The sequence below is a fragment of the Rana temporaria genome, chromosome 13 (assembly GCF_905171775.1).
Source record: "Rana temporaria chromosome 13, aRanTem1.1, whole genome shotgun sequence".
In the NCBI taxonomy this organism is placed as follows: Eukaryota; Metazoa; Chordata; class Amphibia; order Anura; family Ranidae; genus Rana; species Rana temporaria.
In genome coordinates, this window is record NC_053501.1 from 88,902,307 (window position 1) to 88,974,395 (window position 72,089).

Consider the following 72,089-nt stretch of genomic DNA (forward strand, 5'->3'; position numbering starts at 1 on the left):
ATCACCCTTCTAGTGGCATCTGAGGACTGTCTACCAGAGGTAAACCCTGTCTGATCCGGGTTGATCAGAGAGGGCAGGATTGGGAGCAGTCTGGATGCTAGGATCTTAGCATAGAGTTTCACGTCTGTGTTAAGTAGGGAGATGGGGCGAAAATTTGCGGGCGTAGTAGGTGTCTTCCCCGGTTTTGGAATAGTCACAATAAAAGCATTAAGCATTTCACTTGGGAAGGAAGCAGAGAGCATCGCTTCAGAGAATATTTTACCTAAAGCAGGAGCTAAGAGGGAGTCAAAGGCCTTGTAATAGCAATTGGGGAGTCCGTCCGGGCCCGGGGATTTCCCCGGGGGGAGGGTCTTGATTGCTCGCTTGATCTCGGATTCTGAGATCGGCGCATTAAGAACTTCAAGTTGAGTGTGGGACAAGGTAGGCAGTGCCAGGTCAGCAAGGAAGGAAGAGATTGTCTCTTCTACAGGTTGAGGTGTAGAGGGATCGTCTTGGAGATTGTAGAGGGAGGAGTAAAACTCTGCAAATGAATTTGCTATATCCCGGGGATTATATAGTTTGCTGCCGTCTGGCTGCTTAACTAGAAAAGGGATAGTGGTTTTCACTCTGCGATTTTTCAGTCGCTGAGCTAGAAATTTGCCCGCTCGATTGCCAGACGCATAGTGGGACAATTTGAGAGATTGGACATGTTTATCATAGCGTTCAAGTAGCAATCTCCTGAGATCTGTGCGCACACCGTGCAACTTAGTAGCTATCGAGACATCAGGAGATTGTTTGTTCTGCGATTCTAGGGAGACAATTTCAGCGAGTATAGAGTCTAGTTTTTGTGCTCTCTGCTTCCTTACGCGCACTAAGTTGTATCATCATACCTCTAATGTAGGCCTTATGGGCACACCAAATAGAAAATGGGTTGGTTACAGATCCAGCATTGACATTGAAAAATTCCTCCAATCGTGAGGACAGATAGGCAGCGTGAGCAGGCTGTTGAAGTAAATAGGAGTCCGCCCTCCAAATGAAGGGCTCCCCCGTCCACCACCGGAGCGTGGTCTGACCACGTGATGTCGTGGATGGCGGACGAGGACACCCTCTGCAACAAAAACGTATCTACTAATATCAAGTCTATACGTGAGTAAGAGTTATGTCTGGAGGAATGAAAGGAGTAGTCTCTTTCGCTTGCGTGTTGACATCTCCAGACATCAAACATACCTTCAGCATGTAGTAGTGCGCGTAAGGCAGGGTGGTGGCGTTTGGAGCGGGAGGTTGAGTCCAACTCAAATTCCACCGTTAGATTGTAGTCTCCGCACATGATCAAAGCTCCTTTTCTTATCTTATTAATTTTGCAGAAGAGTTTCCTCAGGAAGCGGAGTTGGTGGGTGTTGGGTGCGTACAAGTTGACCAATGTGTACTGTTTGTTGTTAAAGGTACCAACCAGGACCAAAAACCTGCCATCGGGGTCGATCAGAGAGTCCTGTAGAGAAAAATTTACAGAGTCCTTGATGGCAATGGCGACTCCTTTTTGTTTTTTCGAGGCGGTTGCCAGAAAGACATGGGGGAACTTAATGTGTTGGAAGGTAGGTGCGCCCGACGCCTTCAGGTGGGTTTCCTGCAGGCATAGGACATCTGAGCGTAATTTCAGGGCCTCTCTCCATACGGAAGCTCTCTTAACTGGGTGGTTCAGACCTCGGACATTAAGGGAGGTTACCGTCAGGGCCATAATTGAGCATGAAAAGGGAGTGATAACAGTACCTTGTGGCTTTGCATCTGGGTTTCCAAACCAGCCGGTTCCAGGCAGTGAGTGTGTGCGGGTAGCAGGATGTCCTCTTTGATGAGAATTCGGTGTCCATCTCAGGGGGAAGAGAGAAAGAAAAGGAGATCTTGAGAGCCAAAAATAGGGGGGTTATAACACAGATAAACAGTAGCACGGATAAAAAGGAAGATCCCATCCGGGATCTGGATGCAGAGTAGCTGCACATATTGCAGGGGGGGAAGTTCGTGGAGAAACAGAACTCCAGTAGGGTCAGGGAATCAAATGAACAACTTCAATAGAACAGGATCCCCAAGGCAAGGGGGTTTTACGATTTTTTCTTGTTTCGTTTGCGTGTCACTAGTGACCATTCGTCTTGAGACTGGGCCCTAGGTGCAGATGCAGATGTTGCGTCCCCAGGGGGGTGTTCGGGCAAAATGTCCCACTTGCGTAGGAGGGCAAGTCCCTCATCCAGGGACATGATTACACTGGAGGTGCCATCTTTGGTTACGATGAGTTTGGTCGGCTGGCCCCACTTGTAGATAATGTTGTGGTTGCGCAGTGCTTTCGTGACAGGTATAAGGGATCTGCGTCTCTGCATCGTGTGCTGCGAGAGGTCCGCATATACTTGTAGGTTAGGATAACGGTCAGATGACTGGGGACTCTTGTGGAAAGCCAGCATGAATTGGTCCTTGACATGATAGAAATGCACCCGCATCAGTACATCTCTGGGTATGTTGTCAGGGAGGTGTGCAGGTTTGGGCAGGCGGTGTATGCGATCCACCACCAGTTCTGATTCAGGGGTGGAGGGCAGGAGCAGTCCCATTAGCTCACGGGCATATTGTTGTAGTTGGGCAGGCATAACAGTCTCAGGGACACCCCTCAGCTTGACATTATTCCTGCGAGACCTGTCTTCGAGGTCTGCGACCTTTGCCCTGAGCCATGCGACCTCATCTCCTTGGTCATTGTGAGAGTCTACTAGGGAGTTGTATGAGGAAGCATATTCTCCCATTTTCTGCTCCACATGATCTACCCTGCCGCCCAGCTCCCCCATTTCTGTTTTAAAGCCTCTCATGCATTCCATCATGTCAGGGAGACCAACATATCCTTTAGGGTAGTGTCTGAAACAGGTGTATTGGAGGTAGGAAAGGTGTTAATGGGGGCAGAGAGCTCACGTGTGTCCTCCATGGATCCCTGCAAAGCACTGACCTGAGAGTCACTCGGTGCGGCCGACAGCCGTGGTTTTGACTTCACCAGGCTGCAGGAGAGGGGGGTGGAGGCCCCTGGGGAGCAACGCTGAGTCCCATCCCTTGATCCCGGGCTCGGTGTGGAGAGAGATGATCCGCCGGCGGAGGCCGGAGAGACGCGGCCGGCGCCATCTTGGGACACGCTGCTAGGCCTAGGAGAGAAGAAATCCTCCAGTTTCGCCGGCTGCGCGGCGTTTTTCCGCTTCTTAGTCATCCCCGGGAGATGTGCGGGCTAATGGGTGCTGTTGTAGGTGTTTTTATACACCCCACGATGCCTCGGTGTGCTGGTTTCCCCGACGCTGAAGCGGAGCTCCTGATTCAGGCGTCCATTCCACTGTGCGGTAGCCACGCCCCCCGTTGTTGTTTTTTTTTGCTTCAATGATGTCTGCGATTTTTCTTTATTATCTACTGTTAGATTTTTTTTCTTGGTGCGCTATCAAATAAAACAAGAATTCTAGGTTTCAGAATAACATACAAGGGAGACAGGGTGGGAAAGAGAGGCAGAGAGACAGAGAAGGGTGGGAAAGAGGCAGAGAGACAGAGAAGGGTGGGAAAGAGAGGCAGAGAGAGACAGACACAGAGAGTCAGGCAGAGAAAGACAAAGACAGGCAGAGGAGAGAGAGCGAGAGAGAAAGGCAGAGGAGAGAGAGCGAGAGAGAAAGGCAGAGGAGAGAGAGAGAGAGAGAGGCAGAGGAGAGAGAGAGAGAGAGAGAGAGAGAGGCAGAGGAGAGAGAGAGGCAGAGAAGAGAGAGAGAGGCAGAGGAGAGAGAGAGAGGCGAGAGAGAGAGAGAGGCAGAGAGAGGCAGAGAGAGAGAGAGAGAGAAAGAGAGAGAGAGAAAGGCAGAGGAGAGAGAAAGGCAGAGGAGGGGGAGAGAGAGAGAGAGAGAGAGAGGCAGAGGGGGGAGAGAGAGGCAGAGGAGAGAGGCAGAGGAGAGAGAGAGAGGCAGAGGAGAGAGAAGATCTGGGTACTTGGCAGGCTGTGAGCGGCTTTCCAAGATGGCGGCAGAGGGAGGAGCAGGGGCGTACCTAGAGCATTAGGCACCCGGGGTGGATCCTATATCTGGCACCCACCCCCCTTCCCACGATAATTTTCTATATACACACCTCATTGGAGCTTGACTGTTCATTTGACTGTTTGATGGGGGAATTAACCTGGAAAGAACATATACATTTTATCCTAACTATTCATTCTTCCATCAACCCCTCAAACACAAGCCGCCCTCCCGTCCTCACTTGCTGTAAAGAAAAACAAAATAAACATAATTATTACTTACTAGGGATGAGCCGAACATACCCGGGTTCGGTTCGCACCAGAACGTTCGAACAGACCGCGGGTTCGCACGAACATTTCGAACCCCATTGAAGTCTATGGGACTCGAACGTTCGAATTAAAAAAAAGGTCATTTTAAAGACCAATATTCAATTTAATGGTGGAAAACGTCTTTCAGAACCCGGGTCTTGCCCTAGGGAACATGTATCGATGGATTTTTTTTTTTAAACGGCCGTTTTTCGGGAGCAGCGATTTTAATGATGCTTAAAGTGAAAAAAAAAAATGAAAAATTCCTTTAAATATCACACCTGCTGTGTGTCTATAGTAGTGGCACGTGTTTAGAAATGTCCCTGCACAACATGAAATTATTATAAGAACAAAGTAATTTAATACTGTTTGCACACGTGCTGTGTGGCAACAATATCTCGATTATTTTAGGGGTGGTGGGGGGGCCATTATTTTTTTGTGAAAGCAAAATTGTAGAAAAAAGGGCACCCCCTCAAACATACTGTAATTGGAGCGCAACAAAGAGCCACGTGCAAAGTATTGCATCAAAAATTGTTATTAGGCGCCCCTGTTACACAGGGGCACAAAAATTGTGCCTTAGGCCACGTGCAAAGTATTGCATCAAAAATTGTTATTAGATGCCCCTATTACACAGGGGCACAAAAATGAGGCCTTAGGCACAACACAACACTGCAACCCCTCCCAATAACTGTAATTGGAGCGCAACAAGGAGCCACGTGCAAAGTATTGCATCAAAAATTCTTATTAGGCGCCACTGTTAAACAGGGGCAGAAAATTTTTTCCGTAGGCACAACACTGCAACCCCTCCCAATATCTGTAATTGGAGCGCAACAAGGAGCCACGTGCAAAGTATTGCATCAAAAATTGTTATCAGACGCCCCTGTTACACAGGGGCAGAAAAATTAGGCCTTAGGCACTGGTGGCGGAGCACAGAAAAACAAAATTTCTTACTAGCTATCAGCAAGAAAAGTGAAGAGGAGAATGATATTCCATCAGCAGCATAACAGGACAGTCACTCAGCATCAGCAGTCTCAAAGGGATCTGACATTTGAACAAAAAATTATTATCCAGTAACATCAGCATCAGGTGCTTGGTAGCTGGTGTTGATCCAAGCCTGATTCATTTTGATGAAGGTCAGTCGATCAACAGTCGGTGGAGAGGCGCACCCTGTGATCGGTCACAAAGCCTCCAGCAGCACTGAATGTGCGTTCTGAAAGAACACTGGATGCAGGGCAAGCCAGTAGCTCAATTGCATACTGTGCAAGCTCTGGCCAGTGATCCATCCTCAAGACCCAGTAAGCCAGAGGATTTTCCGTGGGGAAGGTGTCCAAGTCGGATCTTGCCGCTAGGTATTCCCGGACCATGTAAACCAGATGCTGGCGATGGTTGCTGGACCTTGGGGCTGTGGACTAAAAAATTGTTTGACCTCATCGGTCAGACGGCCACCTTCTCCACCGCTCCTTCTCTGACTCACCGAAGCCTCAGCAAGACTTTGTCCAGGGCCAGGTTTTGGTAATCCCCCCGGTTCTGGGAACGCATTGCACAGACCCTTCTGCAAGGCCTCCCGCAGAAGTTTCATCTTCTGCTCCCTCTGTGATGGCAACATAAGGTCCGCTACCTTACTCTTGTAACGTGGATCAAAGAGAGTTGCCAGCCAGTAATGATCCCTCTCCTTGATAGCACGTACACAAGGATCCTTACGCAGGCTTTGCAGGATCAGGGAGGCCATGCAGCGTAGGTTTGCAGAAGCATTCGGGGCAGAGTCCTCTGGGTCACTGAGGACGAACAGGATCTGCAGCCACCTCATCCCAGCCACGTAAAAGTCCACGTGTTCCTTGGGACTGTAAATGATCGCTTGAAGACTGCTGCTGTTGATGCTGAGTGCTAGGCTCCAGCTCCATGCTGCTGATACAATCCTCCTCCTCCTCCTCATCCTCCTCCTCCTCCTCTTCCTGTGTTCTAGGTGGGCAAGCAGAAAACAGTGTCTGGATAAAGGGGGCCTTGAGAGGTAAGGAAGTCCTCCTCTTTCTCCCTCTGTTCTGCCTCAAGGGCCCTGTCCATTATTCCACGTAGGGTGTGCTCCAACATGTGAATAAGCGGGACAGTCTCACTGATGCATGCACTGTCACTGCTCACCATCCTCGTGGCCTCCTCAAATGGTGACAGGACAGTGCATGCATCCCTGATCAAGGCCCACTGGCGTGGTGAAAAAAAAACAAGCTCCCCTGAGCCAGTTCTGCTGCCATATTGGCACAGGTACTCATTGATGGCCCTCTGCTGCGTGTGCAGCCGCTGCAGCATGGCCAACGTAGAGTTCCATCTGGTGGGCATGTCACAGATTAGGCGGTTCTTGGGCAGGTTGTATTCCCTCTGGAGGTCTGTCAGCCGAGCAGTGGCATTATATGACCTCCGGAAATGCACACAGACTTTCCTGGCCTGCTTCAGGACATCCTGTAAGCCCGGGTACCTGCCCAAGAACCGCTGCACCACCAAATTGAGAACATGCGCAAAACAGGGCACATGGGTGAGTTTTCCCTGTCGCAGGGCAGAGAGGAGGTTGGTGCCATTATCGCTGACCACCATTCCAGGCTTCAGCTGGCGTGGCGTCAACCACCTCTGAGCCTGCCCCTGCAGAGCTGAAAGAACCTCTTCCCCAGTGTGGCTCCTGTCTCCCAAGCACACCAGCTCTAGCACCGCATGGCATCTCTTGGCCTGCATTCCTGCGTAGCCCCTCGTACGCCTACGGAGCACGGCTGGTTCTGAGCAAACATCACCACAGGAAGAGGCCACAGAGGAAGAAGAAGAGGAGGGGGTGGAGGAGAGAGGTGTGTGACAAGCAGTAGTAGTGTTTTGGAGGCGTGGTGGCGGAACAACCTCCAAAACTACTGTACCTTGCCCTGCATCCTTCCCAGCTGCCAGCAGAGTCACCCAATGGGCCTGTAAAAGACAGGTAACGTCCCTGTCCATGCCTGCTGTACCATGAGTCAGCGGTAAGATGCACCTTACCACTGACCGCCCTGTCCAGCGAGGCATGGACATTGCCTTCCACATGCCGGTAGAGAGCCGGAATCGCCTTCCGTGAGAAAAAGTGGCGTTTGGGTACTTGCCACTGAGGTACTGCACCTTCCACAAACTCAAGGAAGGGGGCAGAATCTACCAACTGAAAAGGTAACAGTTGAAGTGCTAGCAATTTTGCTAAGCTAGCATTCAACCGCTGGGCATGAGGATGGCTGGGAGTGTACTTCTTTTGGCGCTGCAGCAGCTGGGGCAGGGAAATTTGTCTGGTACTATCAGTAGATTGCCCGCATGTACTACCACTACTAGGTTGTGACACACCTATTTCTACAACTTCAGTGCAGGCTTCAGAGAGGACTGGGGGTCTAGTGGGGTTGGAGGTCACAGAAGGGCAAGGGGAGGTCCGCTTTGGTGTGGGTCTTTCTGGTATGCTTGCCAACGAGCTGCATGGCAGCTCGACATATGTCTGGACAAGCATGTGGTGCCCAAGCGGGTGATGTTTTGGCCACGCGAGATACGCTTGAGACATATGTTGCAAACAGCAAAGGTACGATCTGATGGACATGTTTCAAAAAAGGCCCACACCAAAGAACTTTTGCTGTACCGTTGAGACACAGCAGTGCCACGTAATGCTGTTGGTGTGCTGCCCTTAAGCTGACCCCTGGAGGGCATCCTGCCTCTTTGGAGATGTGCCTGTGCCTCGTCCTCCTCCTCCTCTCTCCTATCAGCCACCCAGGTAGAGTCAGTGACCTCATCATCCCCTCCCTCCTCATCATCACTGTCGACAACCTGGCAGTATGCTCCAGCTGGGGGAACATCACTCCCAGATTGTTGTCCCTCTCGGCCACCCCCTCTCCCTGGGCTCACATCAATGCCTTCCTCTATCTGTGTTCCGTCTTCAAAACGCTGCGCATCTTCATGAAGCATGTACCCAACACTGTGTTGAAACAGTTCGGGGGACTCCTCAGGAGGACATGGTGGGACTAGGGAAGGATTGTGTGAAGCCATTGTGCAGAGGGAAGAGGACGCCTTGGCAGCTGCTTTGCCAGACAAACTATGATCAGTCTGTGTGAGAGAGGATGAGGAGGATGAGGACGGCTTGGTCATCTACTCCACTAATTTCTCTGCATGTTGAGGCTCAACACGGTCAGCTCCCAAAAAGGACAAGCCGCCACGGCCACGTGCTGAAGAGGATGCACCACATCCACCACCAGCGTTACCTCTAGATGCAGAGCCTGCTTGCCCTCGTGACTCTCTGCCTCTCTTTGTTCTTCCAGCCATATTTATGCGTTCAGGTGCTATGTAACTGCACACCCGCAGTAAGAGCGACTGCGTTCAGGTGCTATGTAACAAAATAGACGCAGTGACACCAACTGCGTTCAGGTGGTATTAAACTGCACACGCGCAGTAAGAGCGACTGCGTTCAGGTGCTATGTAACAAAATAGACGCAGTGACACCAACTGCGTTTAGGTGGTATTAAACAGCACCCGCGCAGTAAGAGCGACTGCGTTCAGGTGCTATGTAACAATACAGACGCAGTGACACCAACTGCGTTCAGGTGGTATTAAGCTGCACACGCGCAGTAAGAGCGACTGCGTTCAGGTGCTATGTAACAAAATAGACGCAGTGACACCAACTGCGTTCAGGTGGTATTAAACTGCAAACGCGCAGTAAGAGCGACTGTGTTCAGGTGCTATGTAACAAAACAGACGCAGTGACACCAACTGCGTTCAGGTGTTAGTAAACTGCACACGTGCAGTAAGAGCGACTGCGTTCAGGTGCTATGTAACAAAATAGACGCAGTGAGACCAACTGCGTTCAGGTGTTAGTAAACTGCACACGCGCAGTAAGAGCGACTGCGTTCAGGTGCTATGTAACAGCACACACGCAGTGACACCAACTGCGTTTCGGTGGTATTAAACTGCACACGCGCAGTAAGAGCGACTGCGTTTAGGTGCTATGTAACAAAATAGACACAGTGACACCAACTGCGTTATGGTGGTATTAAACTGCACACACGCAGTAAGCAACTGTGTTCAGGTGCTATGTAACAAAACAGACGCAGTGACACCAACTGCGTTCAGGTGTTAGTAAACTGCACACGCGCAGTAAGAGCGACTGCGTTCAGGTGCTATGTAACAAAATAGACGCAGTGACACCAACTGCATTCATACAAGACTGGGTACGAGATCGCTCGGCTAGCAGATGAGTACGCGGAGACAAGGAAAGTAAGCCAGGGTACTACACGGCTGGCTCATAAGGAAGAACCGCGTACTCCAACCGTCACCCCACGCCCAGAGTTTCAGGCTCCAGTCCCACCACGCCCTCAGGGGCCTAGCAACTATCCCCGGGATTCGCCTAGGGTGACGTGCCATCACTGCAGCGACACGGGACATATTGCTCGTTATTGCCCTTTGAGAGCTACAAATAACAACTGGAGACGCACAACACCCAACACAGAGGTCACTCCATCACGTCCCTCTGCGGCCCACTGCCTGGAGACCGAGGGGGGCCCTGAGGAATGTCTGGGAATTTGGTATGAGGCAGACCCAATACAAGCTGCCTCTCCGGATAAACGTCAGCATCACCGTCAGGAGGTGCGGGTGAATGGACAAGTAGCACAAGGCCTAAGAGATTCCGGGACTACTATCACTCTGATTCAAAAACATCTGGTAAAGCCAGAGAACGTGTCCACTCGCACAGTTGCCGTCCGGGTCGCAGGGGGTGCTGTATTTCGCGTACCCACCGCCCGGGTGCACTTAGACTGGGGAGCCGGGTCAGGAAAGACCACATTTGGTATCATGGACAACCTACCTGCCGAGGTGGTGCTGGGCAACGACATTGGCCCTCTGACTTCGGCTTATTTACCTACACCTGCTGCTGCTTGTCCCAATTGACCAGCGAACCTGACGCCTCAGAGTAGCACCCGATCTGGGATTCCACATAATGGGCCTCCTCACGACCAGATACCACCACCGAGACGTCATCCGCGTAGGCCACGACCTTCACTGCCGAAACCGGACCCCCGACAGGTCCCACGGGAACCCCCACAAGACGCTCGCAGTCTAGCCTCCTTACGAAGGGGTCAACCGCAAAGACGTACAGGAGGGGGCTCAACGGGCAGCCCTGCCGGACGCCAGAGTCCACAGAAAAGGCCCGACCCACCCAACCGTTGACAAGAGGGAAGCTCTCAGCTCCCCTATACAATACCTGTAGCCAATCAACAAATTGATCAGGCAGACCGTATCTCCTCAGAAGCAGCCATGGTTCACCCGATCAAACGCCTTAGCCTGATCCAGTGCAAGCAGATACCGCTCGCTGCCATCAGCCCTGCACCTTTCCATAGCCTCCCGGACGTTCAGGACGGCACCAAAAGTGCCCCGGCCAGGAATTGTGCAGTGCTGAGAGGGAGACAGCATCCTGCCCGCCAAAGCAGACAGACGTGTAAACAAGATCTTTGCCAGTATCTTCCCATCTGTGGTAAGAAGGGCGACCGGACGCCAATTCTCCACCACAGACGGGTCTTTTCCCTTTGACAGAAGGATCAGAGCTGACCTTCTCATTGAGGGAGGCAGCAGGCCATAGGCCAAACATTCACGGTACACATCCCTCAAATGAGGAGCCAAGAGGCTCTTAAAGGTTTTGTAAAACTCTGTCGTGAGTCCATCGGGCCCAGGCGACTTTTTAGATGCTAAAGAGCTGATAGCCTGCTCGACTTCAGCTACCGAGATCTCTTCTGTCAGAGAGTCAGGAAGGTCAGACCCCACTTCCAGTGGGGTCTCATCAAGGAATACCCTGACTTTCTCCATGTCTAGAGGCCGCTTCTTCAGGAGGTCCGAAAAGTGGTCTCTGACGACACCCAGGATCCCCGATCTGGACCGGACCAGAGATCCCGAGGCATCCTTCAGGCCGTGTACGACCTTCGAACTCTCCGCCTCACCACAGCTCCTGTAGGGATCAGGAGAGATAAACTTCCCATAATCCCTCTCAAAAACCAGGGAGGGGAGACGGTCATACTGACACTCCTTCATCTGCGCCTTCAGACCGGATATCTGTTCCCGAGAGCCCCCAGAGGACACCAGGCGGTCAAGCTGCCTGCGTAGTCTCTGGTAGGCCTGGTACTTGGAAGCTGCCCTGTACCCAGAGATTTCCCGGAAAAAGTCACCAGACCTCTTTTTAACTACTTCCCACCATTCAAGGCGGGAGCAGTTGCCCTCAAGGAGCGAGGTCTGGTCCAGGAAGAAAACCTCATAGGCTTCCCTAACCTCAGGATCCTCCAGTAGCGACCCATTCAGGCGCCACAAACCCCTCCCTTTCTGAGGAGTGTCGGCGACATTCAGGGCCACAGATACCATACAGTGATCGGAGAACTCCACCGACTGCAGCTCTGGAGCCGAGCAAGCAGAGTCCCCCTTTAAAAAAAACCTATCTAATCTACTCTTAGAACTACCTCGGGAAAATGTGAAACCAGTGAGGTTGGGGAGGTGACGAACGTGCACATCCACCAACCCGGCCTCCCTCACTACGCTATTCAAAAAAGTACTATCATATCCCAGAGGGTTGGCGGCACCTGCCCGGTCTTTGGGCCTAGTGATCATATTGAAGTCACCACCAAAGATCACCTGCTGGGATGTAAAAAGATAAGGCTTAACCGCCGTAAGGAGGCTCTTCCTCTCCCTCTTAGTTTGAGGCCCATTAAAATTAATGAGCCGGAGGAATTGCCCCCTCACGACAGCGTCCATCACCAGACATCTACCAATCTCCACTTCAATCACTCGCCGGCAAGCCACCGAACCAGTCTTAAAAAGGACCGCAACACCACTGCAGGGCTCGGCCGCAAGAGACCAGAGGGAGGGCCCACATCTCCACTCCCTCTTTGCTAGATGCATCTCTGCCACAGATGCCAGCCAGGTCTCCTGCAAAAACAAAATGTCAGCTTCAACACGGCTGAGAAAATCAAAGGCCATAAAACGAGCTCGTGCAGAACGAATACTTGCGACATTAATGGTCGCAAGCCGTATTGGAGAGGGTACTAATAATAAGATAATAAGTTGGCCTCCGGAGACCCCCGAAAGATGTTCTCCGGGAAGCGGGGCACCCCCCTCAGCACCCCCAGAAGTGGGGGGGACGGGGGGGCCCCCATCCCTGCCGGTGGTGTTGCACCCACCCCCACTGAACTACCCTGACCCCCCTGACCCACCACCCTTGGCCTGACTACAGGCCCCTCCCCCCCTGGGGCCACAGCAGAGGGGGGTACCTCCCCCACCAAACTCCCCCAACCAGACCCCTCTGCGACCTCACCAGCCCCTTGGGACTCAACCCACACACTTGTCTCTGGGGGGATGCCCCCCTGGGACCCCTCCAGCTGACGGATAAAATCATATGCAGCACTGTCCTCCGGGAGGGGCCCCACCTGACAATCCCCCCACCCTGCCTGTGCCGCTGGAAGCCCTTCAGGGCTGGTGTCCATAGGGACCTGGGGGGTAGGCAGCTTACCGTCCATACTGTCCATACCGTCCTGCCGGGGGTGCCCAGAGGTGCTTGCTGCAATAACCGGGACTGGGCACCCCTGCACCCCCGGCCCATCACCCCCCAGGTCCACTCCCGTGCTGGTGACACCAGCCGAAAATTCACTGGAAGTCACTTCCGGTCGCGGGGGGCACTTCCGGTCGCGGGGGGAGCACTTCCGGTCGCGGGGGGAGCACTTCCGGTCGCGGGGGGGAGCACTTCCGGTCGCGGGGGGGGGGGAGCACTTTTTTTTGGGACCCCGACCGCCCGCTTCTCCTCACCGCCTGGCTTCCTTCCCGGCTCACCTGCTGGAGGGTCTTCCCGAGCTCCTCCAAGAAGCACACCTCTCCAGCCCCACGCTCAAAGAATCCACCCAAAAAGTCCCAGATCTCTTTGACTTCTAAATTGAGGGTGTTGATGGCCCCCCTAAACTCCGACCTCCTAGTACTGGTACACCTGTCCCTCTTGTCCCTCAGGCCTGCGAGAGATGTCATTTTTTCCACGCAGGCCTGGGATATCCTCACCAGCAGGGATTTGATCTTATCCCGCCTCTTCCTAGCTTTAGCTTCTGTCTCACCTGGCTGGGGAGCGGTCCAATCAGAAAGTCCTTCCTGGGTCCCTAGGAAGAGACGGTCCTCCCTGCTGATGGTGGTGGTGGTGATCTGGCTGGAGGGCAGGTGCTGCTGGTTCCTCCGGAGGCCGGAGGCAGGTCCTTCTCCTGGGCTGAGGGAGGCCATCCCTCCCCTCTTCCGGGGCCAGGGGCTGGAGGCTGGTACAGGTGGCTGGATCCTCTGGAACACAGGAGCTCTGGAAGACAGGTCTTCTCTCTACTCCAGCAGGAAGTGGAATGACCAAAGTGGGAGGAGCTGGAAGCTTTTTGGTCTGGAGATTTTTTTTATTTAAAGACACGACATTAAAAGCCAAGCCCCAATTGGCTATAAAACAGAGTAACATAATTATGTCATTACAACATTAATACCTCAACACCCCACAACTTACTTACACTGTACAAAAACAAAGTCTTTACAAAAAGAAACTCCAACTCATTAAAATCCAACATTAACAATTCCCCAACATTGCCAAATACTCTAGAAACCTCCTGCTACACTCTTAATTACTTCATTTTTTTTTCTAAATATTATTTACTTTAAATATACCAAAATTTACTCAGCCTCCATGTTGGGGTCTCCATCTGAGGGACCCACAACTGCAGTGTCCAACACAAGAAATGTATTGTGTACGGACACTGGATTAGAAGGAGGGGGACCAGGACCAAGACCAACACAAGACACTGAGGTCTGTTTTTTCTTGCCCTTCCCCTTGACAGATTCCCATTCAACCTCTCGACTCTTCTCCCTCCTCCTCTTCTCCCCCCGAGATTCACTAGGAGCATCGGAGAGATCAGAGGAGTCGGAGGAATCGGAATCTATTGTTGTATTGTTGTACACATCCGAATCTGACTCAGAAAAAACATTGCAAGCTTTATCAAAGGAAAAAACCTCATCCTCACACTCTGAAGGTGCAGGAGATGGACCAGGGGATGAAGTAGAGGATGGGGCAGAGGATAGAACAGGAAATGGGGCAGGGGATGGGGTCCAGGTAGGAATGGACTGTGAACCACCATCCAAAGGATGGAGCACCACCACAGGCACACGCTTTACCATTTTAGGATGCTTGACAGGCTCACCAGAACTCAAGACTTGGGGTGTAGGTACCTTGAAAACCCCCTGAGGTACCTCTATAACAGGCTGCCCCTCCCCCGGCACCCCAGAACTGGGCGCCCCTGACCCCAAGGAAGATTTCTTAACTCTTACCCTCCTCACCTTGGGAGCGGGATTTTTGGGGTCCCCGGCCCTCGAGGCCGACCCACAACCTGCGGATGACCCCGAGTCCTCAGAACCAATTGTAAACCCCTGAGGCTGAGCACACTGACCTGCAGCTGGTTGAGGCGAAACTGTCAGCACCGGGCCTACAGGAGAGTCACTCTGACCAGCAGCTGGTTGAGATGGAACCAACAGCATTGGGCCTACAGGAGAGTCAGTCTTTTCCTCAGGTGACCTAAAAGCTGCAGGGCAACGACTGAAGGGGTGCCCCAAGACTCCGCACAAATTGCACCGAATCCGGGTACACCCCTCCGCCCTATGCCCCACCTCATCACACTTAGAGCAACGTGTGGCAGCACACTCCGCACTAAAGTGCAAAGGGCTGCCACACTTGAAGCAAAGCCTCGGTTGCCCCAGGTAGAAAGCCACCAATCTATCACGCCCAATGTACCCAGTAGCTGGAATATGGGTGACAGTTGACCCGATTCTTCGGAGCTTGACAGGGACAAACCATGCCCCTGTCCAAATCCCCTTAGAACCCAACTCCTTTTTTGGGGGGCCCATAACCTGCCCAAACCTCCCCAACCATGTTGTAATGTCTTCCGCGGGCACGGATTCGTTGCGAACCATGATTGTAACTTTTTTTACATCATCCTGGTGGGACAAAGGGGTTGCCTTAAAAGGCTTCCAGGCAGGGCGATTTTTAACTACTTCCAATTTAGTAAGGAAGCTCTCCATCAGAGTTGCTGTACAAAAACTGATATCATACTCCGGGGAGCCTGCGGGGTGAATAATGGCGAAAATATCTGCCACCCTGAAACCTAGGGCCAGCACCATATCCACCACCGCACTCCTCCCCGGAGCACGATCTGAAATACATAAACCGCCCTGCCAGCGCAGCTGCACCACATTGTGGCGCTTCCTCTCTACCGCCGCGGCACGGGCAGCAGCTGGCACAGTGCCCGTGAAAGCCATAGTGCCATGCTGGGCATAAAATCGCCCAAGCTGCACCCTATCCCCAGCAACATCCGCAAATGACATACCAGTTCTTAAAGCCGACACCACTTGGGCCTCTTGAGACCCATTAATCTGGGGGGGGGGGGCAGGGGAAACGCAGGGAACAGGGGGGGCAGGGAGGGCAGCAGGAACGGGAGAGACAGCAGGGGGCACAACAGGGAGAACAACATGGGGGGCACCATTATCCACCAAAACATTATCAGCATCTAACATGACATTGACCATATTGCTCTGGTCGCCCACAGGAGCATCAGGAACACTGGGTGTACCAGTATTACCCCCAGCCACCAGAGGTGACCCAACACCAACCCCCTGAGATTGAACTTGTCCACTTTGCTGGTCACCCCCAGAAGGGACCACTAGAACATCTGATGACAAATTGTCCATGATGACACCATCCGCACCCTGAACCACTTTACACGGCTCACCCTCTATCTGCCTGATATAATTAATGGCGAGGCTTGAGCCTGGTGATTCACCCTGCTCTCACACTCACCCCACTCACCGGGCAGAGGGGTCATTGCCGCAGCCGAACACATCAAGGCTGGGGAGGGTGGGGACACAGAAGGCAACTCCCCTGGGGGGACAACAGGGGAGAAGGACACAGGGGGCAACTCTACTGGGGGGACAGCACCTGGCTGTGTCAGTTCCGTTTTTGGGGACACAGCTGCCGCTGCACCAGATAGTCCATGCGGGACCTCCGTCACTGTGACCTCCGCCGGATCGAGTCTCTCACCTCCCGCCATGACCTCCATCTCGGCTCCCTCAGCTCTCTCATCCTCCATCGCGGCACCTCCGACCTCCATACACTCAGCAGCAGCACCTCCGTCCATCACAAACACTTCCTGGTTGGACTCACACACGGCACTCGCGGGACTCCCGCGAGCGGGAACAGCGCCACCTACCGGCCGAGATGCAACAGAGGTCCTGGCCCGGGAACCCCGTCTAACGGCCTGGCTGCAGTTTCCATGGGCAACCACAATCCGCTGATTGAAGTCAAACATCTCGGGAGTTACAGTACCTGCAGACATGACAAGTCCATTTAGTAGGGCAATGTATTCAACTGTAACATCCCTCAGGGTTTGGATGTTTAGCCGAAAGCCCTTTCTGCGGTTCTTATTAACAGAGTCTCTAGCACTCCTCAGCCGGGCCAGCTCAGCATATGCAGCCTCAAGATACACCACCACTTTCTCCATTAGGCAATACATGGCTTGAATCCTGAGATCTCTCTTACTGACATCTTCCCCCGGCTGTGCTGCAAGCCAACAGACTTTCTCCTGGGAATGTAGGTAAAGTACTTCAACCTTACTTGGCTTTAATCCATCCAAAAAACCTGAGATCTTATGTGAGCCTCCAGGCCCACTTTCCACCGGCAAAACCTGAGACATTGACTGGGGATTTGAGCCATCCCCTGGGCTTGAAGCCTCCATAGCCTCTGGGATCTCCAGGAGCTCTCAGCACCGGTTGTGTCTGGAGCTCTCCTTCCTGAACAGCGATCTGTCATTTACCCATGTCAGTCCCACCCCCCCTTCAGTTAGAACACACCCAGGGAACATATTTAACCCCTCCCTCGCACCTAGTGTTAACCCCTTCCCTGCCAGTGGCATTTTTATAGTAAGCAATGCATTTTGATAGCACTGATCGCTCGAAAAATGCCAATGGTTCCAAAAAAGTGTCCGATGTGTCCGCCATAATGTCGCAGTACCGATAAAAATCGCTGATCGCCGCAATAACTAGTTTAAATAAATAAATAACCAAAATGCCATATTTTGTAGACGCTATAACTTTTGCCAAAACCAATCAATAAACGCTATTTGCGATTTTTTTCGAACAAAAAAGATGTAGAATATGTATCGGCCTAAACTGAGGGATTTTTTTATTTTTTAGAATATATATTTTTTGGGATATTTATTATAGCAAAAAGTCAAAATTATTCTTTTTTTTTTTTTTAATTGTCGCTCTATTTTTGGTTATAGCTCTAAAAAAAAAAACGCAGAGGTGATCAAATCCCACCAAAATAAAGCTCTCTTTGTGGGAAAAAAAATGCTGCCAATTTTGTTGGGGAGACACGTCCCACGACTGCGCAATTGTCAGTTAAAGCGACGCCGTGCAAATCACAAAAACTGGCCCGGTCATTGACCAGCAATATGGTCCGGGGCTCAAGTGGTTACAAATTAACAAAACAATAAAGTTAGCCCAATTTTTGGTGATAATGTGAAAGATGATGTTACACAGAGTAAATAGATACCTTACATGTCACGCTTTACTATTGAAAACACTGGAATGGGGCCAAAATTCAGTACTAGAAAATCCCCATAGGCGACCTTTTTTTTTATTTTTTCTGGTTACCAGTTTATAGCTACAGAGAAAGTCTAGTGCTAAACGTATTACTCTCGCTCTAACGCACGCGTCAATACCTCACATGTGTGGTTTGAACGGTGTTTACATATGTGGGCGGGACTTACGCAAGTCCCGCCCACATATATAAACATCATTCAAACCACACATGTGAGGTATTGACGCGTGCATTAGAGCGAGAGCAATACTTTTAGCACTAGACCTTCTTTGTAACTATAAACTGGTAACCTGAAAGAAAAAAAAAGGTCGCCTATGGGGATTTTCAATTACTGAATTTTGGCCCCATTCCAGGCGTGTTTGCAATAGTAAAGCGTGACATGTAAGGTATCTATTTACTCGGTGTAACATCATCTTTCACATTATCACCAAAAATTGGGCTAACTTTAGTGTTTTGTTAATTTGTAACCACTTGAGCCCCGGACCATATTGCTGGTCAATGACCCGGCCAGTTTTTGTGATTCGGCACGGCGTTGCTTTAACTGACAATTTGCGCAGTCGTGCGAAGTGGCTCCCAAACAAAATTGGCAACCTTTTTTTTCCCACAAATAGATTATTAAATGTGCATGTTCACTTCTGTCTGTAATGATAGGGGCATTTTAATTATTATTCTTTAGTTTTGTTAAGGAATAATTCACTAAGACCTCCCCTTCAGGCTGGAAAGCAGGAATTCAGGGGGAAAAAAAAAAGCTCTCATGCCATTGCAGCTTTGTTCCTACATGTGTGATGAACTGAGTCTGCTCAGACACTTAGAAAAAAAATTATCCTTTCTTTTTAAAAGGTGAAAATCACTTGGATGGTCATAGAAGCATGGTTGGGTTAATACCAGGTGGAAGCACTTAAAAAGCTCACCCAAACTAGAGACTGCAATTTGTTCATGTGATTTCAATTGCTTCATTACTAGCGCTGTTATAAAAAGCAGAGATCGATCAGACCTCAGCTGCCCTCATAGGGGAAGGAAGGAAGGAAGGAAGGAAGGAAGGAAGGAAGGAAGGAAGGAAGGAAGGAAGGAAGGAAGGAAGGAAGGAAGGAAGGAAGGAAGGAAGGAAGGAAGGAAGGAAGGAAGGAAGGAAGGAAGGAAGGAAGGAAGGAAGGAAGGAAGGAAGGAAGGAAGGAAATGCTGTTGCCAAACACAAATGTGGTTTGTTGCATGTTTTTGTTTTATTTTGCCAATGATTTTGGTGTATTTTTAAATGATGTTCACTTTGATGTATTTGTCTCTGCGGCCTTATTTTATGAAAAATGTGTGAAGATGTTGCGATGTTAAAACTATGTTTATTGTGATTATTGAAATGTATTTTTGTTTGTTTGTGTGTGTTTGTCTTTTTTTGCTTTCCTTGACCAATAAAAATTACTTTAAATTTTTGAAGTTTGTTTTTTGTTACTTTTTCATGCTACACATTTTGACAGCTGCAGCTGAAATAGGTTTGGGCCTAACAAATTATGTGTGATTTTTGTCTAAGCTTCTTTCCTGGTGTGTAATCATGAAATGTTTGCCATGTTTAATCTCCATGACTTTAAAGACAAAGTGGTAAGTATTTATATTTTACTGCAGTGGTCCTCAGCCCTCAAGTACCCCTGACAGAACATGTTTTGTGGATTTCTCTTATCAAGAATTGCTGTCCAGACTGTCTTTTAAAGCACATGTGCAAGATGAAGGAAAACCTGCAAACATGGCCTGTTGGGGGGGGGGGGGGTTTGCTATTGGTGGACAGGCTTGAAGTACTGATTTACAGCACTGTGCTTAAATCTAGCGCAAGGCAATCCTATTCAAATTGTGGGTGTTTGAGGGAAGCCAAGTGAGTGTTAGAACCCCTGCTTGTGTTTTTTTTGGGTTGAGCTTTGTGTCCCTTTTCTTAAAATTGGCTTCACTTCCTGTCACACAGCTGAACAGGAAGTGAGGTTAAAACCCTACCAGTGTGATTTCTTAGGGACACTGGTCAATCTAACTAGTGTCCCCATTAAGCAAATTGCACTCCAGCACTGCTGTGTACACCCCAAATCATGGGTCTTCAAACTACGGCCCTCCAGTTGTTCAGGAACTACAATTCCCATCATGCCTAGTCATGTCTGTGAATGTCAGTGCATTACAAGGCCTCATGGGATGTGTAGTTCTACAACAGCTGGAGGGCCGTAGTTTGAGGATCCCTGCCCCAAATGATTATTTTGTTTGGGGTTTAGTAAAGACAAAGCCACTCTGCAAATACAAGCATAGTTGCTGAAAATGAGAGAGGAAGCACTGATGGTTTTAACATCCAATCCTGTAGAAGCAAAGTTGTTTTGTTTTCTTCCTTGCTTTGCACTTGTAGTGATTTGCCTTTAGTAAATGGACCCCAAAGTCCAAGATCCCTAATAATTTGGGGTGCACACAGCAAAATGCAAGAGTGCAATTTACATAATGGGAAACTATTTAGATTGATCTCTGTGTCCCCAAGAAAAGATATTAGTAAGGTTTTACCCTCACTTCCTGTTTGGCTATGTGACAGGAAGTGAATGAATTTGAATTAGAAAGGGTGAAGACACCTTACAAATGTTGTCACTATCAGGGGTGCACACATCCCCAAAAAATGAGCATATAATACTTATTTGCAAATTAATAATTTTTTAGTTAACATCGGGTGGTGTTTGTGGCGTGCCCAACACACACATTCATACATATTAGCAACGCTGTATCCTGGCCTATTGGCATGGTTATATTTTCTTAGGCCTCAATAAAACTCTATGAAATTTGTGCTTAAACTAGAACCAGGGGCGGACTGACAACTCATGGGGCCCCCGGGCAATAGAAGATTATGGGGCCCCTCTGGCTTACAAATGGCCACCACGCCAGGAGGCAGTGCAGAGGCAGGGCAGCTAAAATCTTGGGATATTCACATTAAAAGCATGTCAGTTTCGGACATATCAGGGACAGATCTAAAAAAAACACAGATTTTTACATACTGTCCCTGGTTTTACTGAGCCTGGCAACCCTGATGGGGCCCCCTAGTGGCATGGGGCCCTCGGGCAGTGCTCGAGTGACTCAATGGTCAGTCCGCCCCTGACTAGAACTATAATCAACACTTTTTATTTTCTTTAATTTTGGATAGAGTGAGGGAGGGTTATAGGCCCTGTCAGTTTATTTTGTATTATCTGTGTCCAATTGGGGAGATTTGCCTTCACTTCCTGCCCCATAGCCAAACAGGAAGTGAGAGAAAAACTATGCAAATTAAGGGAGTCCAGTAACCCCCTCCCCCCCCCAAAACGAAAAAAAAAATGTATGGGGGTCCCCCCAAATTAAATTACCAGGCCCTTCAGGTCTGGAATGGATATTAAGGGGAACCCCGCCGTAAAAAACAAAAAAAAAATGGTGTGGGGTCCCCCCAAATATCCATACCAGGCCCTTCAGGTCTGGTGTGGATTTTAAGGGGAACTCCACCCCAAATTAAAAAAAAAATGGCGTGGAGTCCCCCTAAAAATCCACACCAGACCCTTATCCGAGCACGTTAACCTGGCCGGCCGCAGAAAAGAGGGGGGACAGAGTGCGCCCCCCCCCTCTCCTGAACCGCACCAGGCCACATGCCCTCAACATGGGGAGGATGTCCCCATGTTGATGGGGACAAGGGCCTCATCCCCACAACCCTTGCCCGGTGGTTGTGGGGGTCAGCGGGCGGGTGGCTTATCAGAATCTGGAAGACCCCTTTAACAAAGGGGACCCCCAGATCCCGCCCCCCCCCCCTGTGTGAAATAGTAATGGGGTACATTGTACCTCTACCATTTCACCCCAAAAAAAAGTGACAAAAGTGTTAAAAATGACAGTAGCCGGTTTTTGACAATTCTTTTAATAAAATCTTCTTTCCGCTGGTCCTTCTTCTTTCATTCCGGTTTCTTCCTCTGCTTCTTTCTTGTGTCTTCTCGTCCACATCTTGCCGTCTTGCCGTCTTCTCCCATCTTCTTCTCTGTCCGTCGACCTTCTCGTCCCGCATCTTCTTGATCTTCTGGGTGCTGCGCTTGAAATTGAAGATCCCGCCGTGTTCCCGCTCCTGGGACCCGCCCCCCTCTGACGCCACAGGTTAACTCATATTAAAGTCCGCGTGTGGCATATGTGCGTCAGAGGGGGGCGGGGTCACATGAGTGTGACACGGCGGGAACTTCAATTGGAAGCTGCGGCGGCTTTTTCTTCTCCGGACGTCGCGCTTGAAATTGAATTCCCCCGCCGTGTGACGCTCTGTGACCCCGCCCCCCTCTGACGCACATGACCTTCTAAGGAGTTTACTTGTGGCGTCAGAGGGGGGCGGGTCCCAGGAGCGGAACACGGCAGCCAATTCAAATTCAAGCGCTGGGTCCGGGGAAGAAAAAGAGGTGGAGGAGAAGGCTGGCGGACCGAGAAGAAGACCGGAGAAGACACAAGATGCGGACGAGGAGGCCGACGGAAGGAGAAGAAGATAGGAGAAGACACCGGGCAGACGACAAGGCTGAAGGACGGACGGAGAAGATAGAAGAAGACGTCGGGCAAGATGTGGACGAGAAGACCCAAGAAAGAAGCAGCGGAAGAAACCCGAATGGAAGAAAAGAAGATTTTATTAAAAGATTTGTCAAAAACCGGCTACTGTCATTTTTAACACTTTGACATTTTTTTGGGGGTGAAATGGTAGAGGTACAATGTACCCCATTACCATTTCACATAGGGGGGGGCCAGGATCTGGGGGTCCCCTTTGTTAAAGGGGTCTTCCAGATTCTGATAAGCCCCCCGCCTGCAGACCCCCACAACCACAGGGCAAGGGTTGTGGGGATGAGGCCCTTGTCCCCATCAACATGGGGACATCCTCCCCATGTTGAGGGCATGTGGCCTGGCACGGTTCAGGAGAGGGGGGGCCGCACTCTGTCCCCCCCTCTTTTCTGCGGCCGGCCAGGTTAACGTGCTCGGATAAGGGTCTGGTGTGGATTTTTAGGGGGACTCCACGCCATTTTTTTTTTATTTGGGGTGGAGTTCCCCTTAAAATCCACACCAGACCTGAAGGGCCTGGTATGGATATTTGCCGGGAACCGCACGTCTTTTTTTTTTTGTTGGTTTTTACGACGGGGTTCCCCTTAATATCCATATCAGACCTGAAGGGCCTGGTAATTTAATTTGGGGGACCCCATACATTTTTTTTTTCCTTTATTAATGAATCCCTTTAGAATTGCCGGGAGCCGACAATTCATTATAGCCGCGTGTGAATTTTAAATGGCTTTTTTCCTTCAGAATGTCATTTTTTGCAGAGACAGTTCTAAGTGCGGGAAAAATGCGCTATTTCACAAGCTGACATTACACATTGATACATGTTCCCTGGGCAGGACTGAGGTCCCCAAACACTTTTTAGGACAAAACTTGCAGATTAGCCTTTAAAATGAACACTTTTGATTTCTCCCATAGACTTCTATAGGGAGTTCGGCACGGCTTTACATATTACTTTCAATGCGCCGGCTGCTACGCTGGTTCATGCGCCTAATTAAGGCTTCACCCGGCGCACTAATTAAGGCATGAACCAGCGCAGCGCACAGAGAATAGTAAATCAGCCCCTATGTGTTTGGTGACAGGGTTTTGTATATGTTTACGCGCTTTGGGAGAAATCCAAAGTATGTTAGAAATTGAAATAGGATCACATTCTACCGCCTCAATCGATACCCAGAGAGGAGGTTCACGCTTAGCGTGATATTTCACTAGGTTCGCTAATTGTGCTGCTCTGTGGTAACTCGCAAAGTTTGGTACCCCCAATCCACCATTAACCTCAGAAAGATGCAGGATTTGAGGTTTTATTCTTGGTCTGGAGGGTCACCAAACAAAGGTAGATACTCTTTTTTTGTACGATTCCTAAGAAATGTGATGGAACAGGAATGGGAAGAACTCTGAAGAGGTAAAGGAGTTTCGGTAGTATTGTCATTTTTACCGCGCTGATTCTTCCAAACCAAGACAAAGGTAAATGGGCCCATGAGCTTAGAAGATTTGATATCTGTTTTAAGAGACTGGGGTAGTTGGAGGAAAATATCTCAGATAGTGTAGCTGTTAGGCGTATTCCTAAATAGGGGATACTTTTGTCAGACCATTCGAAGGGTAGACCAGTTTTGGCTGCGCTTAGCTCTAGTGCTGAAAGTGATATGTTTAGAGCGAGACATTTTTTGGGATTAATAGATAGACCTGAAAAGGATGCAAAATGGTTAAGAATTGACATTAGGTTGGGGCCTGATACTTGAGGAGATGCAAGAAAAAGGAGAATGTCGTCGGCGAACAAGCATAACTTATGTTAATGGCCACCTACTTCTATGCCTAGGATCGTTGGATCTGACCTGATTTTTTGCGCCAGTGGCTCTATAAGGAGGGCAAATAATAAAGGGGAAAGCGGACATCCTTGTCTCGTGCCTCTATTAATGGAAAACGTGTCTGACTTGTATCCTGCATATTTTACATATGCTTTTGGGCTATTATATAGTTCCAAGATCCATTTCGTGAAGTTGGGACCAAAGCCCAATTTTTGTAGAGCATAATTCAGATATGACCAGGATACAGAGTCAAATACCTGCTTTATATCTAACGAGAGGAAGCACGCTGGGATTCCTCTTTTCTTTGCTATATGCGCCAAAAGGTTTGCCCTTCTTATGTTATCTCCTGCCTGTCGGTTAGGCATGAAACCTACTTGGTCACGGTGGATCAATGTTCTAAATTTTCTTATTTAGGCAATTTGCCAGAATTTTACCTAGGAGTTTAATGTCCGTATTTATCATTGAAATGGGGCGGAAGTTTTCACTGAGGGTATTATCCGCATGCAGTTTAGGGATCATGCAGATAGTGGTTAAGAGTGATTTTTTGGTTGAGTAAGTCGTTAAAAGCTTCGGCTAGTCTTGGGGAAATAAGTTTGTTAAAAGTCTTATAGTATCGGGCTGTGAATCCATCTGGACCAGGCCTTTTGTTTAATTTGAGTTCCTTAATCACATCGGTTACATCTTCTAGAAAGATAGGTTTATCTAAGTGTTCTTTTTGGGATTCAGTCATTTGGGGTAAATGGATTTGTGAGTAAAAGGAGTCTGCGGCTATTTCATTAAAAATATTTGTTTCTGTATATAGCTTTTTCAGGTGGGCGCTGAATTTCTGCACTATTTTAAGGGGGTTGCTAGAAATAGTGTTGTTTGTTAGTTTTAGTTTTATAGGAGAGTATGATTTATTGATGGAATTAAGCGTCCTGGCTAGGTATGCACCGCTTTTGTTAGCGTTTTTATAAAAGGTGTGTTTGGACCTATTTAAAGCGGATGTGCCACTAAAAAACTATATTAAAAGCAAGCAGCTACAAATACTGCAGCTGCTGACTTTTAATATAAGGACACTTACCTGTCCTGGAGTCCAGCGGTGATCGCAGAAGATGACGAGCCGATCGCTCGTCACCCTGCTGCTCCCCCCTCCATCCACGGTGAGGGAACCAGGAAGTGAAGCGCTCCGGCTTCACTGCCCGGTTCCCTACGGCGCATGCGCGAGTCGCGCTGCGCCCGCCGATTGGCTCCCGCTGTGTGCTGGGAGCCGAGTGTTCCCAGCATACAACGGGGGACGGACGGGAAGCGGAGAAAAAACCCGTCCTTTGCCCGTATCGTAGGGCCGGAAGTGGGTGCAGATACCTGTCTGTAGACAGGTATCTGCACCCCCCTCCCCCCTGAAAGGTGTCAAATGTGACACCGGAGGGGGGGAGGGTGCCGATCAGCGGGACTCCACTTTAGAGTGGAGATCCGCTTTAAAGATTTGTTTGCCGATTCTGTAAGAAATAAACCGTACTCTAGACACGCTTTATCCAGGCGGATTTTGGCGTTGGGGGAGTGGTCGCTTTGGAAGGCTAAAGTAAGCTAGGTTGAATTCGGTTTCCAGTCTCATTGCCATTTGTTTTCCTTCTTTTTTAAGGATCCCCAATTGTCTTTGAAATGTCCCTCTCAGTACAGGTTTATGGGCCTCCCAGAGTGTGAGAGCAGATATTTCTGGGGTCATGTTAAATTCTAGGTAGTCTTTCAAGGATTGTTCAATTTCTGAACAATAAGAGGGATGCCTGAGCAGTATATCTGGCATGTACCAAGTGGGATCTTGTTTTTTTGGGATAACTGACGCTATTGTAGTAGAAACTGCGTTATGGTCCGACCATGGAATGGGAATTATGACGGAATTAAGGACTTCTGGCAACATTCCAATTGTAAGAAATATATGGTCTATACGGCTAAGTGACTGGTGCGGGTTGGAGAAGTAGGTGTAGTTGCGCTTCGTAGGGTTCAATTCTCTCCAGGAGTCTACTGGGCTATATTTAGATAGGAGATTGGATAGTGTCCATTTTGAATGGTGTTTCGGTTGAATGTAGGGAGATCTGTCTAGGAACGGGAGAATTACTTGGTTTGGGTCACCACATCAAAAGAGAACCTATTTTATGTGTGTTGACGGTTTGAAATAGGTGTGACAGAAACGGCATAGGGTTAAGGTTCTGGGCATAGTAGGATACTACCGTAACTGCAGAGTCTAGGATGTATCCTGTTAAGATCAGGTATCGACCTTCAGGGTCTCTGAGTTCAGATTTCAAGGTGAATGGGGTTGAACGATGGAAAGCAATCAGGACTCCTTGTTTCTTAGCTGAGGCAGACGCTGTGTATACTTGTGGGTAGGCGGGGTTGAAGTGTTTAGGGGTTGAATCTGGGGTAAAGTGTGTCTCTTGTAGACAGACTATGTGGGCATTTTTGGATTGAAAGAACCTAAAAGCTTTCGTACGCTTTTGTGGTACATTCAAGCCTTGTACATTGAGTGATATCATGTTCAAGGGTGCCATGGTAGCCAAACCAATAATCTCATCTTACCTTGCTTCTTCGAATGAAGATTACTCCATGCAGACTGGCTGAGGAGAGGGGAGGGAAAGGAACCAAAATTTAAAATCTTAAAAGAAAAATGAGAAACGCAATACGTTAATGTACGTTCATACAATACATAACAGGTTAAGTATTCAAAATTTACTCGTGATGAGGGAAGAAGTCCCCCACCAAGAGAAAAAGGGCCCGCGTCAAATCCCCACATATTAGAATGGGGATCCGAGGTGGACCTATTGAGACGCGTGTTTTCCCATGAGTCGGAGCACCGCACTCTGTAGTGTAAAAATGCACCTTTGCGGATGCAAGATGTTTTCCAGTTTAATAATTTACTCGTGAGACGAGTGGAATCGTTTATCTGCATTGCTGGGGAATCACCCTTAAAGAGGAAGAAGAGGGAGGATGTGAATTACCAGCTTGGGTGTTGGGATGTTAGGAATGCCATAGGTCTGTGTCATTCCTTGGATACAGATAATTACAAGGTGAGGAAGAGTATTGGAATTCAATTCATATTAATACATGCTAGAATAGTAGCAAAGGGTTAGTGAGTGGCCTTACGCGGAGGGTCGGATGGCGTTAATGAGATAAGATCGGCTTACTCTCTTACGATAACTGCAATGGTACAAATTGTGGGACTCTGTGGGATATGAAATCCGACCATGTGGTAGGGCAAAAGGGTCACATCCCTATGGGGACCAAAATTTGTGACATGTGGGATAATGGTTCCGCAGCTATAAACTGGTATTGCTACCAAATATAATAAAAAAAGAAAGGAAATATAACATGGAACTAGGGCAAGACAGACTAGCTGTCAATATCCATTTTCACAACCTGAAAAGGAAGAAAAGTTGGTTAGAAGTAAGAGAAGATCAGTCCATCAAGTCTTCTTGGTCCTGAGGCTGTGGTGCATATCTGCCCCGCTTGTTTGATTGTTGGATGCCTCCATTCTGCTCATGCTGTGTGGAGTTGTTATGAGAGGAGGAGGAAGCAGCTCTTCTACGTGAGTTGGATGCATTAGAGGATTTCTCAATCAGCTTAAAGTCCATAAGGGCCTGATGTAGTTGATCCGGTGATCTGCAGACTATTTTCGTTCCCTAGTATGTGAAACGGAGGGAGAAGGGAAATCCCCATTGATATTTTATGTTGCGTTGTTGCAGTTCTATTAGAAGAGGTTTCATAGCTCTCCTCTTGGCGATGGTTAACTGCAAGATGTCTGCGAATATTTGATAGTTGTGACTCTGGAATGACAGATTGCTCTTTTCCCTTGCTGCCTCCAGTATTTGTTCCTTGGTTCTATAAAAGTGAAATTTGGCTATTATGTCCCTGGGGGGACCATCTGTCTTTTTAGGGGTGAGTGCTCTGTGCACTCTGTCCATTTCCAAACGTTCAACTGCAGTACCTGGAAGCAATTCCTGGCATAACGCCAGGATGGTGGACTGAAGGTCAACTACAGACTCTGGGATGCCTCTAAATCTTAAGTTAGACCTCCTAGCATGGTTTTTGTAATCTTCCAGCCTGTTCTGTAATGTTAAATTGTCTTCCTTGAGCAAGTCTATCTCAGTTAGGCACTCTTGAGTATATACTTCAATTTCCTCCGTTTTAGCTTCCAGGACCTCTGTGCGGTTTCCCAGTTCCCTAATTTCTCTAGTGAGGTTTGAGGTAATCTGGTCAGAGGTCTGTTTCAATGCTTTATGGAGCATTTTTTCAAATTGTTTAAGTAGTCCTGAAGGGACAGTGTCATCTTGACTAGCGGCTTTAACTGCATTGCTAGTGTCATTTTCCTCACTGTCTGAGGTAAAATTGGTCGGGGTAGCCATGGGAAAAGTAGATTTAGCTGTGTGCTTCTTTTCTTTCCCTGAGGGGAGCCGCTCTGAGGTGAATGGCGCCTTCTTAGCAGTGCATTTGCTCTGCTGCGCTCCGCTGGGGGGATTCGTTTTGGCTTTATTTCTAGAGCCTCCCAGCACCATATTGCCAAGATAATGTTCCTCTCACCTTCCTGCAGCTCTGACCCGATTTTTATTCAGCAATGCCGGCTTGGGAATAGGTTATCCGCGGTTTTCTCCTTTCATGTAGCGGAGCTCTAGTCAGGCATGTCAGCCCCGCTAGAGCCCGCCCAAGCTGTATTCGCTTTTCGAGGATTTACAACACCTGCTTCACCTCCTTGGTCTGGAACTGAAGCTTTAGCTGTGTCTTGTCTTGCTTCGCACAATCCACCGTGACCCTTTTTACTCGACTGGCATGGATCCAGGCTTGGGAATTCTCCACTAGGATGGCTGTCCGGGTCACCGTGACTTCTAGTGGTAGGAGGTCCAAAGGGATGTGTTGGTTTCTGTGAACAGAAAGAAGAGATGTGCGAGCTACATTTCTTTCAACTTGGTCTAAAGTTTCAATTAACTTTCTGACATTTTTCCTCCCTTATCTGATCAAGATCTCCTGCTTCTAAGATAAGGGGTGTTCTGGCCCAAGGGGTGGGAAAGGGTCTACCCATAAGAATCTCAAATGGGAACTACCCTGTGGCTTTACCGGGTCATTCTGATCTCAGCAAGAACTACTGGTAACATTTTATCCCATGTGGTAGAGATTTTTCAAATCCAGTAGAGGATTTAAATATTTGGTGGAATAATGGACTTTATAGGCACCAATGGTTAACACAAAGTATAAAAGTTTTTTATTGATACAAGCCCAGAAAACTGGGTAATTGAATCAACAATTACAGTACAGAAAAACAATATATAAAAAAAAAACATATATTTTACTACATTAAAACATTGGTAAGCATAGAATATCTCTAAAATGCTAATAACCCAGAGGGGTTATACTGAAACCACAAACAGTCCACAAGGGACAGCAACAACAGTTGATGAACAAACGTAGACTTCAATTGGCGTTTTTAAATAAATAGAGCCTATTTATTTAAAAACGCCAATTGAAGTCTACGTTTGTTCATCAACTGTTGTTGCTGTCCCTTGTGGACTGTTTGTGGTTTCAGTATAACCCCTCTGGGTTATTAGCATTTTAGAGATATTCTATGCTTACCAATGTTTTTAATGTAGTAAAATATATGTTTTTTTTTTATATATTGTTTTTCTGTACTGTAATTGTTGATTCAATTACCCAGTTTTCTGGGCTTGTATCAATAAAAACTTTTATACTTTGTGTTAACCATTGGTGCCTATAAAGTCCATTATTCCACCAAATATTTAAATCCTCTACTCATGCTAGGACGTGGCACCGTAGTACCTTAGGACACCCATAGTCCATCCTATGGTTGGTGTTCCTTTATTTTTTTCATTTTTCAAATCCATATTTATAAGATTTGTATGAAGATGTATATGTCTTTCTTTTACAAGGCTTTATTATTAATGTGACTGGGATCTGTCTTTAGATGACTCTGTCATCTGAGGAGCATGTTTTTGGAGTCAACAGCTTGCCCAGCTGTGGAAGTTCACCTAACAAAAGGTTCTTTTGACCATATGTTGGCATATGGATGTTACCTCAATGGGGGGGGGGATGTGATAGGAAATGCCCCCTCATTGTATTTAAAGAAGTTCCTGTCATCTGTCTGATTAAAAACCACATTTAGATTGCCTGTGTTAATTAGAAATGTCCAATTATACCAGGTGTGTGTATAGAGTTCGGCCAGACAATGAAGCCAGGGGTCCTATGTCAAGAGGATGTGACAACAGGGGGTTAACTGGGGGGGGGTCCTTATGTGTCATTCTGAAAAGACACATATTCAACCAATCATATCAAAGGTTTTTTTTTGTTTTTGGAGGGAAAAAGTGTAGTCTGAGGGGTATAAAGACCAGTCAAGTTAGATTGACTAAATGTCAGTGTATGATGTCCTGATCAAGCAGACTGAATCATGATTGATGAGCTGACCTAGCAGCATGGTGATGTAATCTCTCTCCTTCCCTCTCTCTCTCTCTCTCTCTGTCTCTCCTCCCCCCCCTCTCTCTCTCTATCTATGTCTCTCTCTCTCTCTCTGTCTCTCTGTCTCTCTCTCTACAACTTATCATTACTCATTGTTGAATCCTCTATAGCCATATTCTTATTAATATCATGTATGTTGTATCAGTATTCAGCAGTATCCTCTCTGTTTTAACAAGTGATATCATTTATGTTATGGTTGTAAATATTGGATTAATACTAGTGTCTTCTCTGTATCAATACATGTAATCCTTTTTCTCTTTTTCGCACCCCTATCGTTTGCTTTAATTTTTATATAGACAAAAAGGTTTTTATAGCTTATTTTAATTATTTACGTGCGATAATAATATTTCTATGACAAATGTTGCCCCGTGTGTAAGGAGAGTTTAAAGTTTGGATAAATATGATTTCTTGTATGGTAGACAGAGCTGGTTTAGGTCTTTTTTGTTTTAACCTGTCTGAATACCTAACAACAAATTAACTTTTCAGAACTTAACTTTTTTCTTTTTGTCTATGCGAATATGTTGATGAGACTGATTTTGAATAATGTAGATATATATAGAATGAAATTGCAGCAGGGTGTCAGTGCGGATAATAAGGATTCTGTTTGGAATCTTGAAGACAGTTGGGTAGATTCAGGTACGGGCGCGCAATTTTAAGACGGCGTAGCCCAGCGTGTTTACACTACGCCGCCTTAAGTAAGAGAGGCAAGTACATGATTCTCAAAGAACTTACCTCCTTACTCAGGGCGGCGTAGTGTAAACGCGGCGGGCGTAAGGGCGCCTAATTCAAATGGGTTGGAGGGGGGCGTGTTTAATGGTAATGAGGCTTGACCTCACGTTTTTGATGTTTTTTGGCTACTGCGCATGCGCCGGGCGCCTACATTTCCCAGTGCGCATTGCGGCTAAGTACGCCGTACGGGCCTATTGATTTCGACGTGGACGTAAACGACGTAACTCCCGATTCGCGGACGACTTACGCAAACAACGTAAAAAATTTGAACCTTGCGGAGGGAACGGCGGCCATACTTTAACATTGTTATTCCACCTCATAGGTGGAATAACTTTAGGCCGCCTAAGGCCTTCCGGAAACGGCGTAAAGTGACTGCGGCGGCCGGGCGTACGTTCGTGAATCGACGTAGAAACTCATTTACATATTCTACGCCGGCCGCAAAAAGAAAGCGCCACCTATCGGCCATCCGAAAAATTGCAATCTAAGATAGGACGGCGCAAGCCGTCCTATCTTAGATATGTTTAAGCATATCTCTGTTTGAGCATACGCTTAAACATAGGTCGGCGTAGATTCTGAGTTAGGTCGACTTATCTACTGATAAGTCGGCCTAACTCTACCTGAATCTACCTAAGTGTGCCTCTCTGCAGTTGACCCTTTGAATGAGATTAGGCCAATCTTTGTGAGTGAAACACACCTATGCTTTTGGGCTGCGTTTCCACTGGTGCAACTCCAATGTCGCCTGATTCAGGGTGCGATTTTGAAATGCAGCTTTAGTGCGACTGTGGTGTGGCTTTGAATGCGTTTTTGATCCAGAAGTCGCATCAAAATGGTGCAGGTACCTTTATCGGTCGCTGCAGCCTTGAGCCACATAGATTGGAATGGGTGCTATTGAAATCAATGGGCTGCGATTTGTAATGCGACTTTGGGTCCAAAGTCGCATGGCAAATCGCATCAGTGGAAACGGAGACTAAATCACACTGAATTATCTGGATGTATGTGAATCTATTCCTCTGTTTAGACTAATAACTGGGGATTGTAAGCGGTGTAATTAAATCTGGAAACACTGGTTATATTGTAACTGCTAAAAAAATCATAGTGTAATTAGGTGTTCGTCAGTTAAAATTGCCTCCTGTACTACAAGCCATCATAGGGTCTAATCAAACTTAACGCTTGGGAAGCCCTGTGGTACAGTAAGCATTTCTTTTGGAATACTTTGGAAAGTCAGCGGGGAGATTGAACCATTTGGTTTGGAAAATCTCTGGGCTAATTTTTTGAAGGACTATAATCAGTACAAAAAAAGCGGTAAAGGGCACGGGGGAAGTACCCGTCAACCCAATCATGTCAAAGTGTAGCTAGCTTTGGAATAAGCGACCTATAAGGTTTGCGGGATCAGCTCAAAGTCCTTCGTCCGTAAAAGGATGGGAAGTCAAATCGCTTCAAAAAGGAAGTCTGACCGCGGGGAACCTTACCACTTGACTCCGAAGGAAGAAATGATTGATAAATATGGACCATGGGTTGTGAAATCTATAGATGATGGGAATCGCTAGACTGGAAACGGTATTTTTAAGAGAAATGAGAGATGCTTGGAGGGCAAGGATGGTAGGATAACAGAACTGATGAGGTGAGTATTTTTAATAGGGACAGCCACGAAAAGGGTGAGAATCCACATCCCCAGAGAAGTGATGAACAGAGGTTATGGGTTTAAGTAGGATGTAACGGAACCCTAAATGGGACAGGGGTTAAATCCGTTCACGATATTCCATTCCATCCAAGACATCTTATCGACACTCCAACCAACAGGACCCGATCCATCCCATTTCCCCAGAATCAAGACGAGACACGCAGCTCTGTACTTGTTCCAAAATGAAGACAACTTTAATGGTTCACTCTCAGCTTTTATACAGTTTTCAAGGCACATGAACAATCAAACTCTCCACCCACACCCTGGGGGGCTTCAATACACCTTCAGATGGCTAATTGCTAAACATTCTAGACATCTCGGCGCCGGGCTATAATTATCATGACCTAATCACTGCACATTCCTTCATTAATAGAACTCAAACAAAACACCATCACACAATGATCTCTTCTCAATCCACATCCCTAGACAGACGTTATGTCTCCGCATACAGCTTGGCAAGTTCCATTACACATCTTATATCAATAGAATTCACACAAAGCAGCATCACACAATGAGAGTTCTTTCAGAAGCAGACTCAATTAGCATGTCACTAGCCAGGGCTAATCATAGAAATTAGTCACTATTGACTGGTTGGGTCACAATTAACCAACAACTTGCAATATCTCAAGATCCTGCAATATGAACTATCAGTGATGTCCCCTGTCCTGTAATTTAGGATATAATTTCTCAGTCACCCTATCGGACATAAGGTGACCCTAGACATAAGACTCCTTGGTGATGCTGGTACAGGAGTACCCCTCATCCTTACAAAGTCTCTGTTTGTCCCGGGTCATTCCGTTACATCTCTCCCCTTTCGGTGGGAGACTGACACAGGAGGAGACCCCAAACGGGTTGACTCAGTAGTACCAGTCCTTAAATGCTGGTATCCATACCGTACCCCAAATAAATTGCTCCAAACAGAGCATTACTCACCCTGCTAACCTCTGTCTCTCTCAGAGAACCTGCCTGCCGCTGGGGAGAGGCCTGGACTGGCCCTTCTCCCTGGAGTCCTTTCAGCCGCTGGAGAGAAGACAGGGTGACTGGGCTCAGTCCATCATGTTGTTGGGGATCTGGGCCAACTGGCCCCCATCCCTGGGGTATACCAGTGGAGACTGTAGTCCCATCCACTGGTGGTAGAAAATCCCCTGATGCTTGCAAAGCAAAGCCGACATCCTCCTGTCTCGGTGATGCACCATTTTCTGGGGTTGTGTCAGTGGAGACCACAGTCCCATCCACTGCCCCAGGAACTCCCTATTCAGTTAGTAGAGAGCAAAGGCTTGTGGCACTCTGCTCTGTTGCCAGCTCTTCCGCTGGGTTGCTTTGAGTGGAGACCACAGTCCCATCCACTCCCACAGGAACTCCCTCTCCTGCTAGTTGAGAGCAGAGGCTTGTGGCACTCTGCTCCGTTGCCAGCTCTTCCGCTGTGTTGCTGTGAGGGGAGACCACAGTCCCATCCCCCGATGTCAGCTCAAGCTGCAGTTGTGTGCAGCAGCCAGTAGCATCCTGCCCGGCTGCCAGTGATTCAGCTGGGAATAAACGCTTTACCACCACAGCTTGTTGCTGGGGAGAGGGGCCAATTGCCCGACTTCCATGGTGACTGGCATCTGTACCTCTCCCCTCTCTTCAGTTGGTGCTGCTGTGACTTCTGCTGCTGCAGCACCTCTTCGCTGTAGTCAAGTGGCATCCACAGCCACTATAACCCGGTCTATGATCTCCGGTGGAGGATTAGGTCCATACTGTGCCAGTCCACGTCTAACAGCCCGGTCAAAAAACTCTGGGTTGTCCTGTCTGTTATGCTGGGCCTTTCTGTTACGCTGGGCCTTTCAGCTCTATCCATTTGGACAAGCTCTGTAATAATGTCCCTTCTCTTACGATTGCAGGCCGATCTGCCCCGGTTCTCCAGTAAGTCCTTGAGGGAAGAGAGCTTCAGCCGTTCATACAGCGTCTCCATTGTCCTGTGTCCTTGTAGCCGTCCTTCTGCCGATGGAAACATCCCACTGCTGTGCCACCACTGTAACGGTCACCATAGTTTACGACCTTCCATCAACCCACGACAGCTTATCGACACTCCAACCAACAGGACCCGATCCATCCCATTTCCCAGAATAAGACGAGACACAGCTCTGTGCTTTCTGGTTTCAAAATGAAGACAATTTTAATGGTTCACTCTCAGCTTTTATACAGTTTTCAAGGCACATGAACAATCAAACTCTCCACCCACACCCTGGGGGGCTTCAATACACCTTCAGATGGCTAATTGCTAAACATTCTAGACATCTCGGCGCCGGGCTATAATTATCATGACTAGAGTTGAGCGGACACCTGGATGTTCGGGTTCGGGTCCGAACCCGAACTTAAAAAAAAAAGTTCGGGTTTGGGAACCCGAACCCGAACTCCGAACCCCATTGTAGTCAATGGGACATGGACTTTTAGAAAAAAAAATGCGTGGAGGTCCCCGCAAATTCAATAACCAGACCCTTTAGGTCTGGTATGGATATTAAGGGTAACCCCGTCGTCAATTTAAAAAAAAAATGATGTGCGGTTCCCCCTAAATATCCATAACCAGACCCTTCAGGTCTGGTATGGATATTAAGGGGAACCCCGCCGTCAATTTAAAACAAAAATGACGTGCGGTTCCCCCTAAATATCCATAACCAGACCTGTTATCCGAGCACGTTGACCTGGCCGGCCGCAGAAAAGAGGGGGGGACAGAGTGCAGCCCCCCCTCTCCTGAACCGCACCAGGCCACATGCCCTCAACATGGGGAGGATGTCCTCATGTTGATGGGGACAAGGGTCTCATCCCCACAACCCTTGCCCGGTGGTTGTGGGGGTATGCGGGTGGGAGGCTTATCAGAATCTGGAAGACCCCTTTAACAAAGGGGACCCCCAGATCCTGCCCCCCCCTATGTGAAATGGTAATGGGGTACACTGTACCCCTACCATTTCACAAAGGAAGTGTAAAGTCTTGTAAAAAAAACACACACACACACACCGTAGAATAAAGTCCTTTATTAATAAAAAGAAAAAAGAAAAAAACTCCAGCGGTGATAATCCACTCGTTCCCGGCTTCCTGCTCCAACGTTGTCCCGATCCTGCGACGGCTGCGGGTGATCTCCAGCGATGAGAAGATCCTGCGACGGCCGGGTGATCTCCGCTCCAGCGATGAGAAGATCCATCCGGAGCGCAGCATCCCCGACCTCCTCTAACCGCTGGACACAGCCCAGCGAATGACGCGCTGGAGCTGTGACATTACTTATATAGAGGAGACAGGGCCACCCGTCACGTGACCCCGCACCCTCTGACGTACCCTCTTCTACGTCACTGGGGAAGCCCAGAGTCTTCCCTCTTCCTGGGCTTCCCCAGTGACGTAGCAGAGGGTACGTCAGAGGGTGCGGGGTCACGTGACGGGTGGCCCTGTCTCCTCTATATAAGTAATGTCACAGCTCCAGCGCATCATTCGCTGGGCTGTGTCCAGCGGTGAGAGGAGGTCGGGGATGCTGCGCTCCGGATGGATCTTCTCATCGCTGGAGCGGAGATCACCCGGCTGTCGCAGGATCTTCTCATGGCTGGAGATCACCCGCAGCCATCTCAGGATCGGGACAACGTTGGAGCAGGAAGCCGGGAACGAGTGGATTATCACCGATGGAGTTTTTTTTTTTATTTATTAATAAAGGACTTTATTCTACGGTGTGTGTGTTTTTACAAGACTTTACACTTCCTTCGTGAAATGGTAGGGGTACAGTGTACCCCATTACCATTTCACACAGGGGGGGGTCATGATCTGGGGGTCCCCTTTGTTAAAGGGGTCTTCCAGATTCTGATAAGCCTCCTGCCCGCATACCCCCACAAACACCGGGCAAGGGTTGTGGGGATGAGACCCTTGTCCCCATCAACATGGGGACATCCTCCCCATATTGAGGGCATGTGGCCTGGTGCGGTTCAGGAGAGGGGGGGCCGCACTCTGTCCCCCCCTCTTTTCTGCGGCCGGCCAGGTCAACGTGCTCGGATAACGGGTCTGGTTATGGATATTTAGGGGGAACCGCACGTCATTTTTGTTTTAAATTTACGGCGGGGTTCCCCTTAATATCCATACCAGACCTGAAGGGTCTGGTTATGGATATTTAGGGGGAACCGCACGTCATTTTTTTTTAAATTGATGGCGGGGTTCCCCTTAATATCCATACCAGACCTAAAGGGTCTGGTTATTGAATTTGCGCGGACCTCCGCACATTTTTTTTCCCGAACTCCGATCCCAGACCCAAACTTTTTCCAATTATTCGGGTTCGGGTCCGGGTTCGGGAAAAACCCAAAGTCCGTACCGAACCTGAACTTTACAGTTCGGGTTCGCTCAACCCTAATCATGACCTAATCACTGCACATTCCTTCATTAACAGAACTCAAACAAAACACCATCACACAATGATCTCTTCTCAATCCACATCCCTAGACAGACGTTATGTCTCCGCATACAGCTTGGCAAGTTCCATTACACATCTTATATCAATAGAATTCACACAAAGCAGCATCACACAATGAGAGTTCTTTCAGAAGCAGACTCAATTAGCATGTCACTAGCCAGGGCTAATCATAGAACTATTGACTGGTTGGGTCACAATTAACCAACAACTTGCAATATCTCAAGATCCTGCAATATAAACTATCAGTGATGTCCCCTGTCCTGTAATTTAGGATATAATTTCTCAGTCACCATATGGCCCTATCGGACATAAGGTGACCCTAGACATAAGACTCCTTGGTGACGCCGGTACAGGAGTACCCCTCATCCTTACAAAGTCTCTGTTTGTCCCGGGTCATTCCGTTACATAGGATATAGACCATGCGGATCTGTGTAAGGTCTTGAGGTCATATTTGACCTAGCTAAGTGTGTTGTGCGTAAATGTGTGAGATCCATGGATTGTGAGGTTGTGTGTGATGGCATGATGATTTGTTTTGTGTTGGTTAAGGTTTAAAAATTGGGAATGGTGTTCTATAGTTCAAAGAGCAACCACCTCCCCTCTCTTTCCTTGACACAAGTTAAATTGAGAGTGTGTGACGTGTGTTCTCAGCTGCTGAAAGCCCAAATGACCCCCCTTCTTTCCAGGTCTGTGAGAGTGTAAAAGAGATCGTATTGACTTGCAAATGACCTGAGCCAAGGAAACATCTGTAATGGTGAATCGTAACCTTTTTACAGAAGGTTCTGCAAAAACTTTGTGATGAAGTATTATGATTGGTTAATAAATGGTACTGTTAAAACGTTAATTACGAGTTGCTAATATTTTTTTGGGGGGGAATTATTGGTATACCATAAAACAAAAATCCATATGGCATTAATATGTATTATAGTAATACATAGTAATGAAAAGTTGAGCTCAACAATTTTTGGTATTTTAAAAGAAAGTGCTTGGTTTATGTAATTTAATGTAATGTATATTTGTGTTTCATATGCTAATGTCTTGTGACAGATAGATAACCATTGTTTTTTGTCTCCAGGTTAAAAAAAAAAAAAGGTGAATGTTTATTACTAACTTTTATTTTATTATTTTCTCCCTCAGACTCGATAACTGGGTTTTCAGGATTTCAGAATAAGAGGAAATCTTTATGTTGGTCAGTCGGTCGGGTTTCACAAGGTTTAGGTTTTCATGACTATTATCTAGTTGGAACGTCTAGTGGTCAGTCCATTTGGCTATGTTTTTGGACCACCTAGTGGGGGTTACATGTTCTGATCCACTGAATAGCAGAACCAACTAACGGAGGTCCGCGTATTAGTTTTTTATGAAAAGTTGAGTAAGACTGCAGGGGATAATTTTCACTCTAACACATATATTAGGCTGAAGTAGCGTTCAGGGGTACCACACTTAGTGGTAAAAGGGTTTTGGGGTATTCTCCAGAGGTGGAAATGGATCGGCCATAGATCCGTGGCATATCTGTTTTCTTATTATCAAAGATCAGCCATGCTGACACGTGTAGTTCCATAGATCTAAAAGGTAAAAGCCTGATGCTACTTTGGCCAGACTTGTGTTTTAGAACTGCTTAAACTCCCCCCCGCTGTTAAGCCTGGCTGTACAAGGTTGCATTGCCTCAGGCTAAGGTATGCTAATGTCCCTAGCTATCTGTATGTCCCCAAATGAAGTTCACAACGGTTTCCTTCCGTGTCACCATGCAACACTATTTTCTCCTAGAGTTTATTTTTGTCAGTTGTGGTGGCTATTTGTTACCAATTGCCTAATGAATAGCTGTGTGTGTCCAGGCACACTGGTCGGCTCATGTATCCCCTACTGTTCAGTGATCCCGGCGCCTCAGTGCTACAAGAGATTTTTCTTAGTCTATTGGTCAGTTGTGTCTGGTAGCACCCGTTCCCTTGAGCTGGATACACATTATGCAATTCTTGTTTTCCAGTTTCTTTTAGATTTACCGGAAGACATGTAGTACGAGGGCCTGCCTGGTGGCATACGAGTTGAAAGTGCATAGGTCTGGCCTCGTATTGTATAGTTTTTGGGTTGAGTCTGGAGAAAAGGTGTGCCGGAAGATTGTATGGGGTGATACCAGCTCTTGGCTGTTCCAGGGGCCCTCACTTCCGATATATATGTGGGCATGCAGTATTCTCCTCAGTTAATATCCATAGGTGTCCTTCCTGTCCTAGATTACTTGTGTACCTTAACTGGTGGTCTGTGACTTGCATGCCAAGAATATCAGTGCCCCAGGGTGGCACTAGACTCCTGTCTTTCATGGGAGTCCTGTCTGAATGGTGAAGGCAGTTTGTTTTGTAGGGGTGAAGGATAACATAGTCTAATTACTGAATTGATAGAGGAGGGAGAAAGTGTGCAGCCTCTATGAGGGATCGGGTGTACCTGGTGGCAGGTGGTTTTCAATCCGGGTATCCAGACTATTTCCCATACTAAAGAGAGGCTCAATGGCGACTGTCTTTGGAGTGGGAGGTGGGTCATTGGGTACCGTAATCACTATAGAGCTGGAGATAATCAGGAACACATTGGGAGGCCCTGGGCTACATATCAGGGAAGGGTTAGGAAAATCCAACTCGTTCTATTCTCATCCCTAAGGGCAGGGACGGAACTTTGGGCATGGACGGAACTTTGTGCATATATCAAGGTCAATTTGGGTACTTTCCTATCAGACTCTACTGGGTTACACCCTGGAGTCCATCCTGTTCTGAGGGTTGTGAGTCCAGACAGGAATTGAAAGAAATGTTGGAATGGGTGACTAGTATGACATAACTGAATGTGGTGCAGGTACCCAGGAGACTGGCACCTATGCATAATAAGCTGTCTGTTGGCCAAACTAGAGGGTGCCAGGTGATACATCAATGGGTTGAAAACTTCCTCGTAGAGGCAGTGTCTCAAGCTTAGCAGTCCTACAGAGAAGCTCTCAGTTACTGGACATGGTAAAGGTACACCTAGTTGATGTCTCACCTGAGAGGTTGAATCCCTGCACGAATAATGCCAGTAACTACATACAGGAACATGCCCTATTAAATAAAAGGGAATAAACGCTGGCTAACAGGGTACAGTATGCCTTCACCACATGGCGCTGCAGCATCTCACAGTGGTTGATAAGACTATTACCCTGTATTCACTGAATCAAGTGACCAGTGGCTTTCTCCCAGAGATGTGCGGACACAGAATGAGGCTCACGCAGGACGCTTATTTCTGAGGAGTAACCCAAAGGAGGAGATATGTATTCGGCGCTACAATGGGGGGGAATAGGAGCTGGGATAGGTGTTAGTAATGGAGTGGACGGCGGTCTCCTGAGGAACAAACCCGCAGCCATGGCTTCAGACAATAAGCACGGCTTTGTTGCTCAGAGAGATTGGTGACAGTTGTGACAACATGCAACAAAGTTACATAAATACCCAGTTTAATATGGCTCAAGATTTTATCGACCATGATAAGAGGTTGGAAGAGAGTGTGATAGGGTATAGGACAAAAATATGTCATTGGCTCTGGTGTACATGCAGGGGCAGGCAGAGTTATTGACCAGTATCAAGCTGATTGTACAAATCTCTGTATGATGGGCAGTAGCCTGAGGAGTTAGCATCACCACTCAGTAAGACTTTGACAAAACTCGTCGCTTACACTAATCCAAAGTGGTAGTCAAATGCCGGGATGGGCTGTACTGGTTTGGATTGTGAAAGGTGAGGTGCTGTATGATCCCATATATGGAAGTGCAGACTCGGTCTGTAGATCTGTTGGCATCAATGAGCTTACTGACTGGGAATTCTGTCTTGGTGCATTTGTGGCTAAGTGACCCACATGTGAGCAGAGGGTACGGAAGCTGAGAGCAGGTTGATATTTCCCCTGTCAGAAGCATGACCACGATGTCTTTTGCATTCCAGGTCAATACACGGTGGTGAAAGAGGAATGTTGGGAAGGTATTTCACTCTGTGTTCTGGATGGGGAGATCATTGCGGGGGAGGAAACACCTAGGTATAATTTAGGACATAGGCGAGTTTTGTTTCTTTGTCCTAGAGGATACCGATGGGGTGTTAGTCATGGAACTAGGGTGTTCCTTGAACCTACCAGGTGGTAGTGGGGCATGGTTACTGAAATCAAGTCACAGGGATGGAGTTTTTGTGGGTTTTGTCTTTGTTTCAATGGTATATGTGCTGTTAGCATATGTAAAAGGTGCAAGAAAAAGGCCTATAATTGCACTTCCGGCGCCAGGGAACAATGTATCAACTATTCCAAAGTGAGAGTGGAAAGGGTGTGAGATATCAAACAAGTAAAGGAGATACCAGTCAATAAAATCAAGGTATTATCCTAAAAGCAGCTGTTTAAAAACGGAATAAAAAATTCCATTTAAAAGTATAAAACAAAGTATCAGAGTGATCTTTGAACGGACGTTCAAAGGATGAAATGATAAAACAGCGCTGTGGAGTGGTTTAATCCAGTCCAAATAATGTGCAATGTGGGAGAGGAAATTGTGTGATGTGCTAGGTGCTCTTATAACAGGTGTTAGTGCACCCTACACCGATCAAAAGAAATCACCCAGGTAGATGTGGATTACTCCCCCCTCTGGGGTGCAGGCTTACCACAGAGAAAACAATGTTGTCTCTCAATCACACCATCCAATATTCCTCCAGACCCTGACAGGATTAATCTCAGCAAAGGTACATAAAAAACAAAAAGACACAGAGATAGTGTGATACTGTTAACCACTAGCTGACCGCCCACCGCCGTTCTACGTCGGCAAGTTGGCTCGGCTGGGCGAGAGCACGTAGTATAACGTCCTCTCTCCCAGCCGCCACTAGGGGCGCGCGCCCCCCGCTCGCCCCCAACTCCCGTGCGTGTGCCTGCCGGGCACACGCGATCGCTCGTTACAGAGCGGGGACCGGGAGCTGTGTGTGTAAACACACAGCTCCCGGTCCTGTCAGCAGGGGAAATGCTGATCTTCGGTGAACCGAGGATCAGTGTTTCCCCTAGTGAGGCCACCCCCCCCCCACAGTAAGAACACACCCAGGCATACTTAACCCCTTTCCCGCCCCCTAGTGTTAACCCCTTCACTGCCAGTGGTATTTTTATAGTAATCCAATGCATTTTTATAGCACTGATCGCTATAAAAATGCCAATGGTCCCAAAAATGTGTCAAAAGTGTCCGAAGTGTCCGCCATAATGTCGCAATACCGGAAAAAAAAAATCGCTGATCGCCGCCATTACTAGTAAAAAATATATAATAAAAATGACATAAAAATACCCCCTATTTTGTAAACGCTATAACTTTTGCGCAAACCAATCAATAAACGCTTATTGCGATTTTTTTTTACGAAAAATATGTAGAAGAAAACGTATCGGCCTAAACTGAGGAAAAAAATGTTTTTTTATATATTTTTGGGGGATATTTATTATAGCAAAATGTAAAAAATATTCATTTTTTTCAAAATTGTCTCTCTATTTTTGTTTATAGCGCAAAAACTAAAAACCGCAGAGGTGATCAAATACCACCAAAAGAAAGCTCTATTTGTGGGAAAAAAAAGGACGCCAATTTTGTTTGGGAGCCATGTCGCACGACCGCGCAATTGTCTGTTAAAGCGACGCAGTCCCGAATCGCAAAAAGTACTCTGGTCTTTGGGCAGCAATATGGTCCGGGGGTTAAGTGGTTAAGAAATGTCCCCTGAGTCAGTCCATCTCTACATAGTGACCCACCTGGAGCGGTGATCCCTTCTCTCCTTAAATATTATGTTCTCAAAGGGCCAGATTCTCAAAGGCGTTACGACAGCGCAACGCCATTTGCGCCGTCGTAAGTCCTAATCTGGCCCAGGGTATCTATGCGACTGATTCTTAGAATCAGTTACGCATAGATACCCATTAGATCTGACAGGCGTAAGGCTCTTACGCTGTCAGATCTTAAATGCAATTTTTTTTCCCGCCGCTAGGTGTCGCATCGTCGTTTTCCCCGTCGTCTATGCAAATTAGCTAGGTACGCGAGATTCCCGAACGTACGCGCGGACGACGCAGTGATTTTACGACGTTTACGGAAGCGTAAACTTGCCCCTGCTATAATGAGGGGCAAGTTTGCGTAGGTCCGTCGTATGCCATGTTAATTATAGCGTCGGGTCAGCTTCGGCTTTTTCCGTCGTTTACGTCGTTTTCGTAAGTCGTTCGCGAATATGACTTTACGTCAATGATGCTCACGTCGGCGTCATTGACGTTTTCCGTCGTGAGCTGGAGCATGCGCACTGGGCTATTTTTCCGCCCGGCGCATTCGCCGTTCGATCGGCGTGGGGGCGCGCTTAATTTAAATACAAGCTGCCCCCTTTGAATTACGCGGCCTTACGCCGGGCCAATTACACTACGCCGACGCAAATTACGGAGCAAGTGCTTGGAGAATACGCCACTTGCTCCAGTAATTTGCGGCGGCATAGTGTAAATGGCTTACGCTACGCCGCCGCAGATTCTACAAGAATCTGGCCCTAAGTTTTTATTTTTGGCTTCTATCATACATCCTCTCAGGATAATGTAACTAGGACATCAGTCATATCATTTTGTTTTTAAGGCGCGTGAGCATTCCTGCCCGCCAGTGCCATATTGTACACCCATTTGACCAAAGTATCCCTGGACATCCAGGTTTTCATGTCTTAAAGTAATTCTACCTCCCCTAGTCTACCTACGGCTTTATAGTCATAAAAGCCACCCCGCTGCTCCTGTATGACATTCCTCCAATAACAGTACACTGAAGTTCTCCTTTTGTATTCATACATGACTGTCCGGAGGCCCACCCAACCACCACCTGAAGAAGCAACGACAACCAAGTCTTTTTTTTTGTTGAAGACAAGCGTGCCATGAATAAGACTCTCCTAAACTTTTCTTCATCATGCTGAAAACGTGCTGTCTCGCGGTCCGATCCAATGGTTACAATCAGAACACCATATTTCCAAGATACAGGACTAAATATATAAGGATCCCACCATCAATGTTGGAATTCCACTCCTCCAATGCAGAGGGGCGATGAAACATTGCAGTACAGACACTCATGGTTCAGATCTGAAGTTTCAAAGGCACCAGGACTGTCTCAAGTCTACCTTGATGAGTTACGGTGAGTTCAAGAAAGGAAGAGGCCGCAGTGGTGGTGGGGGAAGGGTCTGGACTTCTGGGCCATTGTGGGTGGGTACCGGATCATTGAAAGAGGACATAAGTTCAAGGATGAACTTCAGGGGGAACTGTGGTAGAGATTTTTCAAATCCATTTATAATATTTGTATGTCTTTCTTTTACAAGGCTTTATTATTAAAGCGGGAGTTCACCCTAAAAAACATTTTAAGATTAGATTCATGCTCATTTTGTCAAGGGGAATCGGGTAGTTTTTTTAAAAACGAAGCAGTACTTACATTTTAGAGAGCGATCTTCTCCGCCACTTCCGGGTATGGTCTTCAGGACTGGGCGTTCCTTCTTGACAGTCTTCCGACAGGCTTCCGACGGTCGCATCTACCGCGTCACGAGTAGCCAAAAGAAGCCGAACATCGGTGAGGCTCTATACGGCGCCTGCGCACCGACGTTCGGCTACTTTCGGAAAATCATGACGCGATAGATGCGACTGTCGGAAGCCTGTCGGAAGACTGTCAATCAAGAAGGAACGCCCAGTCCCACAGCCCATACCCGGAAGCGGCGGAGAAGATGTATCTCTAAAACGGTAAGTACGGCTTTGATTTAAAAAAAACAACCCGATTCCCCTAGACAAAATGAGCATGAATCTAATCTTAAAAATGGTCATTTCCGGGTGAACCTCCACTTTAATGTGACTGGGATCTGTCTTTAGATGACTCTGTCATCTGAGGAGCATGTTTTTGGAGTCAACAGCTTGCCCAGCTGTGGAAGTTCACCTAACAAAAGGTTCTTTTGACCATATGTTGGCATAGGGATGTTACCTCAATGGGGGGGGGGGGATGTGATAGGAAATGCCCCCTCATTGTATTAAAAGAAGTTCCTGTCATCTGTCTGATTAAAAACCACATTTAGATTGCCTGTGTTAATTAGACCAGTTAATGTGTTAATTAGACCAATTGACTTAGGCCAAAGTCAATGGCGACGCCCTCTGTTCCGCTTTTGCTAGTAACGGCTTTGCTCGTGTTAGTGAAGGTTTGGTTAGAGCTGATTCGCGCTTCTCGGTCTCCATGCTTTAGCAGGTAGTATTTTCTGGTTCAGTGCGTGTGCTTGTGGGTACGTAGTTGGCATTCGGGTACAGGCGTGCAGTTCGTTCTGCTTTGCAGTTTCGTACTGTGCGATCGTATCTGTGTGTCGTGCGTTCTTTGCAGGTACCGCTGGATTTGATTGTGCTTTCTGTTGGAGTGTGTTCTTGACTGACCAGCCGGCCGTTTTGAAGCCATGATGGAGCAGCAGCGTCAATTTTCGCGAGTTGGTGCTGTTTATGGGATGGCTGCTGGATATGTTCATTATTCCAGTACTTTGGCCAGTAACAGGGGGAGGAGGCGTTCCTGGACCAAGAATTGGTTGCGCCAGCGTGACCAGTTCTCACATATGCCTCTGCTTAGGGAAATCCAGGAGAATAATCCTAATGACTATAGGAACTTTCTCCGCATGACGGACCCCGTATTCAACAGTCTGCTGGATCTTCTGTCCCCCTATATCACGAGGCAGGACACTGTGATGCGCCAAGCCATCACGACCGAGCAGAGGCTTATTGCCTACGTTGCGGTACCTGGCGACTGGGAGGAGCCTGCAGGACCTCAAGTTCTCGACAGGCATCTCTCCGCAGGCGCTTGGGGTCATCATACCGGACACGTGTTCTGCCATCATCAAAGTTCTGCAGGAGGAGTATATTAAGGTAAGTTTCCTCATTTTAACCTCACAATGTGTCTTTAATAATGTGGGCAACTAACTTTTTATTTTATTTCCCAGATATGCTGTGTGTTTAACTAACGTTCCCTTTTCTCCCTATGCATGTTGATATCAGCTTTACATGTTCTTTTTATTTTGGCCTACCTGCATATTTGTATCTTACCCAATATTAACCTGTCCAGCATGCTATCCTAGGGCCAACCCCCACCTTGCCTCTTTTAATTTAATATTTGTGTTTTTTAAACAGTTTAAACACCCCCCACCCCCCTTAAAAGTGTTTTTGTCCCCATCAGAGGGCTGTGGAGTCTCTTATTAATTAAGTGGGCCTATCTATTTGTGCCCCGAAATTCTCCCTTCACAATTTGAAAATGCTATTTGAAAACTGTGAAGTTGCACAAGGATGCTTGTAGGATTATGTTTGCAATGTTTATGTGCCAAAGTACTAAATCTCTTTTTTTGTTTGTCCCCACAGCTACCCTCCACACCACAGGAATGGCAGTCTGTGGCTTCCCAATTTGCCCAGCGGTGGGATTTTCCGAACTGCGGTGGAGCAATAGATGGGAAACACGTCCGCATAGTGCCCCCACCCCACTCGGGGTCCTACTATTATAACTACAAGGGTTATCATAGTATTGTGTTGATGGCTGGGGTGTCGGCACAGTATGAGTTTCTATATGTGGACGTGGGGAAGAACGGCCAGATGTCAGATGGGGGAGTGTTCTCACGGACTGAATTCTATGATCGTCTCCAAGCTGGTGGTCTGGCATTGCCACCAGATGAAGATAATGTGGAAGGACTTGCGTTTGTGTTCCTAGCGGACGAAGCTTTCGGGCTTGGACCTCACCTAATGCGGCCTTTTCCCCAGAGGACCCTCATCTTAGAGAGGAAGGTGTTCAATTATCGGTTGTCCAGGGCTCAGAGGGTAGTCGAGAATGCCTTTGGGATACTCACCAACCGGTTCCGCCTGTTCCTGACATCGATACACTTGGCGGAATATAAATTGAACACCATTGTATTTGCCTGCTGCATTTTGCACAACTTTTTACGCAGGCACTCCCAGACGTACCTACCCCCCATGGGCTCTGAGGCAGGACTACCCTCAGATAACATTCCTGGGCTGGACACTGGTCGCGCTGGCTTGGCCCCCCAATCTGCTCGTGAGGTACGCGACAAATATGTTGAGTACTTCATGGGTGGGGGGGCCATTGCTATGCCAGATCATATTTCTTTCTAATTCGGCCCCCAAAAGAAAGAAATATTCACAGAACTAATAAATAATTAGACCATTGGACTTTATACAGTTGTTTGTCATTAATGCTTTTTCTCTTTTTTTCTGTCTTCCTGGTTCTCAAACTAACTTCTGCACTTCTAGTGCCAATTTTAGTTAGGCAGATTTAGTAAATAACCACAATTGCACATTATTCACTCATCTACAAACTGGGTATTGAGTCGAGAAATAAGAAGCCACTAATTTTTCAGCTTTTGATGTCACCAATTTTATTTTTATTTTATTCCTTACTCCAAAAAAAATTATGCATTTTTGGATTCCAAAATTTTTTAGGAATTTTGTGGTGAAAATATTTTTATTATATATTTTTTATAATTTTTTTTTTTTTTTACAGTGATTAGCAAGAATACTGATAGAAACACAATGTTATAATTTTATTTTTGCAAATCTACATAATAATTTGCTGGCTTGTCTCTCTCTCTCTATTGTAATGTTTGGGGGACCAGCTTGATCGCAGGACACAGGCTTCTTAAATCAAAACTATGGTTTATTAAACTTAAATGGCTTAGCAGCAGCAAAAACAAAAGAAATAACAGTCTCACCGACTTGTACAGCTCAGAACTGCTATCGCAGTTAAATAGTCCTTCCAGGTAAGTCCTTCAGTAGCAGGTTTTTAGGCAGGACACTGCCAAGTCCTTTCACAGCTTTTCATAGCTTTTCATAGCTTCCACAGCTTTCCTTGTCCACCATTCACCATGCATTGGACTCTCCTACACTCCTTCACTCTCACCTGCACTTCCTGTCTGCTTTAAACTACTTCCTTACACAGGTGTGTTAACCCTTTCCATTCCCTTAAAGGCACCACAGTCCAAACAGAGGGGAAATATAACGTCCTTCCAGGACCCAGCCATGGCGTCCTGTACATATCCCCCCCCCCCCTGTGCCCCAACGCCAAGGAGGTGGAGGCAACAGTGGAGCTCAAACAATGGACTCGGGAGAGGGCATCTACATTTTGATGCAGTCTCCCGGGCCTATGCTCCACTACAAACTTAAATTCTTGGAGCGCCAGGAACCAACGTGTAATCCTGGCATTAGTCCCTTTACCCTGCCTTATCCATGTTAAAGGGGCATGATCAGAAATGAGCCTAAACTTCCTCCCCAAGAGGTAATACCTGAGGGAATCCAGAGCCCACTTAATGGCCAGACACTCTCTTTCAATAATAGCGTAGTTTTTCTCCGCTGGTGTCAACTTTCTACTGAGGAAGACTACTGGGTGTTCCTCACCACAAACAACCTGTGACAACACAGCTCCCAATCCTACATCGGAAGGATCAGTTTGGACAACAAACTCTTCTGAAAAATTGGGCGCTATCAAGACACAGTGCTGACTTGAGCACCAAAAAAGCCTTCTCAGCGTCTGCATTCCACTCCACCATGACCGATTTCCAACCCTTAGTCAGATCGGTCAATGGAGCCGCCAATGTGGCAAAGTTGGGTACGAACCTCCTGTAGTATCCCACCATGCCCAGGAATGCACGTACCTGCTTTTTTGTGAGGGGGCGGGGCCAACTCTTTATAGCCTCTACCTTGCTGACCTGAGGTTTCACCACCCCTCTACCCACAATATAGCCCAGGTATTTCACCTCCTCCATTCCCAAAGCACATTTTTCAGGGTTTATTGTAAACCCCTCTTTCCAGAGAGAGTCCAGTACTGCCTGGACTTTGGGCAAGTGTGACTCCCAGTCTCTGCTAAAAATGACTATGTCGTCCAAGTACACTGAGGCATACTCCCGATGAGGTCGTAAAATCCTATCCATTGCTCGCTGGAACGTGGCTGGAGCAGTTTGCAGTCCAAAAGGCATTCTTTTGTACTGAAAACTCCCCTCTGGAGTAGAAAAAGCAGTTTTCTTTTTAGCAGCCTTAGTTAATGGGATTTGCCAATACCCCTTGGTAAGGTCTAATGTTGTGATATACCTAGCTGGACCTAGTCTCTCAATAAGTTCATCTACCCGGGGCATGGGGTAGGCATCAAACCGTGAAACTTCATTAAGCTTCTGGAAATCATTGCAGAATCGCAGAGTCCCGTTGGGCTTTGGTACCAACACAATCGGGCTCGACCACTCACTCTGTGATTCCTCAATGATCTCCAGGTCCAGCATCTTCTTTACTTCCTCTGAAACGGCCTTCCTTTGAGCCTCTGGGATGCGGTAGGGCCTGACAAAAACTTTGACTCCAGGTTCCGTGATAATATCATGCTCTATGATACTAGTTAGCCCCGGCAAGTCTGAAAACTTCTCTTTATTTCTCTGCAAGAACTCCTTTGCCTGCTGACTTTGGTATTTAGATAGGGTATTTGCTACTTGGACACTCTCCACCCCAACCTGTGGCTCAAGCCTTGCACTAGCCAGGGAGGTCACCGGTTCCCTGTCTGTCCAGGGCTTTAACAAGTTGACATGATATATCTGATACGGTTTCCTCTTGCCTGGCTGGTGGACTCTATAATTGACCTCTCCCACTTTTTCCACAACTTCAAAGGGTCCTTGCCACCTGGCTAAGAACTTACTTTCCACAGTGGGAATTAGCACCGCTACTCGATCCCCCACTTGGAAGTGCCTTATTTTAGCAGCCCTGTTATAGACCCGTCGTTGAGCCTCCTGGGCTTTTTGCAAATGCTCTTTGACTAGCGGCATCACGGTTTGGATCCTTTCCTGCATTTGGGAGACATATTCCAGGACACTCTTATGCTGAACAGGTTCACTTTCCCACTCCTCTTTAACCACGTCAAGAAGTCCGCGAGGTCTCCGCCCATATACCAACTCAAAGGGCGAAAAACCCGTGGAGGCCTGGGGCACTTCCCGGATAGCAAACAGGAGAGCTGGTAACAGGCAGTCCCAATCTTTCCCATCCCTTTGTACCACTTTCTTGAGCATAGATTTAAGGGTCTTATTAAAGCGTTCCACCAACCCGTCCGTTTGGGGATGGTAGACCGATGTGCGTAGCTGTTTAATCCGGAACAGCTTACACACATCGGCCATAACCCTTGACATAAACGGGGTACCCTGGTCTGTGAGTATTTCCTTGGGGAAACCAGTCCGTGTAAACATCTAAAATAATTCCCGGGCAATGGCCTTTGAGGAGGTATTCCGCAGGGGTAGCGCCTCAGGATATCGGGTGGCATAGTCAAGAATCACCAATATGTAGGAGTGACCTCGAGCTGACTTTACCAAGGGACCCACTATATCCATGGCTATCCTCTCGAATGGGACCTCAATTATGGGCAGAGGGACCAAAGGGCTCCGAAAATGAGTCACCGGAGCGGTCAACTGACAGGTCGGACAAGAGGTACAGTATCTCTTTACCTCTGCTTTCAGACCTGGCCAGTAAAACCGGTCGGTGATCCGTGCCTCCGTTTTTTCAACTCCCAGGTGTCCCCCTAACACATCGTTATGGGCCAGGTCCAGAACCTTTCGTCTATATTGTTGGGGTACCAACAATTGCTCTACCACATTTTCTCTCTCCTTGGTAACCCGATACAGCAATTCATTATATATTGCAAAGTGTGGCCACCTCTCATTCGCACCTGGCTCTTGGGGAACCCCATTTACTACTACCACTTGTTCCCGTGCATGGGCCAAAGTGGGGTCCTGCATCTGAGCAGTCCCAAATGCCCCATGGGGAACACCCAAATCCGGCAGCGCAGGGGTAGAGGCCACTTCCTCATCCTCTTCCCCCAGCATTACCTGAAGTGGGAAAGGCTCCTCCCCCTTAGTGTTTTGGTAGGTCTGTGGACCACATATCTTGACATCCTCAATAGTATCAACACTACTTTCATCACCATTAACCCAATCATTAGCATTTTCCCCATCTGGGTCCACATTAACGTTTGGCAGTTCAGGGTTATCCCTCTCAGCAGCAGGAACAGGGGGGCTAGTTTCTCCCCAGTCTCTGAACTGTTCTCCTTGTTCCCACAGTTTTGTAAACAATGGACAGTCTCGTCCTATTATAACATCATGCACCAAGTTCTTTATCACCTCCACCTCTTGAGTAACAGTGCCACATGCTGAGGAGATAGACAACGTGATGAGCGGGTACTCTCTAGTGTCCCCGTGAATGCATACCACCCGTAAAGTTTTTCTTACCGGACCGATCTTCCCAATCACTCTAGGATGAACCAGGGTTACCATGCTTCCAGAGTCCAACAAAGCCCGGGCAGGGAGGTGGTTCACTTGGACTTCACACTCAAACTTTTCCTCATCCAGGTCGAGGTGTGTGGTGCACACTTTGTGGGCACAAAAAGACCCCCTCCGAAGAACCCCGCACTCCATGGGCTCCTCTTGCAGTGGGCAGTGTGCCCGGGTATGACCCCAGGAATGACATCGCCAACATTGTACATCCCCTCCTCTCCGAACAGGAACAGAACGCTGCGAAGGTACCGGGAGTGTCTCTTGGCCTTCCGGGGTGTTTGTCCCAGGGCTCCTTGGAACATCCTTTCGAAGGGCAGCAGTTGGTCGAACAGGCCGTGGCAGACTAGGCCCTATGCGCTTGGTAGGTCCGAGCAGGTCCTCCACCACTGTATATCGTTCCACCATCTCAACAAGGAGGTTTGCTGTTTTGGGGTCTCCATGGCTGACCCACCGTTGGAGGTCATCTGGCAGGGACCTCAGGTATCGGTCCAGCACGACCCGCTCCACAATTTGGGGGCCAGACAACACCTCAGGCTGCAGCAATTTTTTTACTAGTTGCACCAGGTCATGCATTTGAGACCGGGGTGGCCGATCTGGACGATATTTCCATTGGTGTACACGTTGGGCCCGAACGGCCGTAGTCACCCCCAGACGAGCCAGAATTTCTGCCTTTAGCTTTTGATAGTCTTTAGCATCATCTGGTGGCAGGTCAAAGTAGGCTTTTTGAGGATCTCCAGTGAGAAAAGGAGCAATGAGGCCGGCCCATTGGTCCTGAGACCATCCTTCTCTCTCCGCTGTCCTCTCAAACGTAGCAAGAAATGCCTCTACATCATCGCTCAGGGACAACTTCTGTAGAAAATGGCTTGCCCTCACAGTCACCTGGTTGCCAGGGGCAACAGCCGCTGGCTCCTGAACCTGAGACAGCTGTTGCACCGCTTCCTTTAAGGCAGTCACCTGAGCCTGCATAACCCCTTGCTGGGCTGCTTGCTGGGCTGCTAACTGGGCCACCAACAGGCGAGTATTTTCTTGCTGCAGAGCCAGCGCCTCTTTGTGATAAGTTTGCGCTTGTATGTTAGCCAGGGTCAGCTGTTTAATTAGCTCCTCCATTGCTTCAACTTTCAATGTTTGTGCAGCTTTAACCCAGGACATAAATTCAATGTACTGTCCCTTTAAATGTTAGTTCAATATAAAGTCCAATGCAACAGAAAAAAAAAAACGTATTTTTTTTTTTTTCCTCTTCTTATGCCTGTTATTCAGTCCTGCCCGCATTCGAGCACCAGTGTAATGTTTGGGGGACTAGCTTGATCGCAGGACACAGGCTTCTTAAATCAAAACTATGGTTTATTAAACTTAAATGGCTTAGCAGCAGCAAAAACAAAAGAAATAACAGTCTCACCGACTTGTACAGCTCAGAACTGCTATCGCAGTTAAATAGTCCTTCCAGGTAAGTCCTTCAGTAGCAGGTTTTTAGGCAGGACACTGCCAAGTCCTTTCACAGCTTTTCATAGCTTTTCATAGCTTCCACAGCTTTCCTTGTCCACCATTCACCATGCATTGGACTCTCCTACACTCCTTCACTCTCACCTGCACTTCCTGTCTGCTTTAAACTACTTCCTTACACAGGTGCGTTAACCCTTTCCATTCCCTTAAAGGCACCACAGTCCAAACAGAGGGGAAATATAACGTCCTTCCAGGACCCAGCCATGGCGTCCTGTACACTATATATATATATATATATATATATATACACACACACTTCAAAACGTACAACTCTTTATTTTTAGCATCAAAATCAAGGGTTTTTTTTGGTTGGTTTTCTGTAACCAAGATGTATTATTTAGCTCATATTTTTGGGGTGTTTTTCAAAAACAATTCCAAAAATGTTTTTTAAGATAATATTTTTGGGGTATTTAAAAACATTTTTTTAACATTTTAAAATGTTTTGGTTGTGTTTTTCTCCAAAATATTTTTTGGTTAGTATTTATTTATTTTTTTTTTTTTTTAACCCAACAAAAATGTGAGATTTATCTTTTAGAAAAATATAGCTATTTACATATATTTTTGGGGGTCCTTCTTTAAAATTCTTTCTCTTAATAAATCTTTTATTTTCTTACATTTATTTCCCTTTTTTTTGTTTTGTTGATTTGTTGTTAGTTTTGGGATCTGAAACTGTAAACATTTACAACCAAAACAAGATCACCACCAAAAAGATTTTTCTTTTCAAAACAGCAGTCAGTCATGGATGGTGTGCTTTCACACTGGAACACGCCAAAATTTCAAGATGCACACATTCAGTGTGAATTCGCCAAATGTCATTGGTTAAACAGACAAATGGCCACATGTGCTATCTGACATCATGGGTGATCAATGTCTGTGTTTTGTGGGAGCAAACCCTTCTTCCTCTCAAATACTTGAGGATCGAGGAGGGGTTTGTACCCACAAAGCACAGACAATAGATATTCTGTGATGGCAGATAGCACATATTGGCACACTGTGTGTGCATCTTGAAATATTGGTGTATTGTTAAGTACAAAAATTAAAAATGGTTGGGGGGGGCGGGGGATGGGCGGGGGGTGTTTCAGTCTTTGACACGGCCCATCATGTCAATGATATTTTTGAAATTCTGTTCGATGACTATCATCCTTTGGCGCATGTTGTCCATTTCCGTGCTGCACTCCAAAATGACATTTCGAACATTCTGCTCCATGACGACCATCCTTTCCCGCATATTGTCCATTTCCGTGCTGCACTTCATTACCTGCTGTACTATTATTGAAGCACTTGCACGTGAAAAATGTGCTACACCATCTTCATCCCCTAAAAACAAACAAATTGGCATTCAAAATATGTAAAGAGTTTCCGGCCTATCTGCATATCTTTGGCCCTATTAAAGTTGGGGTGACACTGACCTGATGGCCTGATAATTTCCACATCCACAATTTCGCCATCTTCTATGACTCCTCCTTCTTCCACCACCTCAGCCTCATCCTCCACGACTCCTCCTTCTTCCACCACCTCCCCCTCATCTTCCACGACTCCTCCATCTTCTTCCAGAACTCCTTCTTTATCCATCAATACCCCTTCAAAATCACTCAATTCTGCTTCGTCCAGTTCCGCCTCATCTTCCCTGAATTCTAACTCCAAATTTAAGTCTTCCTCCTCTCTTCCTTCGTCCTGTCTTACTTCCACATCCTCCTCTCTTACTTCCACATCCTCCTCTCTTACTTCCACATCCTCCTCCTCCTCCACATGCGGAGGTGTGTGATTTTGGGGGTGTCTGGCCCTCTCTGCCTCCTCCAATTGCTGGCGTCTTCTTTCCCCTATAAGAAATAAGAAAAAACAAAAGGTATACTCATCAGCACACAGATATTGTAGAGCAGAAATCGCACACATTGCTTAGACGAGACATTTTTAATGTTTTTTGTTCGTTTCTTCTTTCAGCAATCCTACATTTTTGGCGGAGTTCTAGGCCAAGCTCTGATCCTGCCCCTTTTTTGCTAAGAAGTGACACACATGGATGTCCCCCCAAAACATTAATTCTCGTAGACCCTAAAAAAAAAATCTCCTTTGATTGTTGAGACACAGGTGCTTTGCATTTCCAGATGTTAAAACATATGCTTTATTAGCACTGTTGAGAATGAATCTTGTTTGGCTGTCACATTCACTCAATTTAATTTCTGTGATTTAGCTTTTCAACAATGTTTGCAAACAAAGTTTGGGGCCAGTCAGCCATGTCCAGGTGTGTTGTTCCTGGACTAACCTCTAGCATTTCTGCGAAACAATGTCATATTACGCGGGTTACTTTTTCACAAAATTTGGTAAAGGTTGTTATTTTACATAAACACAATACAGTATCTACACGTGTTCAAAAGTACAAGCAGGCCAAGGAGGCAGATGTCAAAAACTACATGTCAACACATTCTTGCAGACATTCCCCCCCCACCCCTTGAATAATATGGACTTACTTTTCCGCAGAATTTTGAGGATCTTCTTCATGTGATGTGGCTCCCTCAATTTCAAGTCGGACCAACGCTTCCTGAGTTGCTCCTTGGACCTGGTGACACCAAACATCTTCCTCATTCTCCTCGCCACCTTGTCCATAATGTGTGACTTTCTGCGGTTAGGTGTTTTGTAGGGCCCAAATTCACCATCATAGTCCTTCCTCCTCATGATGTAAACTAACTCCACCATTTCTTCGAAAGCCATATTAGTGGCTTTATATCTTTTTGGCCTGGATCGGGACGGTCCTGCCTCTGTCCCTTCACTTGCGCCATGAGAGCTCCGTGCCCGCTCGTGTGACATCGCCATCTTTCCTTCCCACAGAGATTAGGGGCGTGGAAACGAGGAAATGTCCCGTCATGGGTGGAGATGAGGGCGGGGATTCATGCATATGCGGAGTGTCGAGAATGCAAACAACGTGTTGACGTAGGTTACGCGGAGAATATTCGCGCGATTCCAGAACCTACACAGTTAACGCCATATTTACATTTCCAATTGATTAGGGGCATGGCAAAGGTGACGAGGGCGGCGTTTCATACATACGCGGAGTGTAAAAAGGCGCACGACGTGATTACGTAGGTTACGTGGTCATTAATCGAGCGTGACAAACGAGCAATTTGAGAGAGGAAGGTAAGAAATTTAAACATGGGATCAGCAGCGGGCTATAAAATGGAGAGCCATGGGATGGGGGTTTGGTCTGTTGGTTGCACAGTTTTATTAAGCTATTATGTCTCTTGGATCCCAGAATGTGATTTTAGTAGCCAAATGCTTTTGTAGACATCACAAAATATAGATGGCAAAAATGCTGTACCTCATTACAATTTATGTAGGGTGTATTCAGATCAGGCCAAGTATTGTTCTGTGTTGGTTGGACAGAGGTCATTAGGAAGTGTCTTTCATGTAATCAATGCTGAGGGGCAGGATATCTACACATGAAATAGTGCCTTGATGAATGCTCTCATTTGTAATAATTGGGTATGGTTCTAGATTCCACTTATTTACTGCAATGGAACCAAAGGGGCGGCATGTATCAAAACAATGTTAGGTACAACCAATGGGGCAGAGCTGGCCAGCATTTTGGAAACAAGAGACACTGGGGCTGATTTACCAAGCCTTTACTCCATGACTCATGGAGTAAAAGCAGGAGTAGCAGCCGTTTGGCCATTTACTAAAGAAATACGCTGCTAGTGCAGTGTATTTCCCTAGTTACTAATGTGCTCCGTGCGCCCAGGAGAGGGTGCATTGTGCACCAGTACAGACCTGGCGCACGGCACATTAAACTGTAAATTGCGGGGGTTTGGGCGGGAGTTTATTAGGGGGGGAGGTAGGGGGATGCAGGGGAAGTGAAGTGACATGTGTTTTAAAGTGTTTGGCGGGCCGAATTGAAAGGGAAAGTGTTTTTTGAAAACAGATCCCCGTACGCTTGCACAGTGCGCCTGAACCTCGGGAGGTTCATTTGCATACTGGGCATGCGCAGAGAGAAAAGTCAGGGATTCCCGTGCGCCTTGTCAGTACGCCGTGAAAATCTTGGTAAATACCAAGCGGCGTACCCGTGATTGCGCTGCGTGACGCGGCGCACGGGAATCTCCGAGCTGGTTTCAGCCCTGAAGGGGAACTCCGCGCCAAATTTCAAACTTGAAATCGGCGCGGGTCCCCCTTCAGGGCTACATTAGGCTCTTAGGCTTGGTCCGGAACGTGAGGGGTTAAACCCGCGCCGATTCGGCGCGGGGGTCCCCCCCAGATCCAAACCAAGCCCTCATCCCAAGCATGCAGTCTGGCCCGGACAGGAATGGGGGAGGGGACGAGCGAGCGCCCCCCCCCTCCTGAGCCGTACCAGACTGCATGCCCTCAACATGGGGGAGTGTGTGCTGTGGGGGAGGGGGGCACTGCCCCCCCACCCCACAGCACTCTTGCCCCCATGTCGATAGGGACAAGAGCCTCTTCCCGACAACCCTTGCCATTGGTTGTCGGGGTATGCGGGCGGGGCTAATCGGAATCTGCGAGCTCCCTTTAATAAGGGGGCCCCCAGATGCCGGCCCCCCACCCTATGTGAATGAGTATGGGGTACATCGTACCTCTACCCATTCACATGGGGGAAATGTAAAGTAAAAAAAACACACCACACAGAATAAAATATTTTATTAATCTGCTCCGGAGCCCCCCCTTTCTTCTTTAGCTCTCTTAGAAGGGGGGGTTTCTTCTCTCCCGATCTTCCGCCGGGACCCTGGGCTTCGGTGATTTCTGCCGGGGGAGGGCGCCATCCCTCGGTCCTCTCCGGAGCCTTCCGCCGGATGCCCCCACCCCATTTAAGCTCTTTTTCATTAGGGAGGGGCATCCGGACTTCGGGGTCTTCTGCCGGGGGATGGCGCCTATCCCCCGGTCTTTCCGGTGCCTTCCGCCAGGGTTCCGGTCTTCCTGGTCTTCTGCCGGGGGTGCGCCAACTCCCCGGTTTTTTCTCTTCTGTCTTCTCTGCTCCCTCTTCTGCCTGGCTCCCCCGCGGAGCCAGGGCTTTCTTCCGTCTTCTTTCTTCTCTCTTCCTTCTTCTGCCTGTCTCCTCCGCGGAGCACAGGGCTTGTCTCCGCTGTCTTCTTCCTTCTCTTCCATTCGATGTTGACACGACGAGGTCCGGCGCTGGAATGCCGTCTGAGCAGTGGGCATGGACTTATATAGGGCAATGCCACCATGTGACCTCAACCCATGTGACATCACATTCCCATCATGCCCAGGGAATGTGATGTCACATGGGTTGAGGTCACATGGTGGCATTACCCTATATAAGTCCATGCCCGCCGCTGACACGGCATGTCAGCGCGGAACCTCGTCGTGTCAACATCGAATGGAAGAGAAGGAAGAAGACAGCGGAGACAATCCCTGTGCTCCCGGAGGAGACAGGCAGAAGAAGGAAGAGAGAAGAAAGAAGACGGAAGAAAGCCCTGGCTCCGCGGGGGAGCCAGGCAGAAGAGGGAGCAGAGAAGACAGAAGAGAAAAGACCGGGGAGTTGGCGCACCCCCGGCAGAAGACCAGGAAGACCGGAACCCTGGCGGAAGGCACCGGAAAGACCGGGGGATAGGCGCCATCCCCCGGCAGAAGACCCCGAAGTCCGGATGCCCCTCCCTAATGAAAAAAAGCTTAAATGGGGTGGGGGCATCCGGCGGAAGGCTCCGGAGAGGACCGAGGGATGGCGCCCTCCCCCGGCAGAAATCACCGAAGCCCAGGGTCCCGGCGGAAGATCGGGAGAGAAGAAACCCCCCTTCTAAGAGAGCTAAAGAAGAAAGGGGGGGCTCCGGAGCAGATTAATAAAATATTTTATTCTGTGTGGTGTGTTTTTTTTACTTTACATTTCCCCCATGTGAATGGGTAGAGGTACGATGTACCCCATACTCATTCACATAGGGTGGGGGGCCGGAATCTGGGGACCCCTTTATTAAAGGGGTCTCTCAGATTCTGATAAGCTCTCCGCCCGCATACCCCGACAACCAACGGCCAGGGTTGTCGGGAAGAGGCTCTTGTCCCTATCGACATGGGGACAAGAGTGCTTTGGGGTGGGGGGGCAGTGCCCCCCTCCCCCACAGCACACACTCCCCCATGTTGAGGGCATGTGGTCTGGTATGGCTCAGGAGGGAGGGGGGCGCTCGCTCGTCCCCACCCCCATTCCTGTCTGACCAGACTGCGTGCCTGGGATAAGGGCTTGGTTTGGATCTTGGGGGGGACCCCACGCTATTTTTTTTTGCGCGGGTTTAACCCCTTATGTTCCAGACCAAGCCTAAGAGCCTGGTATGCACCTGGAGGGAACCCACCTTATTTTTTTTGGGGGGGTCTGGAGTTCCCCTTCATGAACAGCGATCTGTCATTTACACATGTCAGTCCCACCCCCCCCCCTACAGTTAGAACACACCCAGGGAACATATTTAACCCCTCCCTCGCACCTAGTGTTAACCCCTTCCCTGCCAGTGGCATTTTTGGAGTAAGCAATGCATTTTTTACAGCACTGATCGCTAGAAAAATGCCAATGGTTCCAAAAAAGTGTTCGATGTGTCCGCCATAATGTCGCAGTACCGATAAAAATCGCTGATCGCCCCAATAACTAGTTAAAACAACAAAAAAAAAAATTTGTAGACGCTATAACTTTTGCAAAAACCAAACACTAAACGCTATTTGCGATTTTTTGGAACCAAAAAGATGTAGAATACGTATCGGCCTAAACTGAGGGGTTTTTTAGTTTTTAGAATATATATTTTTGGGGATATTTATTATAGCAAAAAGTAAAAATAATTTTTACATATGTGGGCGGGACTTACGCAAGTCCCGCCCACATATATAAACATCGTTCAAACCACACATGTGAGGTATTGACGCGTGCGTTAGAGCGAGAGCAATACTTTTACCACTAGACCTTCTTTGTAACTATAAACTGGTAACCTGGAAAAAAAAGAAAAAGGTCGCCTATGGGGATATTCACGGAATTCATTTTGGCCCCATTGCAGGAGTGTTTCCAATAGTAAAGCGTGACATGTAAGGTATCTATTTACTCAGTGTAACATCATCTTTCACATTATCCCCAAAAATTGGGCTCACTTTTGTGTTTTGTTAATTTTTAACCACTTGAGCCCGGACCATATTTCTGGTCAATGACCGGGCAAGTTTTTGTGATTCGGCGCGGCGTCGCTTTAAGTGACAATTGCGCAGTCGTGCGACGTGGCTCCCAAACAAAATTGGCAACCTTTTTTTTCACACAAATAGATTATTAAATGTGCGTGTTTACTTCTGTCTTTAACACCTCCCCTTCAGGCTGGAAAGCATCAGAACGCGGAGGTTCCCGCTGACGGAGACGGCGATTGAAGTACTTTCACCGGGCTATTCAGCCCGCATCCTGGATACGGAGTACACTTGACTCCCTCCCCAACAAAGCCCCCTGCATTCTCGGGCACATCATTCGGGAAAATTATCCAGATGACAGCACAAACAGGTTTTTTCACTCTGACCATTCCATTGAATGAATAGCTACCTAAGGTCTGTAACCACTTCTTATCATTTTCGTTCCTAATGGAGCAATATGGATGCTATGCTATCTGAATAACTTTACAAGCATCAAAACACACTGTTGTTGCTATACAATCTTGGAGATCTTTTTGCTCGAATGTAACATCAACATAATCTCCACATCTACTGGGAATCGAGCCAACATCCATGTATAGCCCTACTTAACAATCACAGTAAGGAACTTTGCTGTGCTGTCACGATACAACCTCCACTGGATGATTACATCCAGGATGTACAGTACATGACCACACACAGTATACCTGTGCATTCCCAGGTACTAATTGCCTTCCTGACTGACAGCACACTGCATACAGCTTGTAGTACCACTCAATCTACTGAACACATAATCAGATTGTTAAGGCTATTCAGTGTACATTCAGACCAAGTGAACTATCATTCATTCAAATGACTATTGAAATATTACCATTTCACACAGAGTGAAATAATTTCGAGAATTGATGCGATCACTGCACACCTATGAGAGGAAGATTCCCTCCCATTTACAGTGAATTCACCATTAGCTCGCTACACTATTCTTCTGCCTATAGGCATTATCGATCCAACCTGTTGCAGCTTCAATACCTCAATCTCCACACCCCCTACCCGTCTCCCTCTCCCTCCCTCCTCCCATCTACCCTTTAAGGGTTCAGTCATTGGTCAGTATACCATTAGGGCCACAATTTGGATACCTGTTGTCTTCACTTCGTGAATACAATTATATTTCTCCTATCTCATACTCATTGTATAGTGTGATGACAACCAATGACTGACCCCGACAGTGTCCGGACAGCGTCATGTGTGTGTTCATGTTGCCTGTTGTATGTTTTGTATGTTATGTGTGTTCATGGTTAGACATTATTTACCCAATACCATGCTCTTTTAAACTGTGTTGTGATATTTGCATGTGATCCTATTTTGATTAATTGAATCATTACAATAAATTTTTGATACTATACCCTACGTTTTTTATTGTCAGGATCGGGATCACTATAGTTTGGCCCTAAGTAACCTCTTTCTTTCCCATGACCTAATCTAAGGTCAATTTTCATCTCTTCTTTAGCACTAAACTGTTTATCCTTTTGATTTTTGGAAAGCATCAGATCAGGGGAAACAAAAAAAAAAGCTCTCATTCCATTGCAGCTTGGTTCCTACATGTGTGATGAACTGAGCATGCTCAAACACTTAGAAAAAAAATATCCTTTCTTTTTAAAAGGTGAAAAACACTCCTTGGATGCTCATAGAGCGTGGTTTGGGTTAATTGCAGGTGTGCCCAATTACAAGCTCACCCAAACTAGAGACTGCAATTTGTTCATGTGATTTCAATTGCTTCATTACTAGCACTGTTATAAAAAGCAGGGATCGATCAGTCCTCAGCTGCCCTCAGAAGGGGCAGGCTGGCAGAAATGCTGTTGCTAAACACAAATGTGGTTTGTTGCATGGGTTTTGTTTTATTTTGCCAATGGTTTTGGTTTATTTTTAAATGATGTTCACTTTGATGTATTTGTCTATGTGGCCTTATTTTATGAAAAATGTGTGAAGGTATGGTTATTTAGAATTTTGAAATGTATTTTTGTTTGTGTTTGTTTGTTTGTCTTTTTTTGCTTTCCTTGTTTTGTTGACCAATAAAAATTACTTTAAAATTGTTAAGTTTGTCTTTTGTTACTTTTTCATGCTACATATGTTGACAGCTGCAGCTGAACTAGGTTAGGGCCTAACAAATTATGTGTGATTTTTGTCTAAGCTTCTTTCCTGGTGTGTAATCATGAAATGTTTGCCATGTTTATTCTCCATGACTTTAAAGACAAAAACTGGTAAGTATTTTATTTTTTCTGCAGTGGTCCTCAGCCCTCAAGTACCCCCGACAGGACATGTTTTGTGGATTTCTCTTATCAAGAATTGCTGTCCAGACTGTATTTTAAAGCACATGTGCAAGATGAAGGAAAACCTGCAAACATGGCCTGTGGGGGGGGGGGGGGGGGGGTTTGCTATTGGTGGACAGGCTTGACGTGCTGATTTACAGCACTGTGCTTAAATCTAGCGCAAGGCAATCCTATTCAAATTGTGGGTGTTTGAGGGAAGCCAAGTGAGTGTTAGAACCCCTGCTTTGTGTTTTTTTTATTTTTGTGTTGAGCTTTGTGTCCCTTTTCTTAAAATTGGCTTCACTTCCTGTCACACAGCTGAACAGGAAGTGAGGTTAAAACCCTACCAGTGTCATTTCTTGGGGACACAGGTCAATCTAACTAGTGTCCCCATTAAGCAAATTGCACTCCAGCACTGTTGTGTACACCCCAAATCATGGGTCTTCAAACTACGGCCCTCCAGTTGTTCAGGAACTACAATTCCCATCATGCCTAGTCATGTCTGTGAATGTCAGTGCATTACAAGGCCTCATGGGATGTGTAGTTCTACAACAGCTGGAGGGCCGTAGTTTGAGGATCCCTGCCCCAAATGATTATTTAGTTTGGGGTTTAGTAAAGGCAAAGCCACTCTGCAGTACAAGCATAGTTGCTGAAAATCAGAGAGGAAGCACTGATGGTTTTAACATCCAATCCTGTAGAAGCAAAGTTGTTTTGTTTTCTTCCTTGCTTTGCACTTGTAGGAGTGGATTTGCCTTTAGTAAATGGACCCCAAAGTCCAAGATCCCTAATAATTTGGGGTGTACACAGCAAAATGCTAGAGTGCAATTTACATAATGGGAAACTATTTAGATTGATCTCTGTGTCCCCAAGAAAATATATTAGTAAGGTTTTACCCTCACTTCCTGTTTGGCTATGTGACAGGAAGTGAATGAATTAGAAAGGGTGAAGACACCTCACAAATGTTGTCACTATCAGGGGTGCAGACATCCCCAAAAAAATGAGCAGATAATACTTATTTGCAAATTAATAATTTTTTAGTTAACATTGGGTGGGGTGCTCTAACACACACATTCCTACATATTAGCAACGCTGTATCCTGGCCTATTGGCATGGTTATATTTTCTTAGGGCTCTCAATAAAACTCTATGAAATTTGTGCTTAAACTAGAACCAGGGGCGGACTGACAACTCATGGGGCCCCTGGGCAATAGAAGAGTATGGGTCCCCTCTGGCTTACAGATGACCACCACGCCAGGAGGTAGTGCAGAGGCGGGCAGCTAAAATCTTGGGATATTCACATTAAAAGCATGTCATTTTCGGACATATCAGGGACAGATCTAAAAAAAACACAGATTTTTACATACTGTCCCTGGTTTTACTGAGCCTGGCAACCCGGATGGGGCCCCCTAGTGGCATGGGGCCCTCGGGCAGTGCCCGAGTGACTCAATGGTCAGTCCGCCCCTGACAAGAACTATAATCAACACGTTTTATTTTCTTTAATTTTGGATAGAGTGAGGGAGGGTTATAGGCCATGTCAGTTTATTTTGTATTATCTGTGTCCAATTGGGGAGATTTGCCTTTACTTCCTGCCCCATAGCCAAACAGGAAGTGAGAGAAAAACTATGCAAATTAACCACTTCCCGCCCAGCCTATGGCCGATTTACGTCCGGGAAGTGGTTACACAATCCTGACAGGACGTCCTGCAGGATTTCATGCCGCGCGCGCCTGTGGGGGCACGCAGCACGGCGATCGGTGATGCGGGGTGTCAGTCTGACACCCTGCATCTCCGATCTCGGTAAAGAGTCTCTCACGGAGACGGAGACTCTTTACCACGTGATCAGCCGTGTCCAATCACGGCTGATCACGATGTAAACAGGAAGAGCCATCGATGGCTCTTCCTCACTCGCGTCTGACAGACGCGAGTATAGGAGAGCCGATCGGCGGCTCTCCTGACAGGGGGCGTTTGCGCTGATTGTTTATCAGCGCAGCCCCCCCTCGGATGACCACACTGGACCACCAGGGATGCCCACCCTGGACCACCAGGGTGTGCAAAATAAAAAAAAATATAGAAATAAAAAAAAAAAAGCATTAAAAAAAAGAAAAAAGATGCCAATCAGTGCCCACAAATGGGCACTGACTGGCAACCTGGGAAAATCAGTGCCACCCCACAGTGTCCATCAGTGCCACCCCACAGTGTCCATCAGTGCCACCCCACAGTGCCCACCTATCAGTGCCCACCTGTGCCACCCATAAGTATCCATCAGTGCCACCCATAAGTGCCGCCCATAAGTATCCATCAGTGCCGCCCATGAGTGCCCATCTGTGCCGCCCATGAGTGCCCATCAGTGCCGCCTATGAGTGCCCATCAGTGCCGCATAGCAGCGCCGCCAATCAATGCCACCTCATCTGTGCCCGTCAGTACTACCTCATCGATGTCCATCAGTGCCATCTCATCGGTGCCCATCAGTGCCGCCATATCAGTGCCCGTAATTGAAAGAGAAAAACTTATTTACAAAAAAATTAACCTAAAAAAATAAAAAAGTTCTTTTGTTTCAAAATTTGCAGTCTTTTTTTAGTTGTTGCGCAAAAAAAAAAATCGCAGAGGTGATCAAATAACAACAAAAGAAAGCTCTATTTGTGGGGGGAAAAAGGACGCCAATTTTGTTTAGGTACAGTGTTGTATGACCGCGCAATTGCCATTCAAAGTGCGACAGTGTTGAAAGCTGAAAATTGGCTTGGGCGGGAAGGTGCGTAAGTGCCTGGTATGGAAGTGGTTAAGGGAATCCAGTGCCCCCCCAGAACTAGTGTGTGGGTCCCCTGAAAATGACTGGGCGGCTCATACAAAAACAGGGTGTGGCTTTGACAGGAAGGGGTGGGTCATTTTTCTATTAGGAGGTGCAGATATGTAGTCAGGCCTAGGGCAGAACAAAACCTAAATATACTACTGCATATTAGGGCTTATTTAGACCAGATCCGATTTACAGCGTGCTTTTATATTGTGGGAGGAAACCCACGCAGGCACAGGGAGAACATGCAAACTCTATGCAGATGCTGTCACGGGCGGGATTCGAACCAACGACTCTTTTGCTGCTAGGTCAAAGTGCTATACACTACACCACTGTGCTGAACGAACATGATTGCAGCTGAAAGCATGAGAACGTTTATTTTTTTTTTCAATACCATGCTTTCCAGCCTTATTGACCCCGCCTCTCTCCATAAAGAGGACCTGTCACACACTAGTCCTATTACAAGGGATGTTTACATTCCTTGTAATAGGAAGAAAAGTGATCCAAAATCAAAAAAAGTGTCAAAAAAGTGCAAGGTAAAAAAAAAAAAAAAAAATAACGCCCCTGTCCCTAGAAGCTCGCACTCAGAAGCAAATATGCATGTAAGTCCCGCCCACATATGTAAACACCATTCAAACCACACATGTGAGGTATTGACGCGTGCGTTAGAGCGAGAGCAATAATTCTAGCCCTAGACCTCCTCTGTAACTCTGAACTGGTCACCTGTAAAAAAAAAAAAAAGCATCCCCTATGGATATTTTTATGTCCCGAAGTTTGGCGCCATTCCATGAGTGTGTACAATATTAAAGCGTTACAAGTTAGGTATCTATTTACTCGGTGTAACATCATCTTTAACATTATCCATAAAAATTGGGCTAACTTTACTTTTTTTTTTTTTTTAATTCATGAACCGTGTTTTTTTTTTGGGCCAAAAAAAAGGCGTTTGAAAAATTATTGAGCAAATACCGTTGGAAATCAAATAAAAAATGACCGCTAACTTTATTCCCTAGGGTGTCTGCTAAAAAATTATATATAATGTTTGGGGGTCCTGATTAATTTCCCAGGAACAAAATATAATTTTTACATGAAGGAGAGAAGTGCCAGAATAGGCGCGGTATGGAAGTGGTTAAAGTGAAATAATAAAAGTGAAATATTCCTTTAAATTTGATACAGGGGGGGAGGGGGGGTACACGCATGTTTCCCGTGCTTAGAACTGTCCCTGTACAAGATGTCATTTCTGAAGTGAAACAAAAAAAAGGAAGTTTAAAGTACTCATGGCTATAAAGAATACAGTCATTGCTCATTAAAAAAAAAAAAAAAAAAAAAAAAAGGGGGTCCCTCCAAATTAAATTACCAGGCCCTTCAGGTCTGGAATGGATATTAAGGGGAACCCCGCCGTAAAAACCCACCCAAAAAATGGCGTGGGGTCCCCCCAAATATCCATACCAGACCCTTCAGGTCTGGTGTGGATTTTAAGGGGAACTCCACCCCAAATTGAGAAAAAAAATGGCGTGGGGTCCCCCCAAATATCCATACCAGACCCTTCAGGTCTGGTGTGGATTTTAAGGGGAACTCCACCCCAAATTGAGAAAAAAAATGGCGTGGAGTCCCCCTAAAAATCCACACCAGACCCTTATCCGAGCACGTTGACCTGGCCGGCCGCAGAAAAGAGGGGGGGACAGAGTGCGGCCCCCCCCCCCTCTCCTGAACCGCACCAGGCCACATGCCCTCAACATGGGGAGGATGTCCCCATGTTGATGGGGACAAGGGTCTCATCCCCACAACCCTTGCCCGGTGGTTGTGGGGGTATGCGGGTGGGAGGTTTATCAGAATCTGGAAGACCCCTTTAACAAAGGGGACCCCCAGATCCTGACCCCCCCCCTGTGTGAAATGGTAATGGGGTACATTGTACCTCTACCATTTCACCCCAAAAAAAATGTCAAAGTGTTAAAAATGACAGTAGCCGGTTTTTGACAAATCTTTCAATAAAATCTTCTTTTCTTCTTTCCTTCGGGTTTCTTCCGCTGCTTCTTTCTTGGGTCTTCTTGTCCACATCTTGCCCGACGTCTTCTTCTATCTTCTCCGTCCGTCCTTCAGCGTTTGAATTTGATTTGGCCGCCGTGTTCCCGCTCCTGGGACCCGCCCCCCTCTGACGCCACAAGTAAACTCCTTAGAAGGTCATGTGCGTCAGAGGGGGGCGGGGCCACATGAGTGTGACACGGCGGGAACTTCTTCTCCGGGCGGCACGATTGAAATTGAATTCCCCCGCTGTGTGACGCTCTGTGACCCCGCCCCCCTCTGACGCACATGACCTTCTAAGGAGTTTACTTGTGGCGTCAGAGGGGGCGGGTCCCAGGAGCGGGAACACGGCGGCCAAATCAAATTCAAACACCGGGTCCGGAGAAGACACAAGATGCGGACGAGAAGGCTGGCGGACCAAGAAGAAGACCGCAGAAGACACAAGATGCGGACGAGGAGGCTGGCGGACGGACGGAGAAGAAGACAGGACAAGACAACGGGCAAGATGCGGGACCAGAAGGCTGAAGGACGGACGGAGAAGATAGAAGAAGACGTCGGGCAAGATGTGGACAAGAAGACCCAAGAAAGAAGCAGCGGAAGAAACCCGAAGGAAAGAAGAAAAGAAGATTTTATTAAAAGATTTGTCAAAAACCGGCTACTGTCATTTTTAACACTTTGACATTTTTTTTGGGGTGAAATGGTAGAGGTACAATGTACCCCATTACCATTTCACACAGGGGGGGGGTCAGGATCTGGGGGTCCCCTTTGTTAAAGGGGTCTTCCAGATTCTGATAAACCTCCCACCCGCATACCCCCACAACCACCGGGCAAGGGTTGTGGGGATGAGGCCCTTGTCCCCATCAACATGGGGACATCCTCCCCATGTTGAGGGCATGTGGCCTGGTGCGGTTCAGGAGAGGGGGGGGCCGCACTCTGTCCCCCCCTCTTTTCTGCGGCCGGCCAGGTCAACGTGCTCGGATAAGGGTCTGGTGTGGATTTTTAGGGGGACTCCACGCCATTTTTTTTTCAATTTGGGGTGGAGTTCCCCTTAAAATCCACACCAGACCTGAAGGGCCTGGAATGGATATTTGCCGGGAACCGCACGTCTTTTTTTTTTTTGGTTTTTACGGCGGGGTTCCCCTTAATATCCATTCCAGACCTGAAGGGCCTGGTAATTTAATTTGGGGGAACCCCTACACATTTTTTTGTTTGTTTTATGAATGAATCCCTTTAGAATTGTCAGAGCCGACAATTCATTATAGCCGCGTGTGAATTTTTAAATGACTTTTTTCCTTCTGAATGTCATTTTGTGCAGGGGGAGTTCTAAGTGCGGGAAAAATGCGCTATTTCACATGCTGACATTACACCCCCCCTAGGTACGAAATTTAAAGGAATATTTCACTTATATTGTTTCACTTTAAGAATTATTAATTTCACTGCTCCCGAAAAAACGGCCGTTTTAAAAAATAAAAAAAGCATTGATACATGTTCCCTGGGACAGGACTGAGGTCCCCAAACACTTTTTAGGACAAAACTTGCAGATTAGCCTTTAAAATGAACACTTTTGATTTCTCCCATAGACTTCTATAGGGAGTTCGGCGCGGCTTTACATATTACTTTCAATGCGCCGGCTGCTACGCTGGTTCATGCGCCCAATTAAGCCTCCACCCGGAGTACTAATTAACGCATGAACCAGCGCAGCGCACAGAGCATAGTAAATCAGGCCCACTGTGTTTGTATTTCTATATAGGTCCTACATTTTGTGCCACATATTCTATCAATGTAAACGCTGAGCCTTTTTTAAATCGTGTTTTTGGTTTCTTTTTCTTTTTGTAATCTAGACTAAAATTACACATAAAAAATCATTAAAATGGATCTACTGCAGACCCAAGAGATTATCCAGCACTTGCTGGATAAATTCCGAGAAATGCCCATCCTGTGGGATTCCAAGCAGCCCACTTACCACAACAAGGACCTACGAGCGGCAGCACTTGAGCAGCTAGCAGCATACATGAGAACATGGGTGCCAGAATGCAGTGCCAACATGGTGAAGGATAAACTTGCCAACCTCAGGGGCACATATAGGAGAGCGTACAAAGCTCACCAAAAGCAGCTAAGATCTGGAGCAGCAGCAAGACCACCAAAGGAACCCAAGCTATGGTATTTTAACCAGATGTCGTTTTTGCGGGATCAACTGGAGGGCAGGCCATCAATGTCAAGTCTGACTCCCAGCCTTCCCTCCACGCTACCTTCCAGCGGGACTTCCCCAGATCACAACAGCCCTGCAGAGTCGGATGAAGAGGGCCTGGCTGACATAGAGGCAGATCTGCACCTCTACGATGATGAGGTATAGTAATTTCATAAATATTTTTGGAATATTAATTATTGTTGGATTCTTGACTTGATATTGTAAAATAAAAGACAAGCTGGGAAAAATAATTCTAAAGTCGTGGGCAAAGAAATAGGTGTCAGGGATGACAACTGCAGGGGTCAGAGGGAGAGTCTGTTCAAGTTTAAATTAGCCCCAAAAAAGTAGATTCATGCATGAAAATGTGAGTGATTATATTTATAAATATATAACAACATGTCCCTTTTTTTTTACACAGGAAGGAGACCAGCCAGGAGGTGGCAGATCCTCTCCTCACTGACAGCCAGGCCGAAGGGGTCAGTGGCAGCCAGGAGGAGGCCGGGCCCAGTGACGTTCAGCAGCTCCCCAGGACAACCACCACCAGCCAGGCTCCTCCCCTCCAGATTAGGCCACCAGGCCGAAAGAAGAGATTGGGGCCAGTGGAGGAAGCCAGCCTCAAAATGATTTGGAGGCGAGTGCCATCATGAGGGCCCCCCTCAACCCCACTGAGACCTACAGTGCCTCCCTGGCACACAATCTGAACAAAGGGACGGAGGAGCAGAAGCAACTGGCAAAGGGCGTGATCAACCAGGCCCTTTGGTGGATGGAGAGGGAGCTGCTGACCACAGACACTGGGCTATGTGACCCGGCCCGGCTTGCTGAACACCATCCTCCTGCTGCCACATCATCCCCACCTGCAAGGGGCCAGGGAAGATCCGCTGGAAGGCAGCCTGGAAGGAAGGTTGCAAGGAAGAGGAGACGTTGATTCCCTGCCTTCCATTTGATCCCCCACAAATGGCATCTTGTTTGGACTACCACAGCTTGGGTTCCTTTGGTTATGTGCTGCTGCTTCAAATTTTTGTTTGTGTGCCTCCTGAGGTTTGCTAGTTTATCCTTCACCATGTTTGAAATGCAAGTCTGCATGTATTTTGCTAGCTGTTCAAGTGCTGCCATTCTGTTTTATTTCCTTTTTAACATTTGCCAAAATAAATGGCTTTTTGTTTAATTTAAAAAAGTGCCTATTGGTTGTTATACTGTGGGGATTATTTTAGGCATCAAACATTCCAAACAAATCCAATGTTTCAGATAAAAATTACAGAAAGTCCTGTGGGGGGGGGGGTGCATTTTGTGTGCCAACATGGTAGACAATTGAAACAACCTTAAAAATAAGCAAGGAAAAAATACAAACAAAAGCAAAATCTAAAAAAATTAGGTAACACAAAAATCTAAATGGTGACATAACTATAAACACATAAAAAAAGTGGCAAAGATAAACATTAAACCAAAAAAAATAAAACATATACATGTGGAGGACCCTAAAAAATATGATACGTCGGGCCTATAAAAGATTGCTAAAATCTTACTACATCCCAGGCAACAAATGTCACTTTTCAGTATGGAACAACTCAGTTGAAATAACATCAGCAAAAGAACGGGTTTTTTCTAGCAAGAGAAGAATGAATAAAACGACGGCATCAACTGTTGTTTATTGGCTCGTTTTCTTCAGTGTTCTATTGCTAGAATTAATCTTTCTATTGACGAATGTGCCATATCCCAAACAAACGTGAGTTTTACCTGAACGAGCGCTCCTGTGGCCTCATTTAGTCTGAGCATGCGCGGGGTTTTTGTACGTTGTTTTTCTGTACTAACCACCAAACATGTCCGTGCGGACAGGATTTCAGCGGACGGTTTTAAAACAAGTTTGGAAATAAATGTCTGCTGAAAAACGGCCCGGCGGGCAAATGTACGCTGAAATTCTGTACGCTCGTAACTACACACGACCGAACATGTCTGCTGAAACTGGCCCGCGGACCAGTTTCAGCAGACATGTTTGGTCGTGTGTACGGGGCCAAAGGGGTATAAAGTCCAGTCAAGTTAGATTGACTAAATGTCAGTGTATGATGTCCTGATCAAGCAGACTGAATCATGATGGATGAGCTGACCTAGCAGCATGGTGATGTAATCTCTCTCCTTCCCCCTCTCTCTCTCTCTCTCTGTCTCTGTCTCTCCTTCCCCCTCTCTCTCTCTATCTGTCTCTCTGTCTCTCTACAACTTATCATTACTTATTGTTGAATCCTCCATAGCCATATTCTTATTAATATCATGTATGTTGTATCAGTATTCAGCAGTATCCT